At 51.9% G+C, this 71114-nt stretch overlaps 1 protein-coding gene and 1 pseudogene across 1 annotated transcript; both read left to right on the forward strand.

Moving 5' to 3' along the window:
* The first annotated feature begins 42124 nt into the window (after positions 1–42124).
* Positions 42125–45420, forward strand: MAFB (MAF bZIP transcription factor B). Its single transcript, XM_036245901.1, has one exon. It carries the CDS (start codon positions 42486–42488, stop codon positions 43455–43457), a length of 972 nt encoding a protein of 323 aa, XP_036101794.1. The 5' UTR covers positions 42125–42485; the 3' UTR covers positions 43458–45420.
* A 1802-nt stretch (positions 45421–47222) lies between these two features.
* On the forward strand, positions 47223–48912 carry LOC118618440 (annotated as a pseudogene).
* Positions 48913–71114: the final 22202 nt, after the last annotated feature.

Below are 71114 nucleotides of genomic sequence, written 5' to 3' on the forward strand. Positions count from 1 at the left end.
CCTCCCTCTAGCATGTCATCATCAGAAATGCTATATATTTTATTTATTCTTTTTTTTTTTTTTACTAGCTGTCTCCCTCACTAGAATGTCAGCACCATGAAGGCAGAGGTTCCTGTCTGTTGCATCCCCTGCTGTGTCCAGATCAATGCTTTAAACACAGAAAGTACTCAACAAATACTTGTTGAGTACATGAATTAAAAAAAGAACAAACCCTACAGGCATACAGGAAGAAAACAACTCTGAAAATTACAAGAAAATGGGACATTCATTATCTAAGGGATTTTGAGAGAAAAAAATTATGACTCAAAACCACACTGTTCTAAGCCAAGTCGTTCATTTGTGAAGACAACAGAAAAATGCATATGCAAAGTGTGTCATTTATGAGCCCACCCTAAAATACAAAAGCAAAGCAAATACAGTCCTTGAAGGTATACCCCACATCAACGTTGGAGACACAGGAGTAGGTAAATCAAGATATAAAGTCAGAGAAGTAAATATTAAAACAGGTTAAACATAGAACTGAGTCTATTATGTTATTTTAATAACCTAAATATGGTTACTTAGCAATACAAATCTAAAAACAATTCCCGGAAAAGATGAGAATAATATAAAATAATATAAATATATGATAGAAAAATATACATTGAAAATAAAATAATAATAATATGGGTTTAAAAATTCTAGATTATGTCAATGAAATCATGACAGTGGGTTAGGAAGGAATTGGGGGTAAATTTTAAAATGCTTATTTACTTCTCTCATAGAGGGAGAGTCAACAAAAATGACTTGATATATTACATTGATGAACAAATACAGTTGGAAGTGCAGTCTTTACAAGGAAAAGACAATTACTTAGAGGAATGTAAGAAAGTGTTACATTCTTCAGTTAACCAGAGGAGGAAAAGAGCACAGGGAACAGAGTGTATAAGAATATTTTTATATATTTTTGCTTTTTTATATTTTAAAAGGTTTTCAGTATTTAGAAATTAGGCACTGTGCTGATGGAAAACATAGTTAATGGGGGAAAAAGCATAAAGAACAGAAAGTACAAAATAGCAAAGCAATGCAGCAAGACCTAGAATTTTAGATCTTTATTTATTTGTTTTTTTAATCCTTACCCGAAGATATTTTTGCATTTATCTTCATATAGAGTGGGAGGGAGAGAGGGAGGAAAAGAGACAGAGAAACATTGATGTGAGAGACACATTGAGCGGTTGCCACCCACATGACCCCATCCAGGGCTGGGAACAAACTGCAACCAAGGTACGTGCCCTTAGTGGGAACCGAACCCGGGACTCTCCGGTCCATGGGCCAATGCTCTAACCACTGAGCAAAACCGGCCAGGGTGAATTTTGGGTCTTTAAATAAAATTAATTATAATACAAAATATAAAGACTATTAGATTGGATTAAAGCAAGCAAGTAAACAATAGAAATCAAGTACAAATTTTGTACAGGATTTAAACCTGAGTCAAAATGACACAGAAAGGATAGATTTTAATAAAATATTAAATTATTTAATAAAATAATTTTACTTTAATAAGGAAGCAATTGATAATAAGAAAAATAATAGTTATGAGTTTTGATGTGTTAAATAACATAACATTAAAATTCATAAAATGAACACTTAGCAATACAAAGTGATGAAACACACTGGAGACAGAGGCATTTAATATACCTCTCTCTCTTGCCCTGGCCAGTTTGGCTCAGTGGTAGAGCATCAGCCCACAGACCAAAGAGTCGTGGGTTCAATTCTGGTCAAGGGCACGTACCTTGGTTGCGGTTTGTCCCTGGCCCTGGTCCGGGTTGTACAGGAGAGGAGGCAACCAGTGGATGTGTCTCTCTCACATCAGTGTTTCTCTCTCCCTCCCTCCCTCCCCCTCTCCCTTCCACTCTATCTGAAGATAAGTGGAAAAATATCCTTGGGTAAGGATTAAACAACAACAAATACATACACACACACACACATCTCTCTGTCTTTGACAACTCATGTAGATAAAATATAAGTTAGAGGATACTGATGAATTGAGTGATATATGTTTTTATTTGCCTCTATCACATCAAGGCCTTTTTTGCACCTTGAAGATTTATTTATTTATTATTTTTTATTGACACTGTGGGAATTCAGATTAAAAATTTCTGGTTCCCACTTCCATGTCTTAGGACTGTCACACACTCCCTAAAAGTGATCAGTTTCACCTTCTGCACCTCTTGGCTGTCATTCTGAGTCTTTACACAGGTTTCCTGCATCATCTTTACCCAGGTCTCCATGGAAAAGCCACTAAGCCAAGTATTTCCAGGTTTCACAAGTCTATAGAAGGTTTTGGAGGTGCCACATTGAAGGATGGCATAGCTCATTGCTCAGTACTCTGCCCAACCCTCTAACTGCTCTTTCCAGCTTCCTCTCCATAAGCCCATACTCCCCACAGGTGTTATGACCCTGGGAGGTAGCTCTTGTCCCCTGTTTTGATGAATTCCTTCCAGACTAGCAGCCCCTCTGAATCCACATTGCTTCCCCTACCTTCCTAAGAATTCTGATGAACAAAATCTTTCCATCTCTTTAGAAAATTATCATTGATAATGCAATTGCCTCGAATTTTTTTAATGCAAATGCCTCTATGTAAAACATTTTTGAGCATACAGTTTCAATATAAATATATTTTGAAACTATTTAGACATACTACTGTACTAAAATATTGAACTCTGTGGTCTTGAGACTAATAGTCTCTATCCTTTTTACTATACACCTCTGTGTTTAAAACCTTTTCAAACATATACTTTCAATAAAGGTTAGAGGGAAAACATTTAGTTAATGGAAGGGGAAACAAAACTTGAGTTAGAACCAAAAAAGTTAGAAAGAACCGAAAGTAGCAGTCATTGGCCATTTAGATGAAAAGACTGGGAAACCTAGCAGACTTAAAGGCTGTGGCTGAAACTGTACTCAAAGGTAAATACATTTCCTTAAATGAACTCACTGTTAAAATAAGAAAGAACACAAAAATCAGAGAAGCATTTTATTCAAGAAATTAGTGGTGAATGTGCATTTTGGGAAAATAGATGAAGAGTAATATTCAACGGCAAAAGCAGAAACTAGTAATTTGGAAAGCAGAAACACAGTAAAATCATACACACAAGTCTCCAGACATTGCCAAATGTGTCCTAAGGAGCAAAATCATCTTGAGTTGAGAATCACTGTTCTAAAAGTTCTAATAAATGCAATACTATCAGGAAAAAAAAAATACTATGGAAAGAATTGTCATTTCAAATATTGTTTTAGAAGTGCTAGTAAGTGCAATGAGACAATGTAATTTTTTAATATTATAAATGGAAACAATTGAAAGAGAGAATAGTCATTACTTGCAGAAGATGTGTTTATCATCCTAGAAAAGAGAATTAAGTAGAATATTTATTGGGAGTAATAAAGAGAGTTCATTAAAGTGGCTGGATATAGAATAAGTGTACAAAAAAAAATCTATCCAAAATTCCAACAACAATCGGTTAGAAAATATCTTATTCTAGTAGCAACAATAATAGCAAATTGTGAGTAATAAATTCACTAAGATACGTATTGAAATACTTATGAAGGAAACATATAGTTTTATTAAAATATTCTTGGACCCACCTCCACAGTGATCTGATAAAATTGAAAACGCATCACTGACTGAATAAAACTGCTGATGGCTTCCCATCGCCTTCAAGATAAAGACCTAAGTCTAGAACATGCACACTCGGACCCTTGCTAATCTATGCAAAAGTTTGCTCCTGCTCACTCCCTGGGCTCCAGGACGACCAGAGATATTTGAGGACAGTGTCACATGCTATCCAGATTTGCTGTCCACCTCTAAACTTTCATCTTATATAACATAATTTTCAGCCCTTGACTACTTTCATTAATCTTTTCTGCATATATTCCATTAGTCAAACAAAATCTCTCTTTGAAGTGTGGGGTCTAGAATTGCATGTAATACCCTAAGTGTGGTCTGCCCAGAGTAAAGTATTATCCCCTCCCTTACCTTAATATTCTGCTTAATCTATTCATTAACATTTCTGGAATGCAGAAGGACCTGCAATTAATTCTTGGCTCTACCTATATCGGCAAGACATATAACCTCTTTGAGCCCCGGTTTCCCCTTTAACAAGATGGGAATAACAGTGTTTCCTCACAGAGCCGTGATAGTAGTACAAAGCTCTTGTTCTTTCCCTTTTCTGTGCTCCAGTTAGTCATGTCCTGAGTCTCCCACCATCCTTTGCCCATCACCCCATGGTCACGGTCCATGCCAACATGATGTCTTTGCTGGGCTGCTGTTGAAGCTGGTTGGACCCTATGCCTTCATTTGTTCCCCCTCAATCCCTCTTTGCCGAGCAGTCTTTGTAAAATACAGGTTGTATATGACTCCTCCTCTGTTGCTTTTGATGGCTCTCTACTGCCTTCCAAAAGTTCAAAATCCACAGTCGGGCAGTGTCTACCTTTGTAGAACCATCTCCCACTCTTTCCCTCTGGGTATCCCACACCCCCATTTGGCTCAGAAGGTACTTGGCTTGCAAAACAATGCCCTGAGAGAGGAAATAGGTCCACGTGTGCCCTTCTGCTAACTACCTTCCTGTAGAAGGATTTTTAATCAAGAGGAAAAAAGATCATAACGGAATGTCTTCCTTGGGAGCTGCACCAAAATGCTTCTTACCAAAGAGCGGGACCAAGGTAAGGCTGGTGGACTGGCTGGGAGCAGTGAGGATTCTGGGAAGATTTCTCTCCCAGAACCAGAAAACCAGCCCTGGGGCTCTGGAGGCCCCATTTCTGAACACAATAGCCTCCCCCCACCCAACACCTCATTGGTCATGGACACTTCCATTTCACGGTCAATTGGCCATAATTTCAATTATGTAGGAAGCTTTTATTTTACATGCAAATTCCAAAATGACTCAGAAATCTGCGGAGAGGCCTAGGTATAAAGGATCAGAAGTTTAAACTTGGGAGGTGGGAATCTCCCCACATTCTACATAACTATTCCTACTGGCCCAGCATACTCAGAGGGAGTTGTGAGCAATGATTATTGAGAGAATATGGGTGGAACAGAGTAGATACTAAATATTATGTGGTCTAACAGCTTTCTTTTAGCAAGTCAGTTTGCTGAATGTATTTTAAGATATCATGTTTATATCTTAAAATACCTTATCAACACAGGCTAAGGGTCTTGAGCTCTGATTTGAAAATAAAGACCCCAATTCAAGGGAGAGGGTTTTAGCCTAAGATGGGATGAGCTTCTCCCTCCTCCTCTCTGCCTGGGCTTGAATCAACAAAGCAGACAGCAGGCAGAGTGGCTGCCAAGCAGGCTGCCCAAGGCCTGGCCCCTAAGGAACTCAGTGAATGGCAGCAAGAACCTATGGCTGGGAGGTGCTCAACCTTGCCCAGCAGGATCACCCAGGAAGCTTTTCAAAGCCCAGTTCACAGGCCACATGCCAGGCCCACTGAATCGGAACCCCTGGGGGAGGGGCCCAGGCTTCAGGGATTTTTCAAGCTCCTCAGGGTCTCTCAATGTTCAGCTGAGGCTGAGAACACTCTCCTCCTTCCCCTGAGGAGGATGCTATGGACACTACATCTGCAGGGAGGAAGGGGCCTCACATACACAGAGCGCCTTCTATGCCTCAGTCGCTGTGCCAGGAACTCCCCTTATACTGAAACTTCGTAGCAGTGCTGTGAGCGATTGTTACCTCCACTTCCAGGCGAGAACTCCACTCGCAGAGCAAGGTGACTTGCCCAGAGGCACTTAAACCCAAGCAAGTGGTGGGGTCGGGAGATAAAGCAGGTCTTTCTGGCTCCGAAACCTGTGGTCTTTCAGTTTGATGCACCAGGAGAATGGACCCAACCATGCCATGCCGGGAGGAGGGAGGGGTATTTGGCCATGACCTCCCTGACCTGAACTGATTTCTGCTCTTCCTCATCCCTAGAGGAAGAAGCGTGAGATGAAATAGCTGACGTACAGGCAGTAAACGTGCATTCTCATTCCTGGTCTTCTACAACAACTTGAGGACTCGAGACATCTGCATTATGCGTGATTCTGCTGACACTGCCACGCACAAACACAGACACACACGTCTGCACCCGGGCATTAAACGAATGCTCACAGGGAACCTACTATGTGGCAGGCCCTGGGCGTGTGTATCTTATGTCTGATTATAGGGGGAGCTGGCTACTGAAGAAGAGGTTAAATGGATAAGCTCTGAAGATTGGTGCCTGGATTTTGAACCCAGTCTCCCAGCCGTGTAAACTTAGCCAAGTCAGTTAAGTTGAAAGTTCTTCTTTCTCTGCCGTTACTACACAAGAATGTGTGCACACATCTCTCCAGGTGTGGGGCTGGGAGAGGGAGCTGGGGGACAGCTCACAGGCCGGCGTCCTCGGAGTCTCCCTGAAGTCGGCTGAGGCTCCGGTGGCGGCAGCTGTGTCTGTCCTGATCCCGCTCATGCTGAGGTGTCAGCTTCCACGGGGATCGGGTGTCAAGCCAGGACCTGTCAAGGTCGGCCAGAGGAGACCTGGAGCCGGGGGTGTCATGCGGGTGTGTAGCAGGTGTGGGCATAAGCTTGAGTTGCCCCTATCTTAACTCTTCCTGATGCCTTGAGCAGGGGGGCAGGTGAAGGCATCCTTTTTCTCTCCTGGCATTCGCCGGGCTGCTCTGAGGACTGAGGTCATGCCTGTACCTGCTCAGACAGACAGATGGACATCCCAGGGAGGGAGCCCAGTGCTGGGGTTAAGAGCATGGCCTTGGACCTGTCTGGGTGATCTCAGCCTCCCTCTATGCTTAGCTCAGAGCCTGGTGCACAAGACCTCAGCTGTCGAGTGATAGGCAGGAATCTACTCCCTTTAATGCTCAGGCTTGGTCAATGTTCTTGCTTCAGTCTCTTAAAAAGAAACACACTGATTTAGAGAACGCTTGGGCCTATCAAGAAATTATTTCCTCCTTGATGTCCCTGAGCAAGGCCCTGCAGTGTCACCGTGGAAACACACTGTGCCAAGTGGAACAGATGGACATAGGGCCTTAGGGAACCACCTAGGCGGAACAGCTGCATCGACACGGGCTGGGGAGTCAGTGGGCCTGGATTTGAGTCTGGATTACACTGCTGTGCAAACCTGGTTGAGTTGCTTAACCAATCTGAGTCTCAGCTTCCCCCTCTCTGCTTTGAGAAATGGTTTCAGATAAAGTGTGTTGCAAACCATTGGTTTTCAACTTGTCTGCTTTTTTTCTGACACCCTAAACAAGGTCAAATTCCCCTGTTACAGACATTTATAATATAATGGTCCCTCACCTATAAGTCTCATTCCTGTATCATTGAATATTTGCTTGGGGGGATGATTTTATCTACTGCACATGAATATGGGCTCCATGAAATAGAAATCTTGTCTGACTTGCTCACTGTTATAAGTCTAGACTAGCCCAGAGCTTGGCACGTAATAAGTGCTCAGCAAATCTTTGGTGAATGATGAACTCAGGAGTGGCCAAGCTCGGGCAGCCAAACTCACTGATTTGAAACGTGGTCTAGCCCTGGCCGGTTTGGCTCAGCGGTTGAAGTGTCGGCCTGCGGTCCAGAGAGACCCGGGTTCGGGTCCTGCTAGGGGCGTCGTACCTCGGTTGGTTTGTCTCCGGCCCTGGTTGGTCGTACGGGTGGCAGCCACTCGATGTGTCCTTTTCACGATGTTTCTCTCTCTCTCTTTCTCTCCCTCCCACTCTGTCTGAACAAAAAATGGGAAAAGGTGTCCTCGGGTGAGGATTAAAAAATAAATAAATAAATAAAACATGGTCTGAGCCAGGAGTTCTTGGGGCAACATGCCAACAGACACCCAGGTAAATGAACTCAGTTCGCAGATTAGGAGAAAGCCCTTCTTGCTTGCAGGCTGAGCTGCCTCAGAGCGGGGAAGGCAGGCTTGTCTCTACCCTCCAGCACCATGCACATGGGGTTTGGCAAGGAGGTCAGGACATCAGGGCTTGGTGACACCATGTGGACTCCTGTCTGCTCAGCGAGGACATGGAATCGGGAGGGTGCTGCAGGGAGAGCAGGGTTTCTGGGGACAGCGCGGGTTGACGGCCGGGAAGCAGAGTCCTACAGATGGAGCTGCAGGACCTAGGGTGAAAATCTGGACATCTCTGATATGATCAACAACTGTCAGGAGGATGAAACGCGATCACGCGATTCGAGCATCGAATAACAACAGCGATGGATTAGAACACGTTAAATAAAAGGATGTCTGAGTCCCGACTGTCAGAAAAAAAAAAAGAGAGAGTACATAAACAGATGGGGGGAAGGGAGCTCTTTGGATGGTGTTCTTACAGTAGAACGCCAACTGGGGAAGGGAGAGGACACACGGATTTAGAAAGACCCCCTTTGCCCACCGTCACAGTAGTCACTGATTCAGGCAAGCGTCATCCTGACAGACGAAAGCGAGTGACTGCCAGGACAGTTGTACATCTCAGAGCACCAAGTGCTGACGGACAACAAAGGGGAAATAATGACTTTACAGTGGAGAAACCTGGGATCCCTACGTTAACCCAGGGAGTGAGGCCAACATCACCCATGATTCACCACCTGAATCTAATCATGAAGCCACAAACTGACGGACTGTCTGCAAATTAACTGGTTTGAACACTTCAAAAAGTGTCAAGATCACCAGAGACAAGAAGAGGCCAACTGTCCGAATGGAAGGAGTCTGGAGAGACACGACAGGTAAATGCGACATGTGATCTTGAACCAGACCCTGACCTGAGAAAATAAATGACTTTCAAGAACATGAATGGGAAAACAGGCAAAATATGAATATGGACCAGGAACTAGGCAACAGTATGGCATCTATTGATTTCCAGGTCTTGGCCATTGTGCTGCGGTTATGTCCGAGAATGTCCTGTTCTTAGTACACCCTGAAGTCTTTAAGGGACAAGGGGGGAGTAAGATAACATGTTGGAGGCCTTGGCTCCAAAAGTAACTAGATACTGGATAGAAGGCTACTTGGGTGTTCCCAGGAAAATCCCCCTGGCTGGAGATGCTGTGTGCCCTTCAGACAGGTGTGAGCTGCCTAGAATTTGCCCTCAGAGCTTCATCACCAGCCCATCATGATTGGGGAGTCGGGGTTCTAGTCCATCATTGTCCCCAGATCGTCCCTCCGCCCCATGCCATCAGCTCCCATTACTCAGGGACTGCACTTCTGTTTATGTACAATCTATGCTCCCAGTCAGATCCCGCTAGAAAATACACTGAAACAAAATTAACTTGACAGGGAAATGGATATTTGAATGAAGCTTCTGCTTAAAACAATAATTTATCATGTTCCATCGTATGTCTCCACAAAACCAGGATCGCGGGTAGTTTAGCTGAAATGAGGGAATTCATTACTTCCCGAAATATCTCTGGGACTCATTTCACAGGGGTTGGGATGGTGGGGAACAAACGAGGGAACAGACATCAACCAAGCCCCGCAAACGTGTCGGGAGCTGTGTGGGGCTCTTTTTGTGCACAGCTCTATTGAATCCTCAGTTACCCTGGAGATAATTCTCAGTGCCCCGCATCACGAGAGAGGAACTGGGACTCTGGGAGTCTAAGGACCAGGTCTGAGGTTGCCCAGCTGGGAAGTAATGGGAAGAACCACCTTTATCCTCAGCAAGGCTGGCATGGGTCACCTCACTCCCTGCATAGCTTCCTGACCTCCTAGGTGAGCCAGGGCTGTTTCTGTGAGTGTGAGAAGCCACCAATCCTGTCCTGCACTCGGGAGCCCTCAGCCTGGTCCCAGGACACATAGTCCTCCTGGGCACGCTTACAGAGGTCTGGCAGATGTTGGTAATCACAGAAGAATAGTAGAGTGAGGAGCCCCAGGCAGAGGGTTGAGAAGGCAGTTCATATAATGTACTCATTCATTCATTCTGCAGACGGAAATCCTGCAACTATTATGTACTGGGCTCCTGCAAGAGAACATGCATCTGAAAGTCTATAGAGTGTCAAAATCTGGTCCCTGGATCAGCAGTTTTACCTGGAGTTTGTTAGAAATGCATATTCTCGGGCCCTACCCCAGACCTACTGAGTCAGAAGGCCCTGCAGTCCGTCTTAGGAAGGTCTTACTGTGACTCCGATACATATTAGGGTCTGGGGACAATGCTCGGGGGTGCATAAAATAATGACAGGCTGTGTTAACAGCTGCCAGGGTCAGAGGTACTTGATCGATTTGGGGTTCTGAACCTTGCACACAGAGCCCAGGAACACACAAAGATGCCCTCTCACCTCACGCATCTGGAAGTCTGGTCCCTCCTTGCCTCGTTGGAGCAGGTGTGTGACCCAGGGCTCAGTTCAGCCTGCGCACACTGGTCCTGGTGGGAGAATCAGTAATGCCCTAAGGGACTTAGGGTGGGGGCAGTTGACGGGAAGGGAGCCACCTGGGCCTCAAGATAATGAACACTGTCGTAGGTTGTTTCTCTCCTTCATAAAGTGAGGGATGTGAGTGAGTCAACCAGAATTTGCAGTAATCAATGATTCAATCTGATGGCATCGAAAACTGGGCAGAGGGTTTGCAAAAAAAATAATCATACAGGGGTTGCATCAAACATTCAGATGGCTAGGCCACACCTCCAGGTGATTTTGTGGAAGGTGGGAGGGGGCATCATTTGCATATTGTACAGGCCCTGGGGTTATCTCTGTGCCAGTGGTTTGAGGAACACCCTTTGAGAAAGACTAGGATTTCAAGATGGGCTTGCTCAATGGGGCCGCTCTCAGCTCTGGTCACAAGCCCAGGCTTATCACCCAACCATCCCTGGCTTCTGGGCACCTGGAGACAGGTTTGTGATTCGGTGCAGGTTTCTCAGAAGAACATGAGTAACTGCTCTGCTCTGATGGGTGATGGCAGGGATGAGAAGGGCCTTTGGCCTGGCCGGGGAGTAGCTAATGGCACCATAAGTGGCAAAGAGGTAATGAAGGCTTTCTCATTTTATAAAAGTCGCTTTGAAATCTAATTAGAATAGAAAAGTTGAGATCTTGGTCTATTTTTAAACAAAGTATGAGTTCAGCAGGAATGATCGATATTGGAGCTTCGAGCGGCCTGATAACCTTCCCTGGGGCAGGCAACCAGTTTCCTTTGGGAAGAGTCCTCGACTATGGGACAAGTGGAGAGAGACGGAGGGGACCAGAGTTAGAGACAGATGGGGCTCTGCTGGGGGAGGGGAAGAGATACGGCAGGTCCCCAAATCGCCCAGCCCTCTCAAATGTCCCATCTGACACCTCCAGGCAAAGGGTAGGGGGATGCGGTGTGGATGGTGTATGACTTCCTGCGTTAGATTAGAGGAAGCAGCTCACCTTGTTTTAACTGTTGAGGACAGAGAGCTGGGGGTGGGGCGATTAGTGTGCAAGAGCGTGGATGTTTGGAGCCAGATCTAAACTGAAGCTCAGTCCTGCTCACTACTCACTGTGTGATTGGACACATTTGGCAACCTTCCTTAGCCTCGGTTTCCCCATCTGTAAAATGGCAATAAGAAGACTGACCGGGAGAATGTTTAAATGAGATTATAACAGCAATGACAGCTCACACACAGGGAGCATTTACTGTGAGCTCTGCGTGCAGGCATTAGCTCCGCGGGTCTTACAACAACCCTGTGAAGTTCAGGGAGGAGAGGGACGTAAGGAAGCATGCAGGACAGTGCCTGGGACAGAGCAGGTGCTCAGTGAACACTGGTTCCCGGCCCCTCTGCGGGAGGCTGGTTGTCGGAGATCTGAGCGCTCCTCTCTGTGCACCTCCCTGCAGGCAGTGACCGAGGACTGGGGGAGTCTCCTGAGCCAGAGCGAGGCTTCCGGAACCGCCGCTGGGGTATTTCAGATCCGATGGCAGAGCAGGCAGAATCGGCAGCCCTGGCATGAGCCAGCATGCACAAACCTGGAGACACTCACGTGACAACCGGGGGGCCCCTTCCCAGGATCATCCCACCCCGACTTGCCTCCCTTGAAGAAAAGTAACGCAAAAGGCCATTTTTCACTTTTAAATAGCTTTCATTCTATGTCTTAATAAATGCACGTTTGTTGATTTGTGTAAGCATGATGTGGGAAGTCTGCAAATGGATGTAATCTGCACGGAGGGCACATGTAAGCACCAGTGAGCACTTTTGAATAATGAATCCCTCCCGTAAAAGACGAACGCTATTCATAATAATTCCTTGCTTTTCTCATTTTGCCGCGTACAGTAGCGATTAATCAATTTGCAATGTTATGTCACCCGCAACAAATTGCTAGCACCAAGACAAATTTATTGCTTTATGATAAAAGAACTTGTTTAGGTAGAAATAAATTAAATTTGGGGGGCTGTTCTTTGGGTTTGATGCTCACATAGGTGACCCATAGAGAGGGGTTTGGGGAGGCGAGAGGGCCAGGGGGTTCTTGCACGGACCTGGTACCCCGGAGAGGGTTACCAAGCCGGAAGGTGTTTGCTCAGTGACTGACCCCGAGACAGAGCAGCTCCGACGGAGACAGCAACGCTGAGAGCTGGCGGTGGTTCTCGGGAGCTTCTGCTGGGCTTTGCAGTCAGCACGTGTAGCTCGGAGCTTCCCACAGAGAGGTTCAGACCTTCCGCAGGGCTCCAGGAAAACACACCCGCTTCTTTTTCACCTGCAGTACAAGATCCCGAGGGACCTCAGATTGACAGAAGGGAACCTACCTTCTGGGAACTGGAGAGCAAAGGAAATCTACCTTATAGGAACGGGGAATGGGGTTCAGACACCAGAGGGTGACGGAGGCTCTGATGCTTTCGTGTATGGGGGATGCTAGGAAAGTATCGGGGAAAAAGAGGAGCCCAGTGGTGTCATCAGAACTGTGGTGTAGTAAACGTGGCATTCAGCAACCATGCTTTTCACACATGCAACATTTAATCCCGTAGGAGGATGACATTACTGCGGACACGGTCAGAGCTTCCAGGGAGACCCCTTGTGAAACAGAGCCAGGCCGAAGGGGTCTGCCCCGTGATGAGGGTGCCTCAGGGACACGCAGCCATGCCTCTGCATCACACGCACAGACGGCAGCGTGGGGAGGAGAAGCGTCTTGCCCGAGGACAGAGTGAGGGGTGAGGGGAAGCATCCGACTTCCAGGACACTACCCGTGTTTGTCATTAATTTATACTCCATTAATTTGGAATCTGAAGTGGATTCACAGGCTGATGCATTAATTCTGTCCTCCCCCAACACACACACACACACACACACACTCTCTCTCTCTCTCTCTCTCTGTCTCTCTCTCTCTCTCCTGCCCCTCCCCCCCTCTGGACAGGCTTTTTCTTAAGCAATCTGATAGTCTAACATGATTTGGGGAAAGCAGGTTTCAATTAAGAAGAATGTCAGTTCCATTGCCCATGGAAGTGGGCTTCTCTGCCCCAGCTCATCAACATCCACTCCTTTCTGTTCCTAAAGCGGGCGCTGGGACCACCTCTTGAACACCTGGATGCACCCCGTCCAGCCTCCAGGGAAAGCATCCCAGTGACTTGGGTCGTGGTCGCTGTCATCCTCATGTCTCTTCAGCCTTTAGGGCATGAAGGCCTCCTGCCTGCCGAGGCTTCCGCAGCCTCTCTGCAGTATCTGAGCAGCCTCTTGGCAGCCCCCCAACTTCAGTGCCCGCATCCAGAGCCCCGTGAACAACGGGGCACAGAGCTCTCAAGCCCTTTGCCAGGTCCCTTTCCATCCCCTTGTGGCTGGAAGAGCCGGGGGGGGTGCACGGCAGCCAGAGGGGGTGCTGGACTCACCTGGCGACGGCTTCTTTGTCTTCCACTGTGCCTGCTCGCTGGGCTCCAGTTGGCCCAGGTCCTGGCTGGGACGGGTAGTGCCCGTCCCAGGCCTGTGCACTCCCTGCACGCCTCCCCAGCCGGGGGTCCTGGAGGGGCTTCCTACCCTCTGTGGGGCTGGGTTGCCCCTGCTCCCGCTGCCCGCCCGCTGGCTAATTCTGATTATTTCTCTTTCTCCTTGCTCTCTTGGGCGCCTTTATTCCTGACCATGCATTTTCTCTGGGCTCAGGATTAAAAAAAACCCACACTGCTAATATCCTTGTCAGCCTTTCCCTGAATCATTGCCGCGCAGCGATGGAGCCACGGGCCAGTGCCTTCCGGCTGGCAGACTCCTTCCCTGGGCCTCCCGGTCTCTGGGGTCCCGGAGCCCCCTGTCTGGGTCTCCTCATCCTGAAGGCAGAGCCCAGAGGCCCAGATCTTCTGAGAGACGCCCAGCAAGGGGAGGCAGAGGGGCCAGGAGCCGAGAACTGGCTGAGCTCTTCCATCTCACAGGTGACTTCTCTCGAATGCTATTTAAAAAATAATTAAAGTGCTTTCCTCTACATGAGCTCATTTGCCGTTATTATCCTTATTTTACAGATGAGCACCCGGAACCTCAGGGACTTGGTGATTTGCTGGAGGTTGCACAGCTACTAAGGGTCAGGACTGCCGTCTCCACGGGCATGACTCAGGTATGGGAGGAGTCAGGTCCCATTTGGCAGATGAGGAAACTGAGGCTCGAGCTGCTGGAAGGGCTTGTTTCAAATCACACAGCCAGAAGAAGTGGCGCTGGAGGCGGGATGCAGGCACCCCAGCGTCCAGGCCAGAGACGCAGAGCTGAGCTCTGCTGTCCACCCTGGCTCAGGTCATGGGGCCGTGCCCAGCTTTGGGAAGGGGTTGGGCCTTCTGTTTTGTGCATGAAAATCCAGGTCAATCCAGGCTGGGAAACACCCACCAGAAGGTACTTGAAACCTCCAAGTCCAGGAGTGCAAGGTGGCCAGGGGGCTGTCCTGGGTACTTCCGTTCCCTTATACGCACTCAGGGCCTGGCTGGGAGCACGTGTTTATAGTTCCAAAGGGAAGGCTGGGAATGGCCTTGGCTCGTCATGCTGTGCGGTGTGGGCAGTGTCCTCATCTCGGTCTGCTCTGGGCACAGAAGCCAAACAGGACTCTGCGTGGTAATAGAGCTGTCCACACATTCGGGTTCAGGGTTGCCTGATTAGAGACTCAGGAAGAGGGTACTATTAAGCAAATGCCCCTTCCTCCAGGCAGCCTTCCCTGATTCTTCAAGATAGAGCAGACCCTCCCTCCTAGGTCCCATAGCTTATACTTCTCTGAATGGCCACATTCCTACTGATAGGGCCAACTCTTCTCCTGCTATGCCTGACTTCAGCTGAACTGTGGCCATAACTCCTTCACAGGTGCAGAGGTAGTCGCATGGACGTCAATGTGTCCAGCCACAGTCACAAAGACACCCACCCACCCACACTATCCTCTCTGGGAGACACAACCACACACACAGACCCTGCCCTGCACATCACACTCAGACAGTGTCATGTGTCCACACGCGTGCACGCTCACACACAGCCCTGCAGACAAGCACAGGTTTGCTTAGAGACAGTCTGTCTATATCTGTACAGGCCACCATTTCCAGGACAGCCACCTCCTCTCCACCTGGCATTCGATGTGTCCTCCCTAGAATGGAGACTACGGCGAACGGTCTGGCCGACGGGGATTAGAAGTTCGAGCGGCTCAGGCTTGAAGCTTGTTGGGTGGCGAGCTCTAACACCGAGAACTTTCTGGACGAATAGCCTGTTCTGGCTGGAGCCTCTCTTTGTCCTTTCCAGATAGACCAGCCGTACCTATCTCCAGGGGGCATCTGCCCGCATCACACTCCCAATCAGATAGGCCTCCTTCCTGGGGGCGCCCGGGGCCCTGTCACCTCCTGGACTTGCCACGTTGGCATTTTCTCAATAACTCGCCAAGGTGAGCTGTTTGCTCACTCAGTGATTTTCCCCTTCGCATCTGTGGCTCTGTTTTCCCTGTGGACAAATGCCTCCCTGACCCTTGCCTGCCTCTGGGCTGTGGCAGGGGCGGGAAACCTTTTTTCTGCCCAGGGCCATTTGGATATTTATAACATCATTCACGGGCCATACAAATTTATCAATTTAAAAATTCGCCTGCTGAATTTGGTGAGGCACACTGGATTTCTCAGGCCTCGTGTGGCCTACGGGGAGGACGGCCCCCACCCCTGGATGGAAGCGCAGATGAGCAAGGGCAGGAGAAGCCAGGGTGTCTGCTGGACTACGGCTTGTCACCTGCCATAAAGACACCACAAGTCCTTAGAGCGGGGCGCAGTGACAGAACACATGTCCTGGACTCGGATGGGCTTGGGCTTAAACCTCAGCTCTATCCCTTCCCAGCGGTGTCACTGTGGCCTCTGCAGGCCTCGGTTTCGACTTCTCTAAAGTGGGCATGGCCATTCGAACCTTCCAGGGTTGCTAGGAGGATTAGATGAGGTTATGTGCATGCAGAAAGCATCTGATCCGTGCGAGTGCTGTGAAAATGTCAGTGAATGAGATTGTTTTACAAACGACCTTACCCCTATTCTCACGCTCTCGTAGGCCCCTCTGAGGTTCAGACAGGGTCTGAACAGAGCTTCAGAGAAGGCTCAGCCTCCAGCCTCCAGCAGGGGAGGGTGGGGGGCAGGAGAGAGCAGGGTAGATGTGCAGTTCTGTGCACAGGTGTGGGCCATCTCCAGCTACCTGCCATCGGTCAGTTATTGCCTGTAAGGCCCAGGGGATCACCCTGTGCCTATGAAACCAGAAGGGAGGGAACCTTGTGCATAAGGAGCCCTACATGGATAAGGACACAACCATGCTGGTCATTGTCACACCTAGTATCCCACTGAATCTCAAAACAATTGGCGAGGGAAAGATGGTTATAAATGAGGACACCGAGGCTCAGGAAGATAACATGTCCCCGACGTGGCGGAGCTGGGACGTGAGCTCACACGAGGGGCTGCCCCCCAGCCTCCAGGCCACTTTTGGAACGTGACCAGCAGAAGATGGGAACAGAATGGCAATGACGAAACCAGCTTCCTGTCCTCGAAGGCACGATGCTGAACAAATCCATCCCGTAAGCACTACTTGCAGCGACTCTTACTCCACAGGACAATTCAGACAAAGACCTAGTTTATCCAGCTGAATATGAAATATGGCTCGTGTCTTAGGACATTTGTATAAAAAGACTATTTCTTTGTGTTCGCAGCCTCCGAGCCGCCTCTTCTGGGAGGGCTGACCTGGAAGGTGGAAGACGAGGGAGTTTACTCCCTGAACCCACCGGGGGCCTCAGGTCAGTTTCATCTTTTCTCTGGGCTCCTGGCTCCCCGTCTATAAAAGTACATGGTTTTCTGGGGTGATTTCTCTGGGTAACTTCTAATTCCCCCAAACCACAATTCTATTCTCCAGTGTAGAACTCATGTTGGATCAACAAAGTATGTTTCTTCAACTTGTAAATTCACTTACTAGAAAATCGTTACAAAGGCAGACCACTTAAATGGCATTTGGTTAATGCATTTAGAAAACCCAAGAATAACTTCGTGTCGGGCGTAGGAGTCTGGGTAGAGATGGCTGCGCCCCGTCTGACTCTGTGACCTTCAGGAGAGTGTTTCTGGCGTTGGAAGCCTGTGTCCTTGCCACGGATTTAAGTCCCGGTGCTCCCTCTTCCAGAGACAGCCGCCAGGTTCCTGGCCCAAGGTGACCTGCCCACCTTTGCCCCGGACCTGGGGATGAGGGCTGGGTAGCAGTTTGGCCTCCTGGCTGTCAGGGGGGCTTCTCCTTAGGAAGATACAGCCCTGGAAGTGTACTCTCCTGGCACGTCCTTTGGGGGGTGGGGTTGGGGGAGGCACCGGCATCCGGTTACTGCCACCAACAAATCAATATGTTGGCAGGGGCTCTCTCCTGAGTGTCCATTTAAACACCGATCCCCGCTTGGGATCCAGGCTGACTGTCTTCGTTTGCCAAATGCTAAGGCATCGACCTTACAATGGGATAATCTAATAAAAAGGATCAATGGGCCGATACGGTGCTTATGGAGTCATTTACTGCGCGTGAGAGCAATTGAGCCAGGACCCGACGAGCGGCTTGGGGAAAGAAAGCCAGAGATGGCTGGAACCGGCCCTCCTAGCTGACTTCCCAAGGCCAGGCCCCCTCCGCCTGGAGACGCGGGGCCGAGGGGCAAGGCGGCCAGAAGGGGGCTATTCATTCATCCCTGCCACTTTAATCACTTAGAGGTTCAATTAAGTATAAATCATTAGTGGTATTTCAAGTTACTTTATCCAGGCCTGCGCGCAGCACACTTGATTGGCGGTGGGGAGCTTTCTGCAACGAGATTTAGCGTGCGAGTGAGCAAGGCAGTCATATGGGTTTTTCTGCTATGAAATTGATAAATGAAGCGGGCATTCGAGGTACAGCAGTAATTTCTGTGGCGCAGCCAAGTGCTCGGTCCCTTGTCTCCTCCAGCGATGAGGCCATGGGCCCCTTTAATACGGCAGCGCTCCCCAGGGGGCCCCAAGGTCAGGCGGGGCTGTGGCCTAGGTTTATTTCCTGGCAGAACTTCCCGGAGCGAGCCCCGGTTCATTAGTAGGAATATACCTGGGGAGAAAAGGAAAGGGGGGGAAAGAGGGGGGAAAAATGTTCCTCCACCTTCATTCATCGGCACCGATTCTGAAACCGGGTTTCTCGGCGGCTCCGTCCTCGCCTCCCACAGACCCCGTTGTCCCGGGTGGCCCGCATCCCAGTCTGGAAGCATATTTTCTCCTAATCGGTTTTACAGCTCTTTTAAAGTAATATGTCAGATCATTTTCCCCATATACATAGTTAATGAAAGTAACCCTACAAATTCATTTTAAATAGATGGAAGTTGTTATAACCCTGATCCAGAATTTATTACGTTCATTACAATCTTGCTGAAGTAGGTAATGTAATGGACTATTACTTTTATTATCTTTTTAATCCCTCAAAATTATTAGGAACTGACTAATATTTGGCATCACCCATGTTAATGTTTAAACAGAAATTGATACTTTAATTCGTCTAATAAATGACGGGGGGCCACTCTGAGTGGAAACAAAAGCCTGAAGGGGTTTATCTCGATCAATCCCGAAGACTTTTAAGTGGGACTCGGGGGTCTGAATGCGATTATTTCCAGGCGGGGTGTCTTCCTCAAGTACTCGGCAAGGACAGAAGAGCAGAGATAGAGACAGTGACAGAGAGACCCAGACAGACGGCGACAAAAACCAGGCAGAAAAGGGAGAGAAATTCCACTCACCCAGCCAAGTTCTAATTCTGACTCACAGAAAGCTCCGGCGTGGGCTGATGACCCCCTCGCGAGCTCTGTGTCTTTGCCTGCTTGCCTTCCCAGATTAAAAAGATCTTTCTCTCCCACCACTCCCGTGTTCGTAATCAGCTTTACGGCTAAGAATTCTCAAGTGCTACAGAATCTGCACGTTGCCGAGACGAATGATTGGGTCACATTCTCCTAGCGAGGGGGGGAGACCCTGCGTGCTCCTCGGGAAATAATGATGACTGTTCAATTTGCAAATTACCGAATCTCCCCGAGCAGCGGGAGGGGCTTGAGGGGCACACCGCTGTTTCTCTCCCAGAAGGGCCTGGGCGATATATTTACCCTCCGAGCTCTCCTGACCGCTACCTGCCCGGAGGGTGACAGGTGAAATTCAGGAGAAATGGATCTCTTGCGCTTTCTGGTTTTTAGGAGACAAACTGCGATGCTAGTCACTTGCATGAAAAGATCTGTTAGTTCTCAAGGGGTGAAAGGAGCAAAGTACTCCCCTTCCTGGCTTGATCATAAAAGGAATGAGGCACCTTTGAGAGAGGGAAAAGGTGGCATTTTGCGTCACTCTGAGGCAGGGGTGTGCGTTCCAACAAAGAAAGCTTCCAGTTAGCAAAGTCACTAATTAGCACGGAGAAGCTCATTAGAATTTAAAACTGCATATCACAGCTTTGCACTCTTGAAATGCCCCGAGTTTCCAAAGCAAGCGAAGTATTGATTAAATGGGCTCAGCGTGAAATGTGTCTGGTTTGTGCCGACCCATCGAGAGGTGGTTTCCCAGCCTCCCTGGCAGAAGAGCTTACCAGGTGCCCAGGCGGGTGGGCTGGGGTCAGCGTCCTGCCCGCGAGGCCGCCCATCCTGGTGCCAGAGCCGGTTTTGATCAATGGAGGGGAACCCTGCCCGTAACTAAGTTTGTTCCTGACGCCTTATAAATCGTGCTGATTGCTTTCGTCAACGCCGAGCCGACACGGGGGCTTGATAAAGAGACCACAAGGCAGCTTCTCAGCATGTTTATTTTTAATAGACATAAAAAATGAAAACGGAAGCTTTCTCACTCCCCTGAACCCTCGTGGAGAGAAAAATACCCAGTGCACCGAGGTGCAGTGTCCAGTCGGAGAACCTGGAGTAGGAGGTTTTGGTTTTGTTTTTAACTGAACCATCCTTGTGAATGGGAGGCACCTTCAGGACTGGGAAGGACTGGGCTCGGAAGGCTCCCTGCGTTCTTCTGGGACGGGCAGTGCCAGGCGCTTCGGCCTCAGCACTCTGGAGTGTGGGACGTGCCCGGGCGTCCCAGCTCCAGTCCGTTTTGTGGGGACAGGAAGCCCCATCTGTTCCCATCTCATCCGTTAAGAACGCAGCACTGCAGACTGGCTCGTGTCGCCTGAGGCGCTGCGTCGGAAATCAAATCCCCACCCTGTGTCTAGCTCTGCGCTCCGTAGAGACGAACCCCTCCCGGCAGCCCTCCTAGAGGTGGGGTCACTCTGACAATTTTAGAAGATTCAGAACCAACGTGACGAAGGTCTAATGTTCTCCCTGTAAAAACATGGCTAAGATGTTAAGATTCTAAGAGAAAAAATACGTTTACAGAAGAAGAGGTTCAGACAGGTGATCTTTGCTGGACGTTCACCCCCTGCCACGTGTGCTTTGCGTTCATCCGTTCTCTACAAAGACCCTGTGAGGTAGATATTAATCTGATCCATATTAAAAGAAGAAAAGTGAAGCTTTGAAGCATTAAACATGCAGCCCCCCCGTCGTACAGATTGTAAGCGGGGAGCCAGGATTTGCAACCAGGCAGCTTGATCGACATGTGTTCTTTTTTTTTCTTCTTCTTCTTTTTATTTTTTGGTTAATCCTCACCTGAGGATATTTTCCCACTGAGTTTTTAGATAGAGAGTGGAAGAGAGGGAGGGAGAGAGAAACATCGATGTGAGACAGGCACATCGATTGGTTGCCTCCCTCATGATCCTGACTGGGGCCAGGACCGTTGAACATGCAACCCAGGTACATGCCCTTGACCGGGAAGCGAACCCTCAACCCTTCAGTGAGGACTGATGCTCTAACTGCTGAGCCAAACCGGCCAGGGCTACATGTGTTGTTTTTTTTTTTATCCTTGCCCGAGGACACTTTTTTTTGCATTTATCTTCAGATAGAGTAGGAGGGAGAGGAGAGAGTGAGAGAGAGAAACATCGACATGAGAGACACGTCGAGTGGCTGCCACCCACACGGCGCCAACCGGGGCTGGGGACAAACTGCAACGGAGATACATGCCCTTCGCGGGAACTGAACCGAAGACTCTCTGGTCCTCAGGTCGATGCTCTGACCACTGAGCAAGACCGGCCAGGGTGCTTCATGTGTTTTTAACTGCTCGGCAGTAACTCCACAAATTCCCAGGTTTCATCAGGTAATAAAGCTGAAAAAAGAGTTCATGCTTACTAGTAAACACAATATGTTCATTCAAAACAGAAAATCTTTCACTTATCCAATTAACGGAGAATTTTAGAAGTGTTAATACTCAGTGATGGCAAGGATGGATTGAAACAGACACTTTCAAAAATGAATCGCAGTGTGACCATCTCTAGCAAGAGTCTTAAAAACATACAAGTCATTTGACCCGGTAATGCTATTATAAATAATTTACTCCGAGGAAATAAAAATCTAGACAAAGCTTAAAGCACACGTCTGCACTAGACAGAGCATCGGAAACTGACTACTTGCCCCACGTCAGGGGAACAGTTCAGTAATTATGGCCCACCCAATCAATGAAACGTCACAAACAACGAAAATGACGCCAGAGTTTCTGATGACGTGAGGAAATGCTGATGCTGAGCTAAAAATCAAGCAGGGTGGCCCTGGCCGGTTTGGCTCAGCGGTTAGAGCGGCAGCCTGCGGTCCAGAGAGACCCGGGTTCAGTTCCCGCTAAGGGCACGTACCTCGGTTGCAGTTTGTCCCCGGCCCTGGTTGGGTCGTGCGGGTGGCAGCCACTCGATGTGTCCCTTTCACGTCGATGTTTCTCTCTCTCTTTCCCTCCCACTTTATCTGAACAAAAAAATGAAAAAATGTCCTCGGGTGAGGATTAAAAAAAAAAAAATCAAGCAGTGTATAAAATTGCATCTATAATATTGATTGTGTAAAACATGGATAAAAATAAGAAGGGAAGGAAATGTAGAACATGAGCCAGGGTGTGTGCTGTGTGCAATGGGATTCTGTGTGGTCGTATCTTTCTGTTACAAAGAATTTTCCAAACTTTCTGTAGTAAACATGCTTTACTTGTGATCGGGGTTGGGGGTATCCTCTATGACTTTTTGAAAGTCAACTTCTTAACTTACGTCTTAGATGTAATGGGGATGAATCGCTGGACCCAGCACCAAAGTAACCTAGACACAGGGTGTGTTGCTCCCTGCACAGGCCTGGGCTACCTCTGAGCAGCACTGTGTGTTCTCACTCTCTGCATCTCCCTGTCGTCTGTCACCTACCCGCTGAGGGTCATTGCGAGGGTAAAATGTGTGTAAGGGCCTTAGAACAAGGCTGGCACAGCGTGGGCGCTCAGGAAACACAAATAGTGACAGTAACAGTAATGCAGTAAGGATGAGGCCGTTGTTTGTTCGTAGGAAGGAAGGACCAAGCCTCTGGCCGGCATCTAGACGTGTCTACAGACTGGCTTGTCCTCAGAGAGGGCTAAAAGCATCTTCTATCAGTACCCACCATTCCCGTCCTAGATCTGGGTTTCTGGTGCTGCCCAGGTCTTCAGGCAGCTGTGCACAGGCTAAGGGGGTGCTCTTGGATGCTCTGTGGACCTAAAGGCAGACCCGCATTCAACCCTCACTTCCTGGGCGCTTTCTTGGGGTCAGGCACTGTGCTGAACTTTTTTACATATGCATTTTCTCCCCTACAGCTCTGAGAAGCAGGTTTATCAGCTTCTGTGCTTTATAACTCAGAGACTAGGAGTGGCTCTCTGGGGCCACAAAGCCAGAAAGTGGCAAAGCTGGCATTAGACCTCTGTCGATCTTGTTCTAGAGATGTTTGAGAAGAATGGCAATCCTGGCTCTGGAATTAGGCAGGTCCGGGGGTGTTGACTTTTCTGTGTGGCTTGAAGCAAGTAATGATGGTGCCTAATCCTCAGTTTGCTCATCTGTAAGATGGGACAGTACTCTACCTCACTTAGTCCAAGAAGCCAGTGATTATTGCACCATTACTTTACGTCATGCTCAGAAAAAATAAACTATGATATGAGACTTTCTTACTTCTTAGAATTTTAATTTTATGCTTATGGAACAAATTCTTGTGTTTATTTAGATATATATTTTTATCATAATATATATTATGTACCTACATAAAAAGGATAATTGAAGTGAAATAATTCGTTTAAGGTCCTCCTAGAACTTTTTCATATTCAGACATGAAATGACTCAGGATTGTTGATGCCCGTGTTTTTCTACATACTTGCATCTCCTGTCACATCGCAAACACTATTAACAGCATTTCTTTAAAGACCATTCATCTCTTTACCTCGGGATCTTAAGCTGCAGACACCAAGTTCTGCACCTTTTTAAAAATATTTTTTATTGGTTTTTTATTGGGAAGGAGAGGGAGAGAGCGAGTGAAACATTGATCAGCTGCTTCCTGCACACCCCTTATCGGGGATCATGCCCACAGTTTGGGCGTGTGCCCTAGAATCAAACTGGCATCCTTTTGTTGCACATGAGGATGCCAACCAGCAGAGCCGCACCAGCCAGGGCCTGTTCTGCACATGTTGATGTGTGTTCCCAGCTGTGACAATGACATCAAGACTGCGGTCAGGCTGACAGGGACTGTACAAAGCACCTTCGTTTTAGAGGTGTTAAAATGGGTAAAAGAAAGTGTACGTTTCAGGATCAATGAAATGCCATCGCTACCTTATAGGGTTGTTAGGAGAATCAAGTGAGGTTGTGCTTCCAAAGGACTTCAGCACCAGGCTGGACACACGGTGTGTCCTCAGTGTCATCGTCATCACTGCTATTGCTGTCTGTTCTCGGAGGAGTACTGCACAGATGTGGGATTCCCTAGACTCTTCCCCAGTCTCTGAGCCAGCGTGCCGAGCTGATGGACATCTGTGAGCTTGGGAAAACCTGTCCCATTTCCCTTTCTATCTTTCTTTCTCTACCTGCCTTCTGAACCTTCTGCCTCTCCTTCCATCCCGTCTTCTCTCCTCCTCCTCCTTCTCCCTGCCTCTCCTTTCTGCCCCCTCCCCAGCTCCTCTGCTAATAAATGGCCCTGTCACTCCAGCTCTCTTGTAGGTTTAGAGTGAAAGGAAGTGTCTTTTTGAAAAGCTTGTTCTGTCTGACATTCCTGACCAGCTCAGGAGCAGGGGCCTTTGCACTCCGCTCTCCTGCGCTCAAAGGTCTGCTCAGTGGGTTAATGAGTTACAGGGCTGCCACTGGGCCTGGAGCGCTCGCCCCCACGGCAGACGCAGCTGGGCTGTGTCCTCGGAGCGGCTGACGGCAGGCCGGGAGAGGCGGCCCTGGGCAGACTGGCTTGGGGCCCGCCTAAAAAGAAACCATTTATTCTCACTGATGATGCTTAAAAAAAGAGGTTCACAGCTTTTATGATGAGCCTTATACATGCCTTTAATGACATTACAGGATTCGATGAGGTGCATTAGGAAGAGGTCTGAGAGCTCCCCGGTGTCCTTCGTTTTAGTGTATTTTAACTGCCTACAATGAAAAGAACAAGACGAAAAACGAGCTGTGGCAGCATCTTCATAAATTCCGGGCTGTGACAAATGCACCTTTGCTGGCCCCGCGAATGGTCCGGGCAGGTGGGCACAGGAAGGGGAGCCGGGAGTTTCTAGTTGCGTGGGGGCCTGAGCACCAATACTGTCCAGCGGGCCTCCAAGCCGGGAATGAGCGCAGGCTGGGACGACAGTCTGTTGAGGGTCCCCTCTATCCCAGCACTGTGCTGGGCTCTTCTACACACAGTGCTGCGTTCAGTCTCAGCAGGGAGGTGGCTATCAGCCCCATTTTCCAGACGAGGAAACTGAACCTCAGCCAAGTAAGGGGACGTGCTCCAAGTTTGCAAATGTCAGAGCCGTTGCCCGAAAACCTTTCTGATTTGGAGTCTTCGCGCAGCCGCTGGGTGCAGAGCTCAGAATGGCTCTCATCCGGGGCACAGTTCATGGAGAAGGAGGGAGGGGATTGTTGCGGAGGCCAAGGACGCCTGGGCCTTCAGCGAGAAGCTCCTGCCTCCCGCCCTCTGGGTCCCCGGCCCCTTGGAAGCATGCACTGCACTGGAAGCGGAATCAGAACAGAAAAAGCCACTTGAAATGAACTGCGCCCAGACAGGCCGCCATGGTGGCGTGATTGATACTGGAGCATGTAGGTGTAATGAAACTGATGCCGGCTCCTCTGCACCTGTGATTTATTGAGGACAAATTTAAGATGAGAAAGGGCCCCATACCAGGAGCTGCATCTTCCCCTCCAAGGGAGGGTGGTCATCCATCACCAGCCATTGCAAGGGCCCATTGCAAGCGGCTCATCAGATGAGCCAATAGTCTCTTTGTTGGGGTTCCTAACAAGTGTTGGATCAGCAAAAGTCTATTTATGCTGGTGGACCTTTCAGGACCAATTTGTAGTGGGTCACTGATTCTGCTGGGGTATTATCTTCTTTACTACGCGGGCCAGTTGGGGAACGCGGCAAAGATTAATGGTTTTGGCTGCTGACTGGCCGCCGCAATCTACCGCTTCTGGACCAAAGATTAAGTTTTTTTGTGTTTTACCAGAAAGGGCCCACCTTGTGTATCAGATGTGCTTTGATTTACTGACTTGCTTATGGGGAAAGGAGTCTTGGAAATGTCCTCGGTGGTGGTGAGGATTTGGCAGATGGCTGTGAGGCCTGGCACCTCCGCTCTCCACCCCAAGGCCCTGGGCAGGTACCACAGTGTGGGTCTTGCGGGCCCCGGGGAGCTCTCTTTGATCTCCCAGGATGGCAGAGCCCTGGCTGGCACGCAGTCGCTGGCTCTGGGTTCAGAGAGGCAGGCGGTGCCCTGACCTTTGTTATTTAAATCGACGTGACTAAACAAAATTACTTACGCCTTTTCTTTATATTTGGAAAATCGCACACTTCCCTTCAGGACACTTTGGGAAAAGACATTAAAGAAGCACATGAAACCACGTATAAGCCACCTACCTACACAGAGATGGGACGGTCAGTATGTTGGTTCATGTTTTTATCCAGGTGTTTTGCTATGCGTGTGACTTTACACGGTCGAAATCATGCTGGATTCATGTGGGCTTTTTTTGTTATACGGTTTTGTATTCTGCTTTTTTACAAGGAACATTAATTATACTCTTAAGCATTTGCCCATCTCCTCGTCATTTTAGAAACCATCTTTCTAGTTCCTTTTTTTCGTTCTCTCGCTGGGTTTGTGGCAATGGTCCCGGTGCCAAAGGTCCATTCTTCAGTTCAGCAAACATTTGCCGTGTGCCTTCCCCGGCCAGAGCCTGTGCTCGGATCCCAGAGCTGAGTCAGACACAGCGGGCCCAAAGTGGAGGTGCTGGAATCAGCTCACAGGAACTGACTCGCGTCTCCCTCCAGGGCCCAGAGAACTGCAGCGGGCTAGAGGCGGGGGCTGCCGCTGATGCCCTGTGGGATCCCTGTAGAATCACGGCTCCGGCTGCTGCAGCGGGGGAGGGGGGCTGCTGTTGACTTTGGATACTCCTGCTTGTTTTTGTAGGGTGAACTGGGAGCTGGGGGCTCAGTCTTTCTGGATGGGTGATAGTAGCCCAGTGTGGGAAAACTGTAGCCCCCAAGGGACCAGCCACCCAGGCGGCTGCAGGAACGGCCAGGGAGACAGTCAGATAGGACAGCAAAGAGTATGGCCTTCGACCCCACTCTAAGGAACCTGAGTTGGATTCTCCCAGCTGGTGACCTTGAAGAAGTCATCTTTCGGAGCTTCGTTTCCTTGCCTGAGAAGTGGGGCTCCGATTCCTCGGCTCCCAGGCTTTGTGGGAAGTCGTACGTGAAGAGCTGGGGCTCAGCCCAGGCCAGTTCTGTTCCGGGCCCATTTTCCGGATGCCGTGCTGACTCAAATAGATGGATGGGCTCTAATTGTTCCAACAACACGTCTGAGTTTCACAGGGCCTTTCCTTGGGAGCCTTTGTATCAGGGCCATAAATCACTGGGCCACTGTCCCCATGGTTGGCTGGGACTTCCTTCCCCTGGCTGGGCTGGCAGAGGAGGGTGGGGCTGAGCGGGGCACAGGCCTGCTTTTCAACGTGGGTTTTAAAATCTCTAATTGGGAGTCTCCCTTACTCAGCGATTCCACTGATACCCTTTGTAGTCGCCTCTTCTGTGCCCCGGGCAGGCCCCTCCCTTCCTCTCCACCCTGCCTCCACATTTACATTCTTGGAGTGAGGAGAATATTTGCACTCGACAACACATACCCAAACTTTCCCAATCCTTGTCCTGATAACTTGCAGGAGCATTTGCCAGCTGGCCCAAAGCCCGTGTCTCTACTTGATGAGTTCTGTTTTTGGGGGAACTGTTTCCTTTGGTGCAAGAGCAGCAGTTTGCACCCCCAAATGTCCTCCAGCTTACAGGTCCTCATCTTATAGAGTTTCCTTGCTCCCTCGCTCTGCTTTAGCAACTCTCCGGGACTTACCCTTCCTGATAATCCCTCTGCCCCAGGAGGCTCTTTTCTGCCCCAGGACATTTGTTCTTGCTGTTCTCTGAGCCCTAATGCCCTTCGCTGGGCTTTCCACCTGGCCATCTCCGCATTGTTCACATCTCAGCTTAGGTGTTACAGAGGCCTTCCCTGACCGGCCGTGCTTCTCCCCACACCAAGTCACGTCCCCACGTGTTAAACTCCCCGACGGCACACGCACCACTTCATTCCTCAGACTTTCCGTGGTTTGTGAAGATATATTTGTGTGATGGGAGGTTTAACAAGTAGAATTGCTTCCCGTCTCCTGGCTCTCAGCACCACGAGGACAAAGGTGATTGCTTTTGTTCCGTGTCTGCCACATTGAGGCTCTCGGCAAACAGGTGTGTTGCTTGACAAACGAATGAATGGATAGGTAGAGAAATTGTAGAGTGATTGAAGGTATGAATGAGTCAAGAAGTGAATGAATGAACTGGACAGTGAGTTAGTAAATGAATGAGTGAAAGAATGAATGAGTTCCAGGGTCCAGGGTCGTGTACAAAAGCTTGTTTTCCCTCTGGTGGCCTGAGAATGGGTAAGGGACTTGCCACTTTTTGATGGCTACGGGGGTAGGGGACTGGTCTCCACAGGGCCAACCTCACTCACAACTAATGTTTCTGAAACCTGTACATGTACTCTTCCTACATAGTAGTCTACCTCCATCCTCTGCTCTTCATTTTCTTTTAAACTTTCTATTATAAAAAATTTCAAACATATTTAAAATTAGAGAGAATTACAATAAACCCCTGTGTACGCCTTATCCAACCCTGTCACTAGAATATTAAAAATAACCCCCATACATCATCTCATTTCATGCATAAATATTTTAGAGGGTATTGCTAATAGATAAGGACTTTAAAAATATTACAACAGCCCTGGCCGGGTGGTTCAGTTGGTTGGTGCGTTGTCCGAGATTGCTCCCTGATCAGGGCGTGTATGGGAAGCAACGGAGGGACGTTTCTCTCTCACATGGATATTTCTCTCTCTTTTCCGCGACCCTTTCCTCACTCTCTAAAATCAATAAACATATCCTTGGGTGAGGATCGAAAGAAAGAAAAAAAAATGCAACCACAGTACTGTTATTACACCTAACCAAAAATGCCCAGTTCCTTTAACATCTAATATTTGGTTGATGTTTAAACATTCCCGATGATCTCAAATATATCTTCTTACTTTAGGCGATCCAAAGTAGGCTGCAAACATTGCTGTTGGTTGATATGTCTCTTAAGTTTCTCTTATAATAACAGTCCCCCCCACCTCCCCACATTTTAAAATGTCATTTCTCTCTTTTTAAAATGCCATTTGTTTCTTGATGAATCTGGGTCATTTATCCTGCGGACGGTTTCACGTTCTTGCTGATTGCCTCCTCCTGGTGTCATCTAACGTGTCCCTCTGTCCCCTGTGTTTCCTGGAAACCGGTAGTGAGGTCCAGAGGCCTGAGCAGCCGCATCTGAGTTTGGCTGGAATGCGGCGTGGACGGCGGTGTGACGCCCTGTTGTGTGTTGTCTGGTCATCTCTCCTGTGCCGGTGTGAAGATTGATCTGTGGCTCCCCCTGTCCTTCTTAATGAACTCCCTACTCCCTTCTCTACTTCCATTGCTGTAAGAACTTGTTTTGCAAAACAAGCCAGTTGAGGACATTGATCTCATCGAACAGCGAGGTCTGATGGCAAATGCGCTGATTTAAAGCACTGGACCCAGATCAGAGGTTTCATTTCTCTGCATCTGTTTCCTTGTGTGATGCGGCTAATAATAGCAGCTCTGAGAACTGACCTGTGGGGGAAAATATTTGGTGAGTGGTCCTCAACACACGATTCTAAGTGCTTACTGTGGACTAGCTCACTTAATCTTCCCAACAATCCTATGAGGTCAGGGTGCTGTTAGCCCCATTGTGCATGTCAGGGAGAAGAGACACAGAGTGGTTAGGCACCTCGCCCAAGGACTGCACAGCTAGCATCTGAACCCAGGCAGTTGGACTCCAGAGCCTGGCTCTTCAACACGATGCTGTGTAACACACACCGAGTCAGTGGGAAATCCTTTCCTCCACGCCAGATGCTTGTCAAGCCACTGCAGGGAGTGGGCACCTGTTCTGCGCTAAGGTGAGTGTGAGGGTGGAGTAAGGCAGCCCCCAGTGGCCAAAGAGGGTTTGTTCTCTGAGCTTTACAAGGTCATACTTTCTGCCTTTTACAGCTGTGAGATGCTCCAGAATCAGCTTGACAAACTCACATACTAGTGAGGAGTCTGGAGATCTAAGGTCCCAATCTCACCTGGGTGGGCTTTGATCTTCCCAGAAAAACACTTCTGAAGCCCAGAGAAGTTGGATGACTTGACCAAGATCACACAGTAAATTTACTACTAAGCTAGGATGTGAACTCCAGATTTTCTCACGCCTTGGGCTATAGTGTCTATATCTCTAGGTCCATCTGTGCTCAGGTGGAGGGGACTGTCCCTCTACCCCTGACTCCCAGATTCCCCGAGTCATGTTTATCTGGGGAAGAACTCCTAAGGGATGAAAAGGGACAAACATGCCTGCCAAAGTCACTGTAGCCTTTTAGAGGCTGCCTGGTATACCACAGACATTCCCTTCTTGATCATCATTTCAGTCTAGGCTTGCCCAGGGTGCCCAGGATCACCCTCCCAAAGGTCCCCTGGGAACCGACCTCTGCTTCCCTTGGCCTCAGTCTTAAAGCAAATCAAGGTGCAGAGTCAGAATTTGAACTCAGCTCTTCTGACTTCAAGTTCGGAAGAGCTAGAGGTGCTGCCAGCACATTTGCCATGACCGTAGCCCTGCTTCTAGACAAGGGAAGTGAGGCACCCACCCAGTGAGCTCACACAGCCTGGTGGGCTGCAGTGTGGGCCGGGCTGTTCCTCCTGTGACGGGGGAGGTTCACAGAGTGGTGACTGGTGAGCTCCGGGGGTCAGGGCTGGTGGCTGGGGGGCTTTCTGAGCTGCGTGAGCCAGCCCACAGTCTGTGGGTCCAGTTCGTCTGATTGCAAAGGCCAAGACAATAATGGAAGGTGGCTTGGGTTCCCTGAGCAGGATCCGGTGCCGACGTCGTGGCTCCGTTGGCGCCTTGGGCCCTGGGCATTCACTAATGGACTGTGGCTGATCCCAGGTCTGATTGGCAGCCCGCCCCAGGTCCTCAGGGAAACCTGGGAATTGTGGCCTCCAGCCTGGAGACATTGCCCCTTCTGGGAGGCACAGGCTGGGGGCTTCTAGTTGGCCTAAGGCAGGAGTGCCCATGGGGTGAGGGGAGATGAACTGTGTCCCCCACAACCACTGAGATGGAACATGAGGTGAGCCTTCCAGACTGTAAAATACAGACAGCTGTCAAAATGCCGGCTCCTCCCTTTCTCTCCCTCCTGCCTCCCTGCCTTGCTCTCCTGGGCTGGCTGGCATGATACTCTCCACCCCTGACACAGCGGTGGTGGGACCAATGACAGTGCTCCCAGGTATCCTCAAATACCACATGGGAAGAGGGTATGATCCCAAGACAAGCCAGGCCACCGTCACTCCCAAGGTGGAGGAAAGAGAAAGGAGCCCTTTGGGAGACCTCTCAGGGCACCTGTACCTTCCAGTCCCGGGCACAGCGCAGGCAAAGGCACGGAGCACGAGCATGCAGGAACAGCACGGGGAACAGCACGGCGGAGTGTGCGGAGCTGAGGCCGGAGGAGCAGGCCTTCAAGGCAGTGGGAAATTCCAGACTGCACCTGGCTGGCAGTAGCGAGGGCAGAAGAGAGTCATGGATCTTTCGTAAGTGCATTAGGCAGGGTCAGAGGCAGATACACAACGGAAGTATCTGACCTTTTTCTGGGGCACCCAATATCTATGCGGTTCACTCATCACCCAAATTTTATTCATTTGCCCAAAGAGTGTGAAAAAGGCGCTTTAGGAAACTGCGATAAATCCAGTGCAAGTCACCATGGTAACCTGATTAGCAGCTAAATTAAGTTCATGATTAAGAAGAAATAAATAAAAATAACTCTCCTCCTTGGCTGGGGCTACCCACCGGGCCACTGACAGCGGAGCAGATGCGGAGGCCGTGGAAAAGCCAGAAGCCAGGGCCGGGCCCCAGCAGAGATGCCGGGGCTGGGAAGGGAGGCATCGACTGGCTGGGAGAAAGGAGAAGCGGGTGTTTACACTGCCCGGGGGTGGATGAGGCCCCTGCTGGCCAGGCTGGGGAGTGCAGGCTGTGCTTCTCAAGGCCGAAGCTGTCGTTTTCACAAGGCAGCCAGGCTATCTTTCTTCCTGCTGCCCTGGACCAGCCTTCATTGTTCAAGTACCCTTCTATGTACTGCCACCCCTTCAGTGCCAGGTCCCACATGCTGGGTGCTAGGGACCCCCACATGACTCAGATCTAGTGGGGCCTGGAGAGGCCCAGTTTAGTGGTGGAAATAGATATACCAGACACTTCTGGGTACAGTGTGATAAATGCACTGATGGAGGTCAGTATAAGGTGCTATGGAAACATGGGTCAGCCAGGAGGGCTTCCTGGAGGAGGTGATGCCTGAGAAAAAGACAGATGTGAGGCTGCTAGAGACTGCCTGCTTCAGATAAGCTTGCTGTTTGGACCTGACGGGGCAGGCTCTGGGTACCCCAAGGCCAGCCTGGAATGGGCCGGCATCATCCCCAATGAGACCTGAGGGGTCTTCTTGAAGTCTGTGCTGTTAATCACAGGATCGGCAGCAGGAGAGAGGGGTGCAAAGAGAGAAATGAGTCTCCCACGTACCCATTCCAAAGCAGCCTAGTGCAGTGACTAGTGTCAAACAGGCTTTACCTCCTGTGTCTGCCACCTGCTAGCTGTGGCCCCTGGAAAGTGACTTAATTATATGAGCCTCAGCCTCAGTGTTTATAAGAAGAGGGTGATGATAGTGGCTCCTATCTGGTAAGGTCAGATTGGAGGGCTCCGTGAGATGATGTCAGCTACATGAGGCTCGGCCTTCACATGTAGAGAACACCCAGTGAGGTGTGCGCTGCCTTCATTTTGCCATGTGGGGAAGTTTGCCATGTGGGGAGGAAGGAGGAGGGTGTGGTGGTCATGGAAATGCACCACTTAAGTCTCCTTTAAGAGAAATTGCCGCAGGGGGCAGAGTTGACTGACAGCCCCAGCACCAGCCCTGGGCGCCGCCCCCCTTCATGCTCCAGCTGAGGTTGCATTTCCTCCCAGTTGCTCTCGGCCATGACTGATCACAGGCTTGGAAGGGCAGTTCTCTGCTGGCTCATTCTTCCAAGATGTGGGGCTCCCAACAGGTGACCGGCCCAGGGATGCCCCAGGAGCCTGGCTGCAGTCTGAGTCTTCAGTCCCGCTCACCTTCCCCTCCCTCTCCTCACAGATGTCAGGCCTGCGCTGTGGTCGGAAGGCCTGCCTTGCCCCCTCCTGCTCCCTCCTCCTTTATCCTTCACAGGTGTTTCCCCAATAAACCTCTTGATGTTTAACCTTGTTCTGGCATTTCCTGCTCAGAAGACCCGGAGTGACACAGAGGGAAGAGTCCCAGAGGTGGTTGCAGTGGAGGTCCACATGAGACCCAGCAGTAGTCACACTGGGGTCCCATCGGTGGGAAGCCAAGGCCTTCAAAGACTCCAGTCTCTCTCCGCGGCCTGTCTTCAAGTGTGTGCGTGCATGTACGTGTGTGCACACAAGTGCGTGTGTGTGCACCCAGCCCCTGTGCATGCCTCCATCACTGATTTGAGCATAGTGTAGTGAAAAAATCTGTTTCCAAGGCAAGAAGATGAGCTTCTCAGTGTGCCCCTAGCACTTAGCTCTGCAGACGGCCTCACGCATGGTAGATGCTTAGTTGAAATACCTGAGTGCCGCTGGGATCTGTATCTACCTTACATTTTTCTTTGGACCTATTTTGTTTTCATTTGATGGTATTTTGAATTGCATCACATTAGCTTAAGCTTTTTAGTCCTTTGTTTTTATGGCAGAGACATATACGCATAGAGGTGTAAATCTTTACACCCACTCAGTCGTGTGACAGCAGCTTGGCTTCATAGAGGCCATACCGGCTGGCAGACCCTTAGCCTGACCCCCACCCCCATCTCTGCCGAGCCCGCCACCGTCCTCTTTCAAGAAAGGAGCTCAGAGTCTCGGCTCAGCTGGACTGGATGGATCTTCTCTGGGTGCTCTCTTCCTGTCCTCCCACCTCCGGCTTCCCCCCATCTCTCCCTCCCTGCTCGGCAAGATCAGGGAAGCTGCAGACCCAACCCTTACATCAAAAGGGAACTTGAAAAATACTTGGAGCAAAAACTGCTAACTGTGCATCCTTGCTCCGTGCTGCTCTGATATTAAATCAGGAAATGGCACTGAACAGCCGCTCCAAACACAGAAACAGGGGTTGTCAACACAGAAACCAAAAGCAATCTCTAACGGGCAGAATGAAAGAGACCTGGCACACGGCCGGGGTGGGGGCTGAGACCCAGGGCCGGATTCCTGAGCCTGGCTTGTCTGTGCCATATGTTCAGTGTCCAGGATGGAGCTGGGCTCACAGTCCCTGGTACTGAGTGTACCTTGTCCCCGCGAGAGGCAAAAGAGAATTAAGCGTGTTGCTTAAATACCTTTGGGATGCTCCTTTTCATGTCTACAGATATTTACTGGGCACTTACTGTGTGCCTGACAGTGAACCAAAGGTTAGGGTTAGGGTGCTTGTCCACGTGGAGATGATCTTCTAGCTCTGAAGACAAGGGTGTGACTCTTCGGCATGGCATTCAAGGCTCTCTCAGGTGTTGGCTCCTGCTGCAGCCTGCAGCTCTATCCCCAACTTCTCTGAAATAGCTCCCCAAGTGCCTGAGATGGTGCCTCTGCTCTGCCCTGGACTTGGGGCCTCCTGCTGGGTCCTCCTACACTTCTCTGTTTGACAAATTTCTGCTCAGCCTTCAAAGCCTTAGCTAAGCATCACCTCTGCTTTGCATCCTTATCAGCCAACTCCTCTCTTTCCCCCACCCCCACGGAAGCAAGGGCTCACTTGCTGGAGACCTACCAGCATGGTGGATGCATCTTCTTCAGAGCACCTCCCCAGTGGCAATGGGGACATCTGCCATTCCCTGGAGGGGAGGACAGAAGCCAAGCCCACCCCTGGGTCCTGCTGTCCCAGTACTGGTCGTAGAATAGACAGAAACAGAATTGATCCACAAATGAGTAACCTGATAAAAACTCCATTGTGTGGCTGTGGGTTACTTTCATCTATTTCTGATGGGAAACTAAATAGGGACCATCTTCTTAGAGACGCATTTGACAGTATTAACATTAGAAATGTGTTCACCTTTCAATCCAGTGATTTCACTTCTTGCTGTCTATACCAGAGCAGTACTTGTACACATGCAGAAAGGAGCATGTAAAAAGCTATTTGTTGCAGCATTGTTTGCCATGGTGAAAGATTGGGAATGGCTTAAATGTCCATAAGTACAAGACAGAGGAAAAAACTACAGAGCGTCCATTGGATGAATGGCCATGCATTCGTTAAAAAGAAAGAAGCAGACCTGGATGTATTGACACAGAAGTTGCTGAGCAAAAACAAAAAGCAAGCTGTAGCTCTAGACATAGATGTTAAAACTACGTTGTTGCATTTTTTTACAATGATAAAGTAGGCTTGTATAATTCACTTTTAAAAGAAGAAAGAGATTAAGTGACCACAGCAGCTCTTGGCTGAAATGAACCTGGGCTCGGGCACAGTCAAATAGCATTATCCCCTCCACCAGCCCAGGCAGACTGGCCCAGCAGGGGGATGACGCCACCCACTTCCCCTGTACCCAGAGGCTTACTCCCCAAGCTGTGATGAATGTGCGGTGGGAAGCTAGACCTCTGTGCCCCTGAATGGCATCCAGACAGAGGAGAAGGAAAGACAGGAGGCCAGTGGGACAGGATCACTCAGCTAGTCCCGATTTGCTCTGAATGGTCTTTGGTCTGAGGAGGAAGGAGAGGTTCAGGAGTAATTGTTAATGAAGGGAGAGGAGACGGCTGGGGGGCATGCAAGAAACGCCTGAGGGTTCTAAGGTGTCATCCTGCAAGGAGGCATCAGTGCTTCCTAGTTGTTACATTCATTCATTCATTCATTCATTCATTCATTCATTCATCTGTCCACAACTGTAATTGAGTTTGTCTCAGGGTGAGCATTGCTTGGCCACTGGGGACACCCAGACAACTCCATCACACTGTCTTCCTCTAGGAGCTCATGGTCAAGTTGCATCTAGTTTCTCAAAGGGTGTTTCTTGGACCCCAAACAGCAGAATTACCAAGGAAACTTCTTAAAATGCCAATTCCTGGGCTGTACGCAGACCTAACAAGTCAGACTGTGGCGCAGGAATGTGTGTTTGCTGCACAGTTTCTCAAGTGGAAAACACTGGGACCAGCCGACCAAACATTTCCTTGGCCTCCCCGTTATCTTGCATAGCCTCCCCCAAACGTGGGGTCTGCCCTGATCCAGCTCGGAGAGGGAAGGGATACCAGTGTGATTTCCCTGGAGTGACCAGGACCTGGCGCTGGCTCCTGGACCCTTCTCCCCACCTCCATTCCCTGGTTCATCCCAGTCCCTCTGAGGCCTGGGGAGAGCCACAGACCACCTCCTCTACATCCTTCAGAACCGAGGGACCAACTTATTCTAGGCAGGGGGCATGGCGTGTGCAAAGCCTTGCAGTGGAGTAGTGTGGGCTGTGGAAGGACTTAGGGGACAGTGTGTGTGTAACAGTGGGGTGGGGGTGGGGTGCAGTGAGAGATGAGGTGGTAAGTTGGTAGGAGCAGATCATTCAGCGCCTGGAGGCCCTGCTAAGGAGTTTGGTTCTTTGTCCAAATATCCAGGGAACTTGTAGTTAAACTGGGGAGTGGGGGGATGAAGACCGAATGATCAAGTTCATATAACATGAACACTAGCTCCATCGTCCTGTGGAGAAGAGGAGAGGCCGACCCAAGGCCTCTGTAGTTATCTAAGCAAAACATGAGGGTGGCTGGGATGAGGGTGAAGGCAATGGATGGAGAAACTGAAATCTTGAGGTTGCGAGAGAGACCAGTGATGGCTGGGCTGGGGGAGGTGAGGGCCTCAGCCCTGGGGAGCCATGCTGAGGTTTCCGAGTCCCTAACACTAGCCCTGGGGTCATGGGGAGGTAATGGTGGGAAGGGATCCTTGCTGGTCATCCCTCACTGGCTTCGAATGGCAGTGACCTTCTCAACAGCATTGAGCCATCTCATGACCCCCAACCCATATTTAAGAGATGAGTGAATGGGGGCTGGAGGTCAAACTCAGGCCAGAGGCAGGACCAAGGGTCAAGGCCAAGATTAGAGGTCAAGCTGAGGCCAAGGGTAAAGGGCAAGACGGAGGACTGCAAACTTTCTCTCCTTCGGCTGTGTCCTACCTTGTTCTCTATCACCCTCCAGCCCTACACAGTCAGGGAAGAGGAAAGAGAATGAGAGGAGCCTGGGATGTTTGACTGCGTTGACAAGAAGGCATGTTAATCACTGCCCTTATCACTGAGCCCCAGGCAGACACTTGGCACCTGGTAGAGGCTCAGCCTGACCTGATCAGAACAACTAAGTCTGTGGAGAGTTAGAAATCCTGACCCAGGAGCTGGACAACTGACACTTGATGACCTGATCAGAACAACTAAGTCTGTGGAGAGTTAGAAATCGTGACCCAGGAGCTGGACAACTAACACTTGATGGCTTAGGATGACAGCCCGTCTGGATAGAGACCACATGCTTGCTAGTATTTGGAGTCCTGGACTTGGGGCCAGAAGCTCCAGCTCCCTGCTGCCGTGTAGCTAAAGAAATCACGTAACCTCTCAGGGCCTCCTTCTTTGTGTAAGACAGGGACCATCCTACTCACTCAAAGGGCAAACAGAAGGGCTGGGTAAGTTGATAACCCTCTGAGGACATGGCCACACATCTGTATTTACCTGCCTGCCTGCCTATCTTCGTAAAACAAGGATAATAATAGTTACTACCTATTAGCATTGTGAGAATCCGGGAAAAGTGAATGGTAAAGGCTGTGCAAATCCCTGTACACAGGGGAATGAGTGTTGCTACAAAATATCTATACTGGAGGCAGCACTCACCAGTGACTATGTAACAGCACTAGCTCAGAGGAATACAATGTAAGCCACGTATGTAAATTAAAATGTCTAGTATTCACATTAAAGCCAAGTAAAAAGAAGCAGGTGAAGTAGTTTCAGGAACAGATTCCCACTCCCAAGTATGTATGTGTGAGGGGAGATTCCTGATCCCCAGGGGAGGGAGCCAGGAAAGGGTTCAGCGGAGTCAGGTCACTCTGGCTCCCTACTGGGCCCCTCTGAGTCCTTGAAGGCCACCGGGACCCAGAAGCCTAGGAATACCTTTTTGAAGCGCTGGGCTGGCTCTAATGGCCATTGTGTGGGGGCAGGAGACAGTGGGAGTGGCGGCTGCTTTGGGGAAAGAGGAAGAGGAAGAGAGGAAAATCGCCTGCCTCTTCTTGAAGGCCACAGACCTTGGGAAGCTCAGAGGAGGAGGAGCCACAGAATCACCGCCACCCCACTCCCACTGAGCCTGGGGACAGGGGGCAGAGACCTCGGAGATCTGTGGAAGTGATGGGTGATCCTGACATCTGGGTGATGCAAACATAGGAGGCTGGCTCCTGGGGGATCCCCTGACTCAGGCTCCTCTCTGATAGGACTCCCTGGAGCCTTTGGGACTGCTGGCCTCCCTTTGGCCACCCGGATAGTCCAACCTTGCAACCCATCTGGGCACTGAGGCCTGGAGTTGCGGATTCTGCAACTGGAAGCCTTCCATGCCAGACACACACGCGCACACACCCCTCCTGCATCCTTCCCACCGCACCTCTACACGCACAGAGATGCCCCCTCCCACACCAAACACCTGCAGCCCTCAGCAAACGATGGGTGTATGGGGCTGCACGCACCTGGCAGAGAGAGCACTGAGCTGGCCTGGGGTCCCCCCCCAGCACATGTGTGGAGGGGTGCCCTCTAGAGTTAGTGGGTTGGCTGGGCAAGGGCAGGCGGGAGCGGCAGGGCAAATCTGGAACTTGGTGGCCAGCAGTGGATCCTTTGGTCCCTGAAGGAATAATGTCTGTCTACCCCGACCCTAGTGTCGGAGCCTCTTGGTGTCTCAGACCCAGCGGAGCCTCCTTGCTCTCAGCGGGAGCAGAAGAATGCCCAGGTGCTGTGCCCAGGATCCTCGCCTCTGGCCCAGTCTGGGAGAGGGGCTCGCTTTAGGGTGAAAACTTCAAACTGGAGCTTTGGGGGCTAGAGACCACAGCTGTTCTGTAGAGGGCTCTGGCTACCACGGATCCTCCTCGGCTTCCCTTCGAAGGTGTCTTGGGAGTGCAAACACCCCTCCTGCTCCCTCAGCTTCCTCTGTGCTTTCTCTACACTCTCCACTGGCCCCGCGACCCCTTCCCTTTCTTCCCCCACCCCACCCCCACCCCACCCCCACCCCCACCCCGCTGTCTTTCAGGGATGGGTTGTAGTCTCTAGGTATTGCCCTACACCCATTGAAGGGACGCCAAGCACTCTGATCCCCCAGTCCCTAGGCATGGAGACGCAGACGCACCGGTGACTGTCGCTAGCGGAGGCCAGAAGGTTTGGGGTGCTGCGACCTTATGGCAGAGCTGCAGTGAGAGAGGCGAGGCAGCGGAGTGAGGTCCACTGCCCTGCACCGACCTTATTCCCGCCGGGGCAAACCGGGGTCTCTGTCACCACTTTACCATATTTTTTTGGTGGAGGTGTTTGGGGGTGGGGTGGGAGAGGAGGGACTGGCTAGCCTGGGAGAGCCACAAAGAAACAGATTTGGGGTGAAGGTGGACATTTAGGAATGGACAGAGATGCCTCAGTCAGAGCCTAGGGTATCGGACTGACTGCAATGGGACAGAGGCGCCGGGACAAAGAGAACGCGCCTGCCCAGACAAAGCCCGAGTTCTAGAGACCCTGAGACGGCGGCAGGACACCCGCAGGAAAGCGAACGGTTTGGAATTGCAGAGCGGGGACAGAGGGAACCCCTACCCCCTCGGGCCTCAGTGGGCCACACTCCTGAGATTCCTTCTCATTCCTCGACAGCGAGGGACAGGCCAACCCAGGGGACACGGGGAGGGCACAGACTGGCCCCGCCGCCCTGGCACGTAGGTACGCAGAAGCCCACAGCTTCAGGCACACTCCCGAGCCTCAGGTCCCTCACAGCGGGCCCGAGGGAGGGCGCTCCTAGCTGGAGTTTAGCGGCACCGAGAGAGACGGGGCGTTTTTCTGGCTCCCTCCACCTGGAGACGGAGCCATCATCCGCACAGACGGAGGCCAACCCAGGATGACCTCGAAACATTTACCCACGGAGCCGCAGGTCCGAGTGTGCCGTCACTGCGTGCGCGAACGCAACAGGGACAGGAAGGGCGCTTGTCCCTAGTGCCCACCTTCGGGCAGAGGGGCAGGGCAGCAGCTTGGACCGCACTCTCGCAGGAGTCAGCCTAACAGTTTCTGTGGAGAGCACGCTTTCCCACAGAGGGTTGAAGGCAGTCTCTTCCAGCATTACAGTTGCCGTTTGCGCAACCAAACCTTTCAGTTCAAGTCTTAGTTAAAACATATTCATTTTATTAAAAATAGGCGGCCTAAGACCACGTCCCACCTCCGCCTCACTGAGGGCGCAAGATAATAGTTTTCAGATTAATTGAAGGCAAATATTTTATCTTCTAACACGCAGACAGTCTGGTTGCATTCACACTGGCGAGGCCCACCTGACCCCTACGCACGGGGTAGCCATGCAGGTCTCGCACAGGCAGCGGCTCGGACACACTCACCCGGTGCGCGCTTCTCCTGCCTTTCGCCGCGCGCGCTCAAGCTGAAGCGCGGAAAGCGACGTGGGAGGCGGGTCGGGGCTCCCGCTACAGCGAATTTGCGATTCATCCGGTTTCGGAGCCGGGGCCCGGGTCTCGGGAAGAACCTCTAATTTCGGGCCATCTTGGACCTGAGGAGGGAGGGTGCACAGTGCCGGAGACCTGTGTGTATGCCCAGTGCGGTGCGCTCAGGGCTGCCCGTCTGCGCTCCGGGAGTTCTCCGACAACCCCGGTCCACCTCGCTGCAGCGTTTCCGCTTTCCGCCACGCGTTTAACTCGGCCCAGGACCTTCCTGCACAAGGAGCGGCTGGTTAGCATCCGCCCCTCCACCTACCCATCCCCAGAACTGGGCGCGGAGTTTCATGGGGGACGATCAGCGCGGAACTCTCGGCCAAGTCCGAAGACGGGATTCGACGACCTGTGCGTAACTCCAGGGGAACCTGTCCAGGGCTACGGTGCATACTCAGCCTAAGTTCTGGGCTGGCTTAGGTCAGGAGGGTTAGGAGGACCTGGCTGGGTCCGAGGCGTGGTCCAAGCCTTCAGGCTGAGAGCCGGGAGGTTCGGCGCGCCTTTGCGCACAGTGGCCACTTGAGGTCGCACTTTATGCCTGTTTGAGCCTCTCCTGGGCTGGCTGACGCCGGGGATCTGCTTAATGGTTACAAAACGTTCAAACAAAAACAGGGCTGGTTCCCCAGCTGCGGAGAGCCACTCGGAGCATCGTCCTGGGCTGGTCTGAGCCCCTTGCCTCGGGAAGCTCAAGGTTCTGTGCATCTGGCTGGGTAAAGGGATTCAGCGCTTTTTGTCCTTTTCTTTCCCCGCTCCCTTCATCTTGTGCATTTGTGGGTGGGGTGAGCGCAGGGAGCTGCGCGGGCCAGTGGAGTCCTATCGCAGGGTTGGGCCAGCGCACCCGCCAGGAGGGGAACGGCTCTTGGTTGGCCCAAGGAGGGTCCCCTGAGGCTAAGAGTTGAATTTGAACACAACTCTTGGAGCCCCAACTCACCCCTCAACACACAAAAATGCACAGCTTGCAGAAACACAGACACGCAGGGCACACACACGGCCCGCAGCCGCGCAGCACACTGAGCGTCCCCCACTGGGCGGGGGACGCTTGGGAACAAAGGACCCGAGAGGTGTTGTCCCAGAGCTGTTTTGAGCCTCCTTAGGGGTGACAAGAACAGGGGGTGGGGAAAGCAAAGGGGAAAGAGGGAGAAGCGCCGGAGAAGGGGAGGAAGTGGCTGCCTGGCCAGAGGGGGAACACACAGCGACGGCGAGGGGGCGGGGGCCGGACTTAGAGGGTGTGGGGGGCTGGGCCGGGTCCCGCGGTCCTACTAGCCTCCAGCCTGCACTAAGCCTCCTCCCCCACGGTTCAGGCCGCCAGTCAGCTGACGCTGGGGGCGGAGGAGCTGTCAGGCGCGCCCCGCCCTGCGCCGCGGGCCGCGGGGGCCGTGCAGCTATTGGCCAGCGCGCTGGGCCGCCTGGGCCCCCGCGCTCCAGTGACAGGAAGGCGATAAAAGGAAACGGCGGCGCCGGATCCAGCACAGCTGCACCGCCGGGCTGCGAGCGGCTGCAATTGAGAACCCAAGAGCTAGAGAGCTCAAGAGCGAGCTGCAGACGCTTGCCCGGCGCCTCTCCTCCGCACAGCTGCGCGCCCTGCTCGCTTCGCCACCCCTCCCGGCTCGGCCTGGCCGCGGCGTGGCCACAGTCCCGAGCTCTGGGGCGGCGCAGGCAGCCTCGGGACTCTCCGGCGCGCCGCCGCGTCCCCAGACAAAGGCTTGGCCAGCGGCCCCGGCCCGCTGCGCCCTCGGCTCACCGCCTCCCGGGCTCGCCGCTCTTCGCCCTTGCTCTCGGCTTGGCGCGCCCCGGCCGGCCGCAAAGTTTCCCGGCGGCTGCGCCTCGCGTCAGCGATGGCCGCGGAGCTGAGCATGGGGCCTGAGCTGCCCACCAGCCCGCTGGCCATGGAGTATGTCAACGACTTTGACCTGCTCAAGTTCGACGTAAAGAAGGAGCCTCTGGGGCGCGCGGAGCGCCCGGGTCGGCCCTGCACACGCCTGCAGCCCGCTGGCTCGGTGTCGTCCACACCGCTCAGCACGCCATGTAGCTCGGTGCCCTCGTCGCCCAGCTTCAGCCCGACCGAACAGAAGACCCACTTGGAGGACCTGTACTGGATGGCGAGCAACTACCAGCAGATGAACCCTGAGGCGCTCAACCTGACGCCCGAGGACGCGGTGGAGGCGCTCATCGGCTCGCACCCAGTGCCACAGCCCTTGCAGAGCTTCGACGGCTTCCGCGGTGCGCACCACCACCATCACCACCACCATCCACACCCGCACCATGCCTACCCAGGCGCCGGTGTGACCCACGAAGAGCTGGGCCCGCACGCGCACCCGCACCATCACCACCATCACCAAGCGTCGCCGCCGCCGTCCAATGCGGCTAGCCCCACGCAGCAGCTGCCCACCAGCCACCCCGGGCCTGGGCCACACGCGGCAGCCGCGGTGACGGCGTCTGGCGGTAGCGGCAGCGTGGAGGACCGCTTCTCCGACGACCAGCTTGTATCCATGTCCGTGCGCGAGCTGAACCGCCACCTGCGGGGCTTCACCAAGGACGAGGTGATCCGCCTGAAACAGAAGCGGCGGACCCTGAAGAACCGGGGCTACGCCCAGTCGTGCAGGTATAAACGCGTCCAGCAGAAACACCACCTGGAGAATGAGAAGACGCAGCTCATTCAGCAGGTGGAGCAGCTTAAGCAGGAGGTGTCCCGGCTGGCCCGCGAAAGAGACGCCTACAAGGTCAAGTGCGAGAAACTCGCCAACTCCGGCTTCAGGGAGGCGGGCTCCACCAGCGACAGCCCCTCCTCTCCTGAGTTCTTTCTGTGAGTCTTGGCCCGTCCTGGCCCCCGCCCTTGCCCTGGCCTGGACTCCCTGTCCCCTGTTCCCAGCCCTGGATTCCCCTGGACCCTGTCCCTGCCACAGCCCCAGCCTTGACCTGTTTGACTTGAGGGAGAGGGAGGAAGGGCGCACGGGACACGGGCGATGGGAGGACGCGCGGGCAGGCAGGGGACCTTGGCCAAGGCGAGAGCTGTGCGCGCCAGAGCCGCCTCCTAGACTTGAGCAGAGCCAGAGAGAGAGGAGGGGGTGGGAAGTCCCGGAGCAACTTTTCTTCAGGCTGGAGGGCGGCGAGGCATAGTCCTGAGGAGTCGCCAAGGCCGCCTGGAGACTCGTGGCTTTCTGAACTTTGTGTGCTAAGCCGGGGCCGCTACCTCACGGCCTGGAGCGCAGTCCAGACCGGGAAGAGAGCAGCGAGGAGAGGAAAGGGACCCTGGCGTCCTGGCAGTCGCGAGGCGAGGAAGGAAGGAAGGACAGAGGGACCTGTCTGTCCAGGGTCCGGAGAACACTGGCTCTTAGTCCTGAGACACGGGCCTCAGTTAGAACATTCTGCGCGCAAATATCATCAGTTTTATTGCCTGCTCGATTATATAGAAAAAAATACGAAAATCTGCATTAAAAATATTAATCCTGCATGCTGGACATGTATGGTAATAATTTCTATTTTGTACCATTTTCTTGTTTAACTTTAGCATGTTGTTGATCATGGATCATAACCCTTGTTTCTTTGGGTGAGAAGGGAGCTGCGTTCGGAAACTCCGCGGCTGCTCGTGGGGGCTTCAGTCCCGGCTGTTGGCTTGTAAATACCCGCCTGCCAAACCGCTTAGAGAACGTGGCAGCAAGCTGAGTGTCTTTGTTTGGGTTTATTATTATGGCATTTATTTTGTAAGTAAAAAAAAAAAAAAAAAGTTCTGGGCATTTTGCATCAGAAAACAACTTTGTCTTGGGCACGTTTGGAGGTTGCTTGTTTTCTTCCCCCTCCACTGCCCCCATTTGGTCCTCTTTTCTCCTTCTGCTTTAGTTTTCAATTTTGTTAGTTTTGAGAGAAAGAGGACTGGCAGCCCAGATCCCAAGTACCAGGGCAGGGCAGCTGCGGAGTTTCAACCCCGAAGGGCCAGGAAGGTCCTTGCTTCCACCTCCTCTTGTGGCTAAATTGACACCCCTAATAAGAAAGAAAAGGAAAGGAAAACAGATTGTGTTTGCTTTTTTATTGCGCTCAGAATCACCCCAGGGTCCCTTCGCAACCCTCCAGGCCCATACAAATTGCTGGAGCCGCTGTGCCCCCAGGGTGAGTGGCCTGAGCAGCTCGGACTCTGCCCAATCGTGACCTGAACTTGTGTTGAACCGACTTCCACACTCAGAAAGTACTGGATACCCAAACACTGGCAAGTAATTTTGCAAATTTTCACACATTATGTGTTTCTTTCCCTGCTTTTGAGATATCAGGCGAGTTATTGGTGGTGTTTTCCCCTCCCCTTCAGTTGTATAGTAGTTCTAGGGAAGATCTGGGTGTTTTTTCTTTATTATCACATTTTTTTTTTCCTGCAGGTCAGTAAAAGGATTTAAGTTGCACTGACAAAAATACCAAAAGAAAAGCGTATATTTTAGTTCCCATTTGAAATTGCTGGCGCTGCTGGCCGGATGCATTTTTGAGTTTGTATTAGTTGATAAATTAACAGTAATAACAAGATTGTATGAACCGCATGGTGCTTGCAGTTTTAAATATTGTGGATATTCGTCCTGCATCAGAAACGAGCTTTGGTTTTTACGGATTCAACTGTGTTGAAATCACATTTGCTGCAACAGAAGTTGTTTTTATTTCATGTAAAATAAGGGATCAATTTCAAACCCTGCTTATGATATGAAAATATTAAAACCTAGTCTATTGTAGTTTTATTCAGACTGGTTTCTGTTTTTTGGTTATTAAAATGGTTTCCTATTTTGCTTATTAAAACCACGGAAATGGTGTTTATTTAGAGGACTTCATGTTCGCCTGACTTTGACTTTCTTCTCTTGCCTCTCCAAGAGTCGTACCAGCTTTGGGGGCACTCTCAACACCCCTGCCAATGAAGAAACAGACCAAGTTCGGGCAGATCTCTCCCTTGAGTGTGTGAGTGTGTGTGCATATGAACTTCAAACATGTTTTCTGCTTCTCACCATAGGTATAGACCCGACACCAGTCAGGAGCCGGTTTGTGAGCAGAAAGGGGACATAAGGCACATTTGCAAGACTTTCAGGCTTGGGCGTTGGGGCTGGCTTGCTGGCCTGTCCTCTGTGAAGTAGGGTTGGCAGAGCCCAGGACTCGATGGGGAAGCCGGGTCCTTCTGGTAATTAGGCTCAGCCGGCCCTGCTGCTCTGGCTGTCCTGCCTGAGCTGAAGGTTCTTAGCTCTGTCCTGCCCAGTGTATCTCGCTGGGACCAACTGAAGCAGCCCGGAGCTAGAGTGCCCGCTCTGGGTGGAGGCCTACCCCCTTCCTCTCAGGGCTGGTGGAAGCAGGTGGAATCCAGCTCCAGGTGTACGACCCCGCAGACAGGAAGTCCCGCTGTGCCCAGGATGCACCTGGGAGTCAGGCCCCAACTCTCAGCCCTCAGCTTCCCAGAAGAGCACTGCATGGCTGGATCAGGACTTCAGTGATTCCCCAAATCAGGCTTCAGAGGGGTTCAGAGCATTATCCTGCTGCAGCAGCTCCAACAGCTCCAGCCGTAGCCTGGTGGTCCCAGAGCCTCTCCTTTTCCAGACTCGTAGAAGAGCAGAGCCTGCCCAGGTGTCCCCAAGCCCCACTCAGCCTCCTCAGAACACCGCCTGCAACTCGGGGTTGGCCTCAGACACCTCTGAGTCCCAGTAGGAACTCCTCTGCCAAAGCCGAGACAAATCCTCTGATTCTTTGGCAGTACCTGATTCCGAGGGACTTCTAGTCTCTCCGGACCCGATATCTGTGGTCTGGGAGACTCAGCCGTCCAGCCCTGCAGTTCTCTGACCTGGAGGTTCCAATGTGAAGTTTCAGGACCCAGAGGGGGAGGTGCAGAGACCCAAGCAGCAGCACCCCAGCCAGGATCCCAAAGCTGCAAAGAGCTTTGGAGAAGGGAGGGAGAACAGATTTTGGTGTAGGTCCCTGGAGACCTGGGGGAGGTGGTCAGGTCTGGAGAAGAGAAGGGGATTCCCCCCAAAATAAGGATGAAAGTAATACCAGTAGTAATTTACATTTCTATGTCACTTTGGTGTTTTTTTTAATAGGAGAGAAGTCAGAGATTTCAGTTTGAGGTAAATTCCAAGTTTATTTCACCAGCCCGAAGAGGTGCTGGCAGGGAAGAAGGCTCTGGCTGTGATCTGGGGGACGGAGGAGGCTAGTCTGGCTGAGGGGTGACTGCTGCATGCCCACGGAGGAAGGATCAAGGGGTCTGACTGGTTGGGTGACTGGCTGTGCAAGTGCACACACACACACACACACACAGAACTTGAAAATGATTTGCTCATGTGTATAAGCATCTCCCCTTTTGGGCAAAAGCGGTCTTGGGGAGGAGTGCTGGAAGGAACCCCGCTGCTGTCTCAACAGAGACCAAGGTTGATGACCACAACTCCAAGTGGTAGGGGCTTGACTCGCCTTGGAGTCATCTCAAGGGGACTGACATCCTCCACCTCTAGAGTCACCTGGACTGTGTGAGAAAGGTCTCCGGACTGGGGAGAGTCACAAACTCCAAAACACTGGTTTTCCTTTCTCAGAGCGCAGACACAGACGCTGACCCAGTGACGGACATCATGGTGCTGCATCCGGAGTGATATGGCGGCTCAGACCGGCTCGGAGTGACCAGTTGAGTCTCTGAGAAGCTGACAGTCAATTCCACAACACAGCCCTAGTGACACACTGACGCACAGGCACCCACCCCCTGCACCCACATGGATGCCCTCCAAGGCGCTGGGCGTCCCTGCACCAAGCCACCATTTCAGCACCAGCAGGCTCGGGTGCACGCAGGCGAGAGCCAGGCAGGGATGGCAGAACCCAGGAGGAGGCCGAGTCCTCGGGAGCCTCCAGGGTCGGTTCCAGCAGTAGGCAAGCCCTGGCCACGTCTCAGCCCGCAGCCCGCCGTCCAGACTCGCCAGCACTCGGAAGACTGGGCGCCCATGAGCTCAGGGAAAAGCGAACTGGGTCGGGAGGACCCCAGGCTCGTCCCACCCCCGCAGAGCCCTGCAGGCTGGTGCTCCTGGTCGGTTCCCGCCTCTCCCCGCGGCGCACAGGCTCCTCGCGATCCTTCACGACCCCAGGGAGAGTCTCCTTGCGCCAGGAGCCTGCCCGGCGAGCACTGGTCCCACGTAGACAGGCTGGCGCCTGCACTTGGGGACGCCTGCACGCAGAGGCAGACACACACAGACACCCGGACGCACGCAGGCCCCCGGCCGTGGCTCCGCTCCAGGCCGCGTCACTGGCTGGGGCGGCCGCGGTCCGGCTCGAAGAGCAGGCCACCTCCTGCGACTCCGGGTCCGCGGGGTGCAGGCAGCCGCAGGCCAGACTGGCCGCCACTCTCGGCGAGGCGGTCGGCACCGCCGCCGGGAGCAGCTCCGGGGGGCCTGGGGTCCTTGCCCTGCCCGAGGGGTGGAGGCGTCAGCTCCCCCTCCTCTCCTCGCGCCCTTCCTTGGCCTTTTCCCTCTCCCTTGTCAACTCTTCATTTCAGAAAGCTCTCTCCCTCGTTTTCACCTCCCATCCCCCGCCCTCTGCTTTTATCCCGGAGGGGTTCTGGGTGGCTGGGAGGTGTGGGTTGCAGTGAAGGGAGGGAGGTGAGGTCTGTGTCCCCGGAGCCACCGCACAGCGCCGGCCCGGCTCCCCAGCCTTTCCCTCCATCCTTCCCGGCGGCAGGCTGGCTGGGGATTGACGGGGACTGCGGTCTCCGGGAGAGAGGAGGCAAATCCGGCTCCCTGTGGAGGGATCTCTGGGGAAGCTGAGGATGGGCCCTGGACCCAGACCTCTCTGTGGGTCACAGCCAGGCTTCCCTCAGCCCAGGGTCGCTGGGCATTTCCGTGGCTGGACCATCACCTTCCGTGTCAGAGGTGCCCGCCTCCCTGCACTCCTCCCGCGGTGCGTGTCCTGGGCCTCTGGACACAGGCTCAGGGTGGGAGCTGCCCTGAACCACGGCAGGGACACCAGGACGGTCATCTGACTTTTTCTGTGACCTAGAGCTACAGATTCTGCTCTGCCAGACAATCTGCTACTCCCTCAGCTACCCATCCCTATTCCTCAAGTTCCTTTTCTTCACGCCCTGGAAACAGCTGGGTTTAGAGATTCGGCGTGTTCCCTTGCAGGCTTTCGGAGGCAAAGCCCACTTCTGAGTCCTTCTGTTTTCAGAGAGGAAAAAAGCCTGAACTGGCTTCTTGCATAACCCTTTGCTCCACAGCCTGCTGTCTGGTGGCCTGGCCTCTCAGCCCAGAGATAGTAGTGTTTGGATTTGTTGTGTAAGAAAGAGAGGATTAGAGGTTTGCTCTGTCTCTCCTCTCCCCACCAAAATAAAAGTCATCAAACGGCAAGTCCTGGAGACAAGGTCTTTTTTAAGAACAGCCCTCCTAAGAGAAGTCAGTCTGGTTAGAAGAGCTGCCCCCAGCACAGTAGTCTCCGGAGACATGCCAACTTCCAGTGGGAGAGTCCTGTGTCCAGAGTGTACCTGGTTCTCAGGAGCAGCCACCACTAAGCCTCCCAGGATGGAGCTTACCTGGCTCAGATGACGGCCTCCTGTTGGAAAGGCAGCTGTTGCCTGTGCTGGAATTTCATCTTTTCTATAGTTCTCAACCCTGGGAGCAGGTGTCCGGACCATGGAGAGCACCTCCGCCAGCCGGGGAACACACTTCCCTGTTCCCTGCACAGCTCACCATGTTCGACATGCATTTCCCATGCCTTACACGTCTTCTTCGTATCTTACGACCCTTCTCCATTGTCCTGCACATCTTATCTTAAGAGATGCATGTAGGTAAGAAACTCAGAGCTAACTATTCTCCCTGGGAAGAACTTACATATATGAGGGAAGTTGCCACACTCCAATTTGGAAAACCACCTAAATTATTAATAAGGATTTGTTCTGAAGCACAACTCAGTTTTAGCTGCCTCTCTGCATTCTTTGCGTGTGAAGTTACTTTCATGTAAAACAGCAGCCACTCATTACACATTCCTTTTTATTTGTATCAAAAAGGGATGATGTCCTGGGGCTGGAGGGGCAGCCACAGAGGCAGTGGGTGGAGGCCTGGTACTTTCTGGAAGAAGCCAGCTTCCGTGCGAGAAAGCAGCCGAAGTCCAAAGATCCAATATTTATACTGTTGTGTTTTCCTTTTGGAGCTGTGTGTTTGCCAGGGCTCGCGTTTCTTCTAGTAACCGGACCGTGGGGTGGGCAGCTTGGGGGTGCCCATTTCAGGGCTGGGGAGGGTGAGATAGGCCTGAGATCTGGAATTGGGAGCCCAGGCTGCCCTGAGCTCACCCACATTCCCCCGGTTTCTTCCCATCTGTCACTTTCACTGCCTCGAACCTGTCAGGGTTACATGCACCTGTGTCCTACTGAAGAGAGGCCACGGGCCTGGACTGGTCAGGGAACTCAGCTTTGCCTGTCCTGAGTGGGCAGCGGAGGGCTGCCCTTCCCAACGCTGGGCTCGGCATCTGCCCTCCTTTGAGTCCTGGGAGCCTGAGCCTAAACCTGGTACATGTCCCTTTCCACGGACAAGGGGCAAGCAGGTCACGCAGCAGAGGAGGAGTGGCCAAATCATGAGGTTAGTCGCATTGTAACATTTCACTGAAGTCTCTGAAGTGTGAGCTGTTATTATCCACGCAGGTCACAGTTGGAGAACCAGGGCCCAGAGTGGTTTTCTCTTGCCCAGTGTCACCCAGTGGAGAAAATCTAGCTCTGGAATCCTCACCTGATGCCAAAATTTACATTTTTGCCACCAAACTGCACAAGTTCCCTATCCCTTATTTGAAATACTTGGGTGCTGGTAGAGTTTGGGGGAAAGTATGGAGGGGTGAGGCATAGCCCTTTTGGGGGTTTCCTTTCTACTTCTCTTTGCAGAGGGTAGTACTTAATGGGTAGTACTCTTGGGGGTGTACTTAATGCCCCTCAGCCACAGGACTCCCTGCCCAGGCACAGAGATGGGCTACGGGGCCTTGGGTCTGCTGGTTCCTCACGCTCACGTGTGTGTGTGTGTGTGTGTGTGTGTGTGTGTGCGCGCTGGGGGGGAGGCTCACTTGGGCATTGTTGGCTTGGGACATTGGTGCTGTTTGTAATTAATCAACAGTCTTTTCACCTTTCATCTGTTCTCAATTGATCTTTCCAATAAATGTATCGGAGTTACTAGAGCAGGCATTGATAGAAGATGCAGCCTCTAGGTGAGGTGATTTCGACGGAGTTGCCCATAGCGTAACCAAAGCTGTTTCTGTCGTGCTATTGAAGCTTTGGCCCTGCACAGAGATGTGCTTACATTCAGAGGGTAGGTGCATGTGTGCATGCAAGCAACACACGCGCACATACATGTAATGCACACACATTTACATGCAGAATCATATGCACTTATTTATTATGTACAGAGTGGGGCAAAAGTAGGTTTGCAGTTGTTCATATGGAAAATAAGACAATGATTAATAAATAATAATACAAGAATAAACTGTGTTTTGTGTAATCACAAACTTGCTTTTGCCCCACCCTGTGTGTACTTTCATAATCATATGCACACACACACACATTACATATGTACCCACAAGCACATATCTATGCCGTGTGTGTTTATGTCCAAATGTTCATGCACATACATTTGCACAGTGTGAATGCAACATGCATAATTATGCACATGTCTGTATGGATTTATACTCACATTGAAACAACTGATTTCATATGTGTACACTCTTACAAAATGCATGTGGGTCCACGCAGGTTTTCATGCGCTCGCATGTACAAACATACACACATTTATACTGAACCCTGGTTTTCACAGTCATTCACACAAGCACCATGTCACAAGTGGAATGTGGCAGTGGCGGGGTTAACAGAGGACCAGAATCCCATAAATATTTATACGAAGCACTCAAGTTCTCAAAGCAGAGACAAACCTCTCCCCACAAGTCTGTAAATCCCGCAGCTATGGCGTGTCACCTGTCAGATCCAGGGCTGTGCGATCCTGGACTTGCTCCATGAGGGTGGCCACATACGCGTGGGAGCACACGGCTCTCTGCACACCTAGCCAAGCATCCCGGCAAATGTCTCAGGTTGCTCCCCACTTCTAGGATGCTTTTGTGAGCATCCAAGGAAGCATTTCAACGCTGCTGCAAGTGCAGGGTAGCGGGGAAGAAAAGGCTTTTTGTGAATAGCTGAGACGTGGCTTCTCCCTGAAGACAGAAGTTATCCTGGAGGGCCTGGGTGAGGAGGGGGTACAGGAGAGGGCTGGGGGTCCTGAGATGATCCAGGTTTGCTGCATCAGGTACTCCAGCTTCTGGAACTGCCCCCCAGGAGCCTACTGAATTACAGATGCTATAACCCTGCGCTCAGTGAAATTCTGCTTCCAGTCCTGCCACGTTAGGGCATTCATTCAGTCATCAAACAGATATTTGTTGTTTCTGTACGCAGGGCACTGTGATAGGTGCTGGCAAAAAACCAAAGAGCAAAACCAGAAACAGTCCACACACAGTCCTCATGGGGTTTACAGTCTAACAGGATTACGAGACAGTGGTTAGAGAGTATATGAACCAGTGCACAATTTCAAAAGGAGACACTGCTATGGAGAAAAGCGACTTGGCCCTCTGAGAGCATCTATACTGAAATGAAGCTCACATAGACTGGAAAGAATAGTCAGGGAGGGCTTCCTGGAGGAAGTGATGTTTGAGCTAAGATCTGAAGGCTGAATAGGAGTTGTCCAAGTCAAACAAGGAGGGGAAGAACATTCTAGGTCTGTTACCCCAGGGACAGCTGCGGCAAGCCCCTCATCTCCTTCAAGTCCTCGCTCGGGCCTCACCGCGGTGACCACCGTATCCCGGCCACCCTGTCCGATCCAGCTGCCTGTCCCCTCCCTGGGCACTCGCTCCTGACCTGCCTTCTCTGCTCCAACGTTTCTTTTCTTTTTCTCTCTCCCTCCCACAGCAATAAGCACCTTGGAACACTGGATCATTAGTCACCCATCGCTTATCTCCTGCTGCTTCCTGCCAGCACATGTGCTTTGCGAGGTCGACTCTGATGTTCCCGAGGACCATGAACGCGGCCAGGCACTTAGTAGGACCCCGATAGCTCAGTAACTGGTTGAATGAATGTGTTGAGTAAAATGTATTTCAAGAAGAGGGGTGCCCTGGCCGGTTTGGCTCAGCGGTTAGAGCGTCGGCCTGCGGTACAGAGAGACCCGGGTTCGGTTCCCGCTAAGGGCATGTACCTCGGTTGCAGTTTGTCCCAGGCCCTGGTTGGTTGTGCGGGTGGCAGCCACTCGATGTGTCCCTTCACGTCGATGTTTCTCTCTGTCTCTCTCCCTTCCTCTCTCTCCCTCCCACTCTATCTGTACAAAAAATGGAAAAATATCCTCGGGTGAGGATAAAAAAAACAAACAACCCTCCCCCCCCAAAAAAAAAAAAAAAAAAAAAGAAGAGGGGTAATGTCTGTGAAAGCACCAGTTTGAGATCCTGGCTTGCTCATTCTCTCTCTCTCTCATCTGTCTACCTATCAGTCATCAATCTATCACCTACCAATCATATCTATCTATCATCTCTGTCTTCATCATCTATCCAACTACAACCATCTATCAATCATTAGTCATCAATCTATCACCTATGAATCATATCTATCTATCTATCTATCTATCTATCTATCTATCTATCTATCTATCATCTAATCTGTCATCATCATCTATTCAACCATCAATCATCTGTCATCTATCATTTATTTGCCCACCTGTCAATCATTGATCTATTATCTACCAATTATCTATCTATCATCTATCTATCTATCTATCTATCTATCTATCTATCTATCTATCTCCTACCAATGATCTATCTATCTATCCATCTCTATCTTATATCTATCTAGATTTTTGATGCTCCTTAAAATACGTACTGCTAAAAATTTTTTAAAAAGGTTATTTGTGTATCCTTCTCCAAAATCTCTCATACCTCAGTGGTGCACTTTCAGACATGTTTGGGGTCTGTGAGGAGGGCGATATGAGAGGCAGGTGGGGGTTGCTTGGGGGGGAGGGGAGGGGAGAGGGGAGGCAGAGTAGAGCTCAGTCTCCTTGTTTCCCCCTAGATTCCCGGTGGGTCTTTGAAGAGAAAAAGGCAGGGAGGTGGCGGTGGTGGATGCATACAGAGGGGTCTTGTTGGGATCCTGAGGGCGGGAACGAACCAGCTTCCCCCCCATTTCTGACTCTCCCTGTCGCTTGCTCTAATCTCATGCAGCTAATAAAAAAAAAGGCTCCTTCTCCCTGTTGCTTTCTGAGCTGAGAAAGCCTCCTAAATACTTTGTCTCCTGACAAGTTATTTTTAAAAAGAAATAATGTCTCTAAATTCAACATTTGTGATGGTTTTTTTTAAAAAAGAAAACACTTCACAAATCAACAGCTCTCTTGTTTTAAGCAATGGCTAGGGTTTGGAGAGCAGGCTGCTTGGTAAACACACTTTGTAAACATCCCCAAAAGATTGTATTCAGGGTCCTCAAGTCCAAACCGCCCTTCCCTGAGCTCCTGCTTTCTGTTTCATTGATTCAGGAGGAGGTGCTCTGACAACTGAATGCAATGGGAGGACATTCCTTCTGCGATGGGGCTGGAAGCAAAGCCCATCTGTGAGCAGCCGCCACCTCGCCCCACCCCACCCCACTCCCAGCCCCTTTCCTCATCCGACTTTTGGTTCTTTCTCTCACACTAGAAGGAATCAGGTTAATGTCCCAAAGTCCATTTCAGAGCTGGGTAAATAGAGGCAGGGGAATCGTGTCTCCAAGCAGAGCAGGGAAGTATTGTGCCTGCTGAGAACACTGGGCCAGGTCAACTCGAACACGTTGCTGCTCCTGTTCTTGGGAAATAAGCTTATTTCTGGGGGGCGTATTCTGCTTCCATATCCTCTCTCAGAGGCACCTCCTGGCTGCCTTTTCCACCACCACACCTTAGGATGGAATGTCCCACTTCTTTCTTGGTCAAGTCCCAGAGTCCTCCAAACTCATCTTCCAGACCCCACCCTACCAACGTCCTCTTTAAAAAAAAACAAACATACCTCTGATCCTGTCACTGTCTTGTTCGCAACAAGTCCTTGGTTTGTCTTTGCCTGACTTCACTTCCGCCTGATCTGTGGCTTTGACTGTCCAAGATGCTGAGCCCAGATTCTGAGGCAGTTTCGGGGAAGGTCAGAGGGCACAAGTGAAGTGCAGAGGACCTGGGAGAGTTGCCCTGGCCCTTCGATGCTGTCTGAAGGCAACTCTTACTTGCTTGTCTGTTGGCCTGCTCAACTTCTGTCTCCTTCAAGGTCAACGGACATTGACCTTTCTCTGGGTTTTATAATTTTATATAGTAGGCAAGTTACACATCAGTTGGATTATAGGTGTCACAGATCTGAAAGACCTTTCCTTTGCTGGGGTCTCTAAAGTGGCTGCTGTGCCGTGTCCTCCTGGCTGGCAGCTTCCTCTGTCTGCATGAGGAGGAGAGTACATCAGAAGACCAAGAAGGGCCACAAAGTTCTGGTCCCCAAACGCAGAAGCATTAGGTTGAAACTTACGAAATTATCGATAGGCAACGGATTTGTTCTGCAGACTGTAGAGCGCGGAGCCTGAATTGGTTCTCGGGAATCTCCCAGAACATATTATTCAAGCGATGGTTTGTGGGTAGCAAAGGAACTGGCGATTACAGGGACCCAGAACAGGATTCCTAAGAACACACCATGTCCGGCCCACCCTATTTTCAGCTTTGAAAGATGGATCAGGGGTTGTGGCCTCAAAGATCCTTATCTGAGAGTCACTTTCACTGTGCCGGGCACTGTGGGACTGTTTCACAACTATTAACTCATGTAACCCTCACAACAACCCTGGGAGGCAGGGGGGTAGTGTTATGCCGTGTTCTGGATGAGGACACAGACAGCGTAAGCAACTTGCCCAAGAATGCACAAGTGGTAAGAGATAGTGCTGGGATTCAAACCGAGGCAGTTGAAACTCAGCATCTACGTTTTCAACCATGATGCTCTTGCGAGGCTGGGGGTTGGATGATAGGTGAGGTGGAGCTTGTAACTGGCTGACAAGTTCTTTTGGGACTTTATTCAGTGGAGACTGGGCTCTGAGAAGAGCACCCCATCTCCCTCAAGACTGCCCTGCACCCTCCCCTGGAGCCATCGGTGCTCCATTGAGGACATTGCTTTTACATTAATTTCCTGAGATATTGGCAACTGGTCCTGCTCAGAGACCATCGATGGCTCCCCATTGCCTCCAGGGCACAGTCCAAACTTTTTAGCCTGGCCTCCAGGATCCTGCAGCAGGAGCCCTTAGCTCTTTGTTCATCACTCCCCATCCTGTGCCCCGACCAGACTGACCCAGGGGCCCACCTCGAGTTCTCCAGCCTCCACATCTGGGCCTCAGCTGTTTCCCGTGAAACTCTCCGTCACCCACCGTCCGCCCCTCTTCAGATCACCTCCTTCTGCAATTGCTCTGAGGACACAGGTGCCAAAAGCAAGGTATTTTCCTTCCCCTGAAACTCTCACTGGAGCTGGAGTGGGGGCCGAGCAGGAATTCAGGGTGTGGAGCCAGGCACCTTTTGTAAAAGGAACATCTTGCCCACCTCTTCTGGCTTCGGGAGGGATCTGCTGAGCTAGAGCCTGTCAATGAGGCCCGGTGGGTGGAGGAGTAAGTAAATAAATGGTGATCACGGCATGCATAGCTGGGCCCGCGGTGTCTCCGCAGGAAGATGCGAGTTCTGGGGAGAGGGCTGGGTCTGAGTCATCTCTGGTCTCTTGCAGGTGTAGGGCCAGGCTGTGCAGAAAGGAGGCAGGCGCTCAGGAAATGCTCCTAGAAGCAACGTGGAAGGATTAGGCGGCCACAAGCCCAGACTCCTGCATGCAGCTGGGAGACAGTCAGACAGGTCTAACCGGTTCCGTCCTCTGGCCGGGACCTCTGGCTGTAATTGATTGGCAGAGAAGCCCTGGAAGGTGGTGTGCAATCCCCCCAAGGAGCTCGGGGAGTGGGGCTTACGGCTGTGAGCACACTGTGAGAAAGGGGCTGGAGCTTCAGCCCTGAGTGTGAATGTTCTCACCCCCCCTGGCTTTTCCCAGATGCTCGGAGCCCAGGGAGCCTGGACCAATAGGGCAGGGTCGCAATGCAAACTTGCCTCCCACCTTGGGAACCGCTTTTTAGAGAGAACCTCTAGAGTCTCAGAGGTTGGGTCCCTAACTCGCTGAGAACACAACTGGTTTTTGGTGAGTCTGTATGGGGTTAGGGCGTCCTGGTGAGCATGCATGCGTGTGCACACGGGCTCAGGCAAGTGTGTGTGCACGTGTGTACAGACTGCAGAGAAGCAGTACTCCTCGTGGTTAAAGCGGGGACACGGAGTCTGTCTGACTGGCTTCGCCGGCCCCTTTGGCACCTACTGGCCTTGTGATACTGGAGAGATTACTTTCAACTTAAGGTTTCAGATTTTTAAAAAAAAATATGTCATTATTGATTTTTTAGAGAGAGAGGAAGGGAGAGAGAGATAGAAACATTGATGTGAGAAACATTGCTCAGCTGCCTCCTGTACGCCCCCTACTGGGGATTTGGCCCACAACCTGGGCATGTGCCCTGACTGGGAATTGAACAGGGACCTCTCAGTCTACGGAACAACACTCAATCCACTGAGCCACACCGGCCGGCCAAGGTTTCAGAGTTTGTATCAGTTGAATGAAACGAAATATTGGGGAGTTAATGCTCTTGTGAGAATGAAATTAGATCATACACACAAAGGGCTTACCCCAGTCCCCATGCATAATAGATGCTCAATAAATAGTGACAGCCATTTTCACTGTATTGTCAGTCTAACGGAGATCATTGTGCAGGTAGGAGTGCCGACTCTGGAACCAGAGTGCCGGTTCCAACACGTCCTAGCTGTGTGATTTTGGAGAAGTTAATTCAGTGTTCCCTATCTTAGTTTCTTCATCGGTAAAATGGGCTCGATAATATTTGTACCTGCCTCACAGGGTTGTTGGGTCATAAAGTGTTTAGAACAGTCTGGTACATACATAGTGCTGTGTGGTGGCGGTTATGGTTGTTAACATCATCGTTGCCATGATCACCATCATCTTCATCATGATCATTACTTTGTCAGTCACCTCCTGCTCTAGAGGAGCATCTGCGGTGAAGAGAGCTGGAAGGCACTTGGTCCATGCTCAGACCCTAGAGATGGGCCTGATGAAGTCTCCAGGCATCATCCAGGCGAGCAAATGGCTCTGAGTTCGAGTCCTGCTGTGCAGCCTCCTACCTTGGTGCCTTTCTTCACAAAGTGCTCTCAGCTATGGTCTGTCCCTCCCAAGGTGCTCTGGGTGATAGCGGAGGAGCTAGCCTCCTGGTGATGACGCCTGGCTCTTCCCAGCCTGTAGGTGCGAACAACTGGCCTCTGTCTGCGCCAGCCTCCTTGCAGAGGGTCTCCTCTCCAGCCCCCGGGCGAGCAGGGGCCAGCCTCGTGCCTCTGACCCAGGCCGGGCTTCTCCCTGGGGCTGGCGGTGGGGTCCTCAGCCTGCCGCCTTGGCAGGACCCCAGCTTCTGCAGACGGGCAGTCCTGGTCTGAAACTCTGGCTCCACCACCTGGGTGGCCTGGGGAGACCAGGTAATCTTTCTGAGCCTCACTTCCCTCGTGTGCAGCATGGTGTAATCATATTAATCTGGCCAGGTGCTGAAGGGGAAATGAGGAGCGAGGGAGAAAACGCACACAGGCAAGGAGCGCAGGTCTGGCCCAGCAGGGATGTCAGCAGACACGGCCCTCTGCCCTTCCCTCCAACACCATCCAGGATGGGTCAGAAGCGTGGAGGGTGCACAGGGGCTCAGATTTGCTCCCAGGCAGGGCCTTCTGGAAGCAGGGACTGTGTGGGTTCCCCTGAGGGGGAGGCCGAGGGGGAGGAGGGTCTGTAGGAGCAGGTCCCCTCTGCAGAGGCCTGTCCCCTGTGTGTGTGTGAGCTCACCACCTCTACCTACTGGAAGCAGGTCATAGAGTCAGAGGGCTGCTTACCACACTCATCCTGGTGTCCCTGGAACTGAGGGGTTCACGAGCAGGGGTATGGGCCTCCACCCAGCACTCGGGAGTGGAATGTGGCGTGTGCATTAATAAAACATCATTGTCGGGCACTCATCCGCTCATTCATTCAACAAACTGGGGATGTGCTCTGCACCCCGCACTCCGCGCCCTGACCTCACTGCTTCCTGTGCAGTCCCACAGTAACCCCGAGTGACTGTGTCCACGTTCCCAGGTGGCAGCCCATGACAGGTGTGTTTAAGTCCTCCTGCTAAGTGGCTGAGCTAGGATTTGAATTGAGATCTCTCTGTCCCCGACACACGTTGTTCTGGCTTCTTGCTCCAAAGTGTCTGCCTTCTGAGAGCCTGGCATCTTGCGAGTGCTCTCCGAGCCTGCGGAAGCTCGTGGTGCAGGTGGGAAGGTGGACACGGTGCAAGAGGGAAGCATGGCTCCGGAGGGGGGAGGAGGATGAGAACGGGTGGGCAGGAGGGGCAGGATTAGGAAAGGGAGGGACAGCGGTGGGGATGGCCATCCCCGAAGACAGAGAACTGGGGGAAAGGGCCCTGGGGGAGGAATCAGCCTGGGGGTAGTGGAGAAGTTTCCAGAACACCAAGCAGCCCGGTAGGATGTCCTGTCTGGCTGGAGATGGGGTGCAGGAAGCTGCACACAGGGCCTAGGGGCCTGGATGCAGGGTGAGGGGTGTGGGTATTGCCTGCGGTGGAGGATCCCTGTGGCCGTGTTAGTGCTGTGGGACCCAGCCCAGGGCCACCTGCTTGAACTAGGTGTGCATACCTGGCCCAAGCTGGGTCGATAAGCATCTGTTTCCCAGGAAAGCAGAGTTTGGACCCGGGGGTGCTGATCAGGGTGTGGTGGGAGCTTGAACAAAGAAAGGGTAAGAATGGAGAGGCGGGGCAGCCTCACCTGGTTCTTGTACACGAGGAGCCAGAGAAAGGCTCTCTGCAGAGACAGAGAGGACGAAGCAGATGTGTGGAGAGGTTGAACATGGCTTAATGAAGCTGGTATAACAGGGTGAGCCAGGTCACGCTACAAATGAGTAAAAATGGGAAGTAGAAAAGAGCAAGCAGGGGGAGAGTGACATTGAACACATGGGACAAAAAGTCCACAATGAGATGGGCCACAGGGTTGACTCTGAGCTTCCTAGTAGCCAATGGAAAGAGGGAAAATAGATCAACTTTAAGAACCCCAGTGCTTCTCAAGGAAACAAACACGCAGCTCAGGAAACACATAGCTTTGCTGGTTCTGGGGCTGGAGAGAAACTCCTCTGGTGGACTGTCAGGTCCCTGGACAGACTTCTGGTCAGGAGGTGGGTGGCGTCAGTTCTGGAAGACAAGAGATGGATTCTGGTCCCAACTTCATGTGTGACCTTGGTTGGTCGCTTAGCCCTGTCTGAGGCTTAGTTTCTTCTACTGTAACACGAGGCACCTGCCCTCAACAGCTCTGAAGGTGGACTGACCTGAGATGGAAATACCAGGCCCGCAGTGGCTGATCAGTGAGGCTAGCCTCCCACAACCCTCCCTCTGCAAGCTGTCTCCCTTTAATTAAGCTTTTTATTGCTCTGCTGCCCTCTCTCTGCTGTGGGCCAACTCCTCCCAAGGTCCACCCACTGCCCCTGCCATCAGGGCATAGCCAGGTGGCTGCTGGCATGATGCCCCCTGGAATCAGCGGGGCCCACAGCCCAAAGCTGAACAAAATGCAGAGCCGGGCTCCACCAGCCCACGTCCTCCCAGGGCCTCCTCCGTGCCTGGCCCTGGATGGAGCTGAGAACTCTGCCTCCAGCCCAGCCAGCCCAGCCCCCAGGATGTGGTTCTTAGCACCCTGTACACCTTCTTCCCGAGACAAACCCCAGGAACAGATACGTCATCATCTGTGTAATAAGTTGTTTTAACATCTCTCTCCTGGCTAGGACACAGGTGTCACGAGGTGTGGCGTATTTTGTCTTTCACTGTTGCGTTGGTCCGCAGCATGTGCTCGGTGCCTGCCACATAGTAGGTGCTCAAGACCTACTGGCTGAAGGAATACACGAGTACATGGAAGGAAACCTTGCAATGGTTAGTCCAGCTGGGCCAGGATCACCGTCTCCGTGTTAGAGTTAGGGAAACGGAGTTTTATCTCATCTCTCCACCTCCTTACCAGTTACTACTGGTTCTCAGGCCTCAGCCGCAAGGTTATTCTCTCGGGAAGGTCCCACTAAAGCTCTGGACCAGAGCAGGCACCGTCACCCGCCACGGTTAACCCCGCTCCTCCGCTGTTTGCGCGAATTCCCGTCCCCATACATTTGTGCGCTGGGATCTCATTATTCGGCTGCATGACCCACGGAACTCGAGCACTTACATAATTTTCAGGGCCCAGATGAAGATGAAGGGCCTCTTGTTTAAAAACCCTTGACCAGTACAGGACAGTAATAGCAGAGCACCGAACCAAGCATTGCCCTTTCTAACTGGGGGCGCGGGGTGTCCTGTGTGGCTACACAGGTTATATCCCACGAAGCCAGGGCCAATTCTGTGACATCACGGACTCTGCAGGGTGTGGTTTGCTGCTCCTTCCTCCTTCCCTGAGCCTGAAACGGTGCCTGGTCTTCACTAGTGGCTCCTGCAAACAGCAAGTGAATGAATGAATGAACGAACGAATGAATGAATGAATGAACGCAGAGGTATGCATAGAAATTACCTAGCCTCCCCAAGCCTCAGTTCTCCCATTTGCAACATGGGAGCATTTTGCTCCCCTCTGGGCCGGCAGTGAGGATCCCCTGGGCCTTGGGGCCACGGGATCATGTGGCACATGTCCTGACCGTCGTCAGGTGCAGCTGGTCAGAGGACAGAGGCCAGCCCTGCGTGGGGCAGAGTGAGGCCGACCTGATAAGTCCAGTGGACTCTGCTCTCTGCAGGCAGCCCGCCCACTGCTGATTACGTGCTCCTGCCTGGCCAGAGCCCAGGCTCGGGAGAGGCCGCGGCTCACCTCTTTGGAAACCCTATTTACTGAGCACCTCCCACGCAGCAGGCCCCGCCGGGGCACTTTGCAGGCCTCATCTTCGACCCTCATTTGGTAGATGGAGACATCGTGAGTCCGAGAGTAAAAGTGGCATGTCCAAGGGGCAGAGTCCGCCACGGAAGCTGGGTCTGTCACGCTCCAGACAAAACACACTCATTCCAAGGGGGTTCTGTCTGCAGAGCCCTGTGTGAGCGCGTGTGTGCAGGACTTGGGACGACACCCCGGGTCTTGGCTGGAGACACTGCTGACTAAGCAGCGACGGTCCAGGCGGTCCCGGAGGCAGAGGGACTCCTGACCGGCCCTGGCCAGTTCTACAGCCTGGGCGACCGAGGGGGTTCCTCTCTGTGTGACAAACCGCCGGTTTTCCTGGGGTACCATTTTTATGCAAAGAACAAATACTTGATTACCTGTTTGCTTCTTTGTCTTTATTTTGTATGATTAGAGAAATACTAGTTTTTTTTTCTTTTTTAGCTTAAAACGGTACTCAGATGTTTCGGATAGCTGTACCAGCTTGTTTGAAAAAGACTAAGAAAATGTACAAAGTAACAGAAAAACAGGAGCCAGAGGCCCCAAACGTATCCCCCGCCTCCCACACAGCCTTTCCCAGACCCCGAGGCCCGAGGCCGACTGCCCACTCGGAAGACAGGGCTGGAATGATTTCACGTGGAGGTCACAGAGCTGTGTGACACAGGCCTGGCGTCGCCCAGAGCCTCACGCTGTCCCCTTTCCGCCTCGTGCCTTGAAAGCGTTTGTGTTTCTGAAACTTGGCCAGATGGACACTTTCCTTTTTTGAACCCAAACGGGTCCAACCTATACCCGGTGTTATGAAACTCACTTCTTTTGCTTAACAGTATGTTTGGGACATCTTGTCAGTACAAAGTCTGACCTTACCAGCTGCTCGGGGTTCCAAAGGTTTGCAGCTTGAAACATTGTTCTTTATGGTGAAGCAGCAGCGGACAGCCTCTGGGACAGGACGTGGAAAACAGGACACCAGACAGCAATGTCTTGCGAGGGGCCGCTCTCCATTCAGGGGAGGAACTCCTACACGCTCATTTCCATACTCATACTCACATTTGCACACTTTCCTACACCCCCCCACCAAGTGTTGTTGTATATGTGAACCTGACCTCCACGTTCCAAGGACGTGGAGTGGGTGTGTTGAAACACTGATTGAGCCCTTGCTGTATACCCAACACGGTCACAGGAACTTTAGCTGTCGCTGTGTGTGGTCCTCAGAGCATGTTACAGATGAGCAAACATATTACAGATAAGCAAACATGGTAGAGATGAGAAACTAGGAGGTGTGCTGTCCCCACAGACACACAGCAGGTCAGTGGCAGAACTTGATCCACACCTCACTGTCCTTTCAAGTCTGGGAGGTGTTACCCAAACTGGCCACATGTGGGACCTGGGACCTTTCACTGGGGTGCTCTTGAGCATGGAGACCGTAGCTTGTCCATCACCAGTCTGGCTACCCCCAGCACCGTGCAGGGCCCAGAGCTCCAGGAGAGACACTGCAAGTGTAGGGCCAGGAGGACCTCCCCCACTCGTAGGCAGAATAATGGCTTCCTAGGATGCCTCTGTCCTATCCCCGGAACCTGTGAATATGTTATCTTACTGTGGCAAAAGGACTTTGCAGCTATGATTAGAGTTAATGACCTTGAGCTGGGGAAATTACCCTGGGTTATGGGTGGAGCAAAGGTCATTGCACTGGTTCTTAAGCTGGGGAGCCTTTCCGGGCTGTGGGCGCAGGGGCATATGATTCGGGGAGCAGGGCAAGAGGGTGGCAACATCTCTGGCTTGGAAGATGGAGGGAAGGGGGCAGAGACCAAGGAACACAGCAGCTTCTATGAGCCAGAGAAGTGAAGGAAACGCGTTCTTCGTTCTTCCCAGAGTCCCCTGGTTTTAGCCCCATGAGACCCAAGTCGAAAGTCCAGTCTATGAAACTGTAATTAAAATTGCAATCTAGAAAGGCCGTTCAGCCCGGAAGATCCATTTATTCATCCACAGGGCTCTTCCTTGGTCACACACACACACACACACACACACCCATGCACACCCACACACAATCAATGCTACCGGAGAACAGATTGAGTGCTACGGCTCCAGGCATGGTGCTAAGGAATGGTAATGCTAATATTTAAAATACTGATACTAGTGGTAGTAACGATAGGAAACACTTCAGTCACACCCACCACGGGGTACTCTCCTAAGTGCTTTGCATTTATAGTTCCCTTTGTCCTCACAACACCCCAGGAAGCAAGTTTACCCATTTACAGGTGGGGACACCCAGACACAGAGAGGTTAAGTAACATGCTCAGGGTCACACAGTGAAGAGAGCTGGAGCTGGAATTCGAACCTGGCCATCTGGCTCACATTTATTCGTTCACACACTTGGAGAAACACACATCCCTTCACGGCCACACTCAAAATCACACATGCTCGCTCACTGCTCCGCTCAGCTCGGCCCCTCCTCAGCTCCTGTCGGTGCTCAGGGGCACGAGGAGCAGGCAGAGAGAGCTGAGTCCGGAAACCCTGGCTTGGGAAGGGATTTTCATGGCTGGTTCATGTCAAAGCTCAAATAGGCATTAATAAGAAAACCAGTCGCTAATCTCGCCCATCCCGGATTGCTCATCTCCTCTCAGCCGGGTGATTGGTTCATACAGAATCACACAGAAGTCAGTGTGTCTGGTTTGGCAGAATCCTTCAGACGTGTCAGCTCCCAGAAGAGAAGGTGTCCTTGCTGGCTTGTTCCTGGACTGCAGGGTCTAGGAACACCGGCAGTGTTCAGGTGTCCCGAGTACCCTCCCCTGCTCCGCCCCCTTCAGGGCCACTGAGGTGGGGCAGGCCAGCCCACTGCAGAGATAATTGGTATTTTCAGGCAGCCAGCAGCTGGGGGCTCGCTGCCCCACTTCCTTACCTGCCCCTGGGGCAGGGCTGGGTCCCTGGAACCTGTTGGGCTGGTTTGGAGGCTGTTATTACTGTAGCTCTCAGAGCAGGGATGGAGACCTAGGAGGGTGGGGATGGGGGGAGGGGCCTGGGGTCTTCAGGATGGGGAGCAGTGGAGGAGCGGCGGGATTGGGGTTGGGGGTACAGAAGAGGGGTGGAGAGGGAGAGGGGATAGGAGTGGTGTTGGGGCCGAGCAGGGAGGTGAAGGGGGATGGGAGGAGAGGGGTGGGCTCTGCCTTTGCTCAGGCCCGGCTTAGCCTGCAGGTTCCCCACGTTCCACCCCTCAGCCCCTCACTCTGAGTCCCAAGAGAAGAACCAAATCGGAGTCCCTGGCTCAGCACAGGCCTGGTATGTAGTGAGGAGGGAAAACCACTTTGAGAACACCCACCTCTGTCCCGGGGAGCCCACCAGTGGAGTGCAGCCTGTCTCTGCTTCCTGAGGCCCCCCCTCAGCCCAGTGAGTGGTGTTCTAGCTCCAAAGGAGTCTGGGGTGCCTAGTGGGGAGGGTTGTAGGTGGGCCGGGGTCTACTCATGGGGATTCTGGGAAATGCAGGCAGTCTGCACAGCGGGGTTAGTAGGTAATCTGGCCGAATACAACCCCCTTTCTTCCTGCTCCAGCCATTTTGGGCCTAATTATCAAAATAATTAAGGCTCAAGTTATTTTCCACTATTAATCTCCATCATCCAGTCCCATTCATCAGCTCTCAGTTGCCTTCTTCGGACCCACTTAAGTCCCCTTCCTCTCTTTCCAGCTAACATCATAGCATAGCCAGCCCTGTGCTTTGGGCTGGGGTCCAGAGGACACTCAGACCCTCCCAGAACTCACAGTCCAGGGGGCAGCACTCAGCCGCTCGTCTGAGGTAATCCTGGAAGGCATCTCAGAGGAGGTGATGTTTGAGCTGAGGTTTGAACTGATGGGGGTTAGGTGGTTGTGATGGTGGAGCCAGCAGGGAGAGTATTCACTGAATTCCCGCTCTGTGCCTGTCACTCAGCATATCCTTTCCCGGTGACTTGTCACGGACACAGCGAGGAGGGCTACAGCTCCCGTCTCAGGGCTGAGAAAACCCCTGCTCGGAGGGAGGGGGTGGCTTATCAAGGTCACACAGTTGGACCCAGGGACAGTGGTGGGATTAAGACCCAAGCCAGTCTGTCAAAACCCCATGCTCAGTCACAGAGAACTTTCTCCTTGGGAGGGCGTTCCAGGCCGAGGGGACAGCACCCAAGGCACAGGAGGATATACTGAGGGGTGGGTGTGTGACTCACCCATGGCCCCTGAAGGCTGGAGAGTGTGCCTGCTGCCTTGTGGGCGCAGTGGGGAGGGGCCGGTTAGGGCGGCCTTGGCTAGGGGGTGGGGGTGGGGAGGCAGTGGGGAATTTGATTTGGGAAGCAGCCATGGCCTGAGGCTTGGAGCGAGGGGATCCTGACCTGGCCACTTGGGTAGCGCCTGCTTTGAGGCGTTGTTACAGGCATTGGGGAAGGATAGTGCTCAGCACGGAACCTGGCACACAATCAAACCGAAAAGTATTTGTGTTGTCTTTCAGAAAGCTAACAGCGGGAGCTGGTATACAGCAGGGGCTGGTATGGGGGATTGTCAGGGAGCCCTGGGGAGCCTCCAGAAGAGAGGCCCAGAGGCTGAGGTGAGGCTCCCACAGCCCGAGGTGAGTGTGGGCAAGGCAGCTGTGGGCGACTGGGCTAGGGGCACCCCACCCCGCAGTGTCCACTGTCCTTGTCCACTGAGTGATTGGGGGTGGGGGAGGAAGAGAACACAGGGATCAGAGATGCCAAAGGTCACTGGTGGGGCCCCAGCTCTTCCCAGGAGACAGCTCTAGGAAGATGAGGGCGGAGGGCAGAGGGCAGAGGGCGCCTGAGCATCTCTCCAGAGGCAGGGCTGGGGGCAGGGCAGGGCTGGGGCTCCAGCAGCTGGGTTTCCCTGCAGTTCTCTGTGCACACAGCTGGCTTACACTGAGCCCTGCCCCTCCCCCACCCCTTTCTCCCTCTGACTGTCCAGATGAAGAGTGAAAATATGCCAACCAGGAGGACTGTCCTGGTCTGGGGGATGACTGTGGGGGGGTCTGGCATGTGCCATGGGACTACCTTTACCACTGGGGGCTCCCAGGGCTGTCCCTCAAAGGGCAGGGCTGGCTAGTCCGAAAGGGGATGCTTCTCTCTTCTCCCAGGCCCACTTCTCCGGCTGAACCTCCAGCACCTGCCTACACCCCATGATATTTTAGGGGTTCATGGAAGTGTTTTAATTTCTTTAAAGTCAGAAGGAAAAAAATGAATACAATCCACCCTGGAATCTATTCTTCTTTATACCCATAATCATAAATAATAATTTTAAATATATTTTTATGGAGAAAGGGGTCTGTTAAGGCAACACTTCCGAGGTCCCGGGAGCGCCATGACGGAGCCCCATCTTTGCATTTCACCCTCCCGCAGGACAAAGTCCCAGGGGTACAGCGCGTAGGTGCTGAGCTCACACGGACCTGGGGTGGAACTCTGATTCTAGTGCTCGCCAGCTCCGTGACCCTGCGGAGCCGCTTGGCCACTCTGAACCTCAGTTTCCTCCTCTGTACAACGAAATAGTAATGAACAAATGAAAAGCTTTTAGCAAAATTACCTTTGAGCACATAAAAAGCATCCAACCTATCCAAGCTATTAAAAGAATATAGGCAATCAGCCTGGTACTCAAGACCATTCACTTAATAGATATCTGCCGAGCAGCTCTCTGTGCTGGGCGCCTGCCTGCTTCTCAGCCTCTGCAGACCCTGGTCCCTACCTGGCCCTCGTCTGTATCCCCATCATCCCGCTCGCTGTTCCTGGCTCACAGAGATCCTGTAGTTGGTTCCTGCCTAAGCCCTCCCCTCCTTTCACATACCCTTCCTTACTGGCTGCCTTCCTTCCTTCCTGATGTGGCCAGGCAGCCCCAGCTGGACCCAGGGAGGTCAGCTGCCCTCTCGTCACTTGTACTCCCTGCAGAAGGAGCTGCCCCTACCTTTGCTCCACCCACATCCCCGTACCCCAGCGAGTCCCATTTGGACGCAAGACTCCCTGCCTGCCTCCTCCACAGAGCCCATCCCAGTTCAGTCCTGGCTGGCGTCTTCTGCTGTAAGTTTTCCCCAACAATCTGCAGAAACGTGGGTTAGGCAACCTCCTGTTTGAAATGTTGACAATCTCTGCTTCCTAATAAAATAAAAACCTGTTTTCTATCTTATCTCTGCCGGAGACATCACGAATGATTGATTGATTGATTTAAAGAAATTAAAACATGTCACATATTTTATAACTGCCCGTGCTGAAGTCTGGGTACCTGACATGAAGATTTCAGCTTTAAATGTGGAAATAAATATTTCTTTAACGCCCAAATCAATGCAAACTATGAAAAGATGAATAATGAGCAAAAAGAATTACTTTTCCCTTAAATGGCACTAAAAATTTCTGGAGTTCCAGATTTTTCATGTGAGTATCCACGGCTCAAATTTGGAGAAAACCACATAAGCTACATATAAAAAAATAACCACTGAAGACGCCGTCGAAGACACTAGGTCAATGAGTTAAAAAACAAACACTTTTCCTCATTCCCATCTGCTCTCAGGCCCTCAAAACCCTTTGGGCCTCGGCTCATTTCTTCGGTTTTTTCTTCCCAACAATTCCTTCATACCCATCTCACCCAAACCTTCTGCATTCCCGAGACATACCTCTTTCTCCTTACCTGTGCTGTTCTCTCTGCCCAAGATGTCCTCTTCCTCTGATTCTCTTGCAGCTAGGTCCCGTGAGAGCAGAAATTTTATGCCCTTTGTTGATCGATCCCAGCTCCTGGAAGAGTGCCAGGCACACAATAGATGCTTATTAAATATATTGGGAATGAATGGTCACTTTAGAAAACTCCTACTTACACTTCAAAACCTCACACAAATGCTCTTGCTCTTTGTGCCACTCCTGCCCCGCTGCAGTGTCTGACACTGCAGTCTTGGCTCCCACACTGCTTTGCATTGACTTCTCTTAGAGCCTTTTATGGGTCTGCAGATTAAGGAGCATCTGGCATTTGTGGTAGTCAGACTCGGGTTCAAATCTTGCCTCTGACACTTCATTCATTCATTCACCCATCCACTCACTCGTTCAATAAGCCTTACTGGGCACCTGCCTCTCATGCACCAGTCACTGGGAATTCAGCGGTGAGCAAAGGCAGACTGGTGTCCGCCTCTGTGGAGCTTCCTGTAGGCTGGCTCGTTACCTTCCCGGGCCTCATTTCCCTTGCTGTGACATGGGTGACACCTCTTCCTCAGGAAGTTGTTGGACAGATGAAATTAGAGGGTGCAGTCGGGCAATCCATGCATGGCAGACACATCTAGATTTTGCCCAGGCCCCTGCTCTCTCGCTGGACTCTGAGCTCCTTGTTGGGCCGGGGAGGGTTCCCATTTCCTTTCTCTTCCCTGAGGCACAGAGGAGGTGACAATGAATGTTGACTGGTATTGAGGATGGCTGAGTGCTCTTTGTCCAGTCTAGGTGGCTCTCTCTGACAGACAGACAGACACACACACACACATACACACACACACACACACACAGAGTCAGCTCTGGCCTGGCCTGACCTCACAGGCTCTTCAAGGCCCAGTGCTGCCCTCCACTTCTGAGCGGGCCAGAGCTGGGGACAATCAAGGGTGCCAGGAAACCAGGATTCCCGAGACTGGGAGGGTGCAGGGTGGCCCCGAGGCAGGGCGTTCCCAATCTCCGAACCCAGGTGGCCCAGGCCCAAGACTTGGTACACTTTCACCCAATTTCTCAGAATCTCTGGGAACAGTGATGCAAGGCAGCTTGTAGAATCACCCCCGTGCTACCCCCACTCCTGGGCCTCTGACGGCCTTTCGCATTCCAGTGCCCAACATGTGACCAGCCGGTCACTGGCCCGACCCTTGAGCAAACAGAGTGCACGTGAGCGGCGTTTGGCCTTAGGTCTGCACACGGTCAGCTGGTTGCGCTGGACTCCTACCCTCATTTCGCAGGGGTGCAGGGATAGATGGAGTATGTGGACCCCCGAGCTCTCGTCTCAACCCCAGCCTTCAGGCACGACCTGGTGCCTCGCCCTTCTTGTCCTCTCGCGTCAGTTTCCCCACCTGTCGCGGGGTCTGGCTGGCTGGTAGGAGAAGCAAGGCTTGGAATCTCTCTACTCCCTTCATTTCTCTATCAGCTTCTTGGGTTTGGGGGTAGAGAGGAACACGCCAGCTTTTCAGATTTAGATTCCACAGACATTTCTTGTGCACCTGCCACGTGCCACACTCAGAGAGCTCTGGAATCATCTCCACAAACTGCAGCACAGAGAGGTTAAGCAATTTGCCCAAGCCCACACAGCAATTGGTAGAGGTGAGACTTGAACCCAGGCCTCTGGCTCTGCTCACTGTTGTCCTCGCCTAAGGATCTGACGGGGGGCAAGATGGACCCTGGGAGTCTGTGGCAAATGCTTAGAATAATGAAAGGTGTTCCAGGTTTCCTCGTGTGGTTTCACCTCCTGGATCTTTGGGTGGCCCAGCTGGAAAACTGAGGCTGCTGTGGTAGGAGCCATTGGTGAGCATGAGGACCTACCCCATACGGGACACATTACGGATTCGCCAAATGTGCTTGTGTCAAAGTTCTGTGCTGGGCCCTGGGAACACAGCCAGCGACACACGGATGTGTTGCCTGGTTGCGTGACGCTGTGGTCCTGTGGGAGAGAGAGAGACAGAGGCAACTGCAGTCAGGGTGGTGGGGCTGTGATCCAGTAGAAGGGACACAGTGCTGGCTTCCGACCCCTCGATCTCAGCCTCGGAGAGCTCACCTGACTTCCTGGAGCCCGGTACCTGTGCCTGCTGGCAGGCCAGGTGGCTGATGCCCATCGGGAAGAGCCCCCAGACGGTGACTGCTGGGCCTGGGGATTGGTACCTGGGCTCCTTCCCCAGGCTGAGATGACTCATCTGGTGTGTGGTGTGGGTTCTCACGAAAGCCCACGGCACCCGTAGAATTAACCCCCAGTTGCCCGCAGTGGTAACTCACCTGAAACTCACACACCCTCCACTGGCTGCCTTGTTTTCTCTGCCTCACTTCCTCCTTCTCTGGCATCACCTCCTCAATAAACTAGCTGCACCTGGATCTTTGTTGTGGCATCTGCTTCTGGGGGACCCTGGTGACTGCGATGTGGGACAAACCTGGGGGATTTTGTGAGCCCAGAAGAGGGACACCTTGCCAGCTGGGACAGATGTCTAGGAAAGATCCTTGAATAAAGAGAAATCTAAATTGAGACTCAAGGGCACGTGGGAGGTAGCCAGCTAAAGGGGCTGAGCAGAGAGAGAGGGATGGATAAGTGTTCCACACAGAGGGACCAGCATTTGAGGAGGCTCAGAGGCCAGCAAGGGTGTGGTGGCGTGGGAAGGGGAGGAAGTCGTGGTCATGCGTGGAGTTCTGGGAGGTGAGGCCGACCCTGGACAACTCAGAGGCTTGGTGGCCACAGGGAGCAATTTGTATTTTTTTCTAAGAGCCTTGGGGAGCAGCTGAAGGATTG

The sequence above is a fragment of the Molossus molossus genome, unplaced genomic scaffold (assembly GCF_014108415.1).
Source record: "Molossus molossus isolate mMolMol1 unplaced genomic scaffold, mMolMol1.p scaffold_m16_p_6, whole genome shotgun sequence".
NCBI classification, from domain to species: domain Eukaryota; kingdom Metazoa; phylum Chordata; class Mammalia; order Chiroptera; family Molossidae; genus Molossus; species Molossus molossus.

What these genes read in the sequence shown, in the direction of transcription:
- MAFB (XM_036245901.1), top strand. Translation starts at nt 42,486, where the DNA reads ATGGCCGCGGAGCTGAGCATGGGGCCTGAGCTGCCCACCAGCCCGCTG.